This window comes from Pipra filicauda, unplaced genomic scaffold, assembly GCF_003945595.2.
Source record: "Pipra filicauda isolate LSUMZ 115617 unplaced genomic scaffold, ASM394559v2 scaffold177_size2800117_pilon, whole genome shotgun sequence".
Lineage (NCBI taxonomy): Eukaryota > Metazoa > Chordata > Aves > Passeriformes > Pipridae > Pipra > Pipra filicauda.
The window spans coordinates 1,170,611-1,242,699 of record NW_024104284.1 but is presented as its reverse complement, the minus strand read 5'-3'; positions in this window follow the sequence as shown (position 1 = coordinate 1,242,699).

Genomic DNA, 72,089 nt, shown 5'->3' with positions numbered 1-72,089 from the left:
TGGGTGTTAACTTGGCTGGAAGTCACTGATGCCATTAAAGGAGAAAGGAAAGGATTTGCTTGTCTCACAGGCTGTGGTATTTCACACATTTTCTGATGCACTTTTTTCATAGAAGAAAACGGTATGTAAATATTCTTAAAAACACAGTAAACATAATAGCAGCTAAATCCATTCTAGCCTACAAAGGTAGAGGCTGTCCCATCACCTGTAATTGTAATTGAGATCAAGATGGCAGAATTGTAGCAAATCTTGAGCACTAGTGCTTTCCCCTCTGTCCTTGGGAGAGAAGCTGCTCTGGAAGGGAAGACGTGTTTGGCCAGGAAGGGCTAAAGTCCATGAATGGGCTGGCAGCTCTTCTCTGTCTATATGAAGTTGTGTCAGAGTTTCAGGGTCATCTTAGTCACTTTCTTACAAGGTCCTCTGCACTGTTTTCTGCAGGACAGGTGCAGGAAAGCAAAGCACTCCCTTATCTGTGGTTTATAATTTACGATTGAAAATAGCTGGAAAATGAGCAAATTGGACAATGAAATGCCTTGTGATCTGCGTGCAATGGCCTTGCACATGTCTCAGAGGTGCAGGAGAGCTGCTGGGAGAAATGCTGGCTGCTGACAAAACCAGCCCAATGGGATGGACCTGGGGGGGAAGACAAGGTGAAGGTTTTGTCCAAGGACAGTGATGGTTACACAGAGAGCCTACAGAGCAGAGCAGGTGCTGGCTTTCAGGCCCATTGCAGATGAATCATGGTTTCAAAGTGGCGTTGATGCTCCCCCAGAGCACTGAAGGGTGCAGGTGTAAGCACAACCTTTTGAACCTCTGGCATCAAAAATCTCCTGGTATTCTAAGTGAGGAGCTTTAGACAACGTTATGAGATCAGATAAAAAAATTAATGAGTGGAGAGCCTGGGAGAGTCCAGATTTGAGATTTGTAAATTCTATATGCGGATATAGCAACGAAGCAGGGCCAAATGTTGCTCTGTTAGTAATAGTGTAAGTCCTTACGAACTCATAGGAAGTCAGTGAATCTTGTTGCAGATTTGTACAGGCTTGTCCCACTACGTTTTTTAATATACTTGACTAAATCTTGTTCTAAATTAAGTAAATTCTAATTTAATACTATGCTGGAAAACTACAACCAAAACTAGCCACAAAATTATAGAGATGTAGATACCAGGCAGAGAATAAGGCCTAACTGGCATTTTATTTTGTGGGAAATGTGCTAAAAAGGCAAACATTTTAGCCAATATATTTGCTGCTTGGAATACTGTCTTTTGCTCAAAAGAAAAATATTTGCTAGGAAATATTGTAACTCATTATGTTTAAATAGTGGTTTTTTCTGAGCAAACTAGAAACAATATAAATTGTTTTGAACTAACATCTTGATGTTACCTAAAACAAGGTCTTGATATAAATATGAGTTATGACAGTTGCATTTAGGAAACATATCAGTCTTCTGATAAAAATGTCCACCTTCTTGATGGACAAAACAGTCAAGAGCCCAAATTGTTCAGCACTTTTTATACCATTAAATACTTCAGCTATTCTTACTTTTGGTCCAGCAACAAATAATAAGATATCACTTAATGAACCTGTCGTAACAACCAAATTCTCTCTTTGACATGAACCAAAGAACTATATTGCAATTCACACACATATAAAATTGCTAAAAAGCTGTAAGAAAAAAATCACAGGTACTTATTCCTGGAGAGATTCCTGTGAGAAATGTATTTTCTACTGCAGATAAAATTTGTGCTTTACAGAATCAAATCACTGGAAACCCTCATAGTCTGGTCTTGGTGTGCTCAGACTCAGCATAAGCTGCATGTGTACTGCAGGAAAAGCAGAGTATTAGAGCACAATTTATACTACGTATTTCTGTAAATAATAGAGCATTCATCATTGTAGATCTGAATTTCCTCTCATAAAAGATAGTACTGAGTATATTTGATTCAAAAAAAAAAAAAATCCATGGTGCATATTGCTTTTTTGTCTCAATATTTCTAGGTGAAAAATAACATCCCTGACACATTTTTTTGCATTTCTCTAAAGCCACCTATTTTATTAAACCCTTTATGTAAAACCACATCAGTGGTACTGAGGGAAAATAATACCCCTGCCAATTTAGATATAGTCAAATCAAAACCATTTTCACAAATGACTGGCAGATTTTTGCATTTGGTTTACATGGTTGGGCATGTTTGTTTTTATTACTCAGTTGTTTTTAATGAGTAAATTTGTTTAGACTATCAGGAACTAAAAATAATTGTAAATACTCTCTGGCTGGTTATTGAAAGGAGAACTCAAATACTTTTCAGAATGTATTGATATATAAAAAGCATAGCAGGTTGGGGGAGATTGTCTATACACTCCAACATATACGAATATCATATGTTTTTCCTAAACCCAACTCCCCAGGTCTTTTCAGCAAAAGAGCCAGTTGAAGACAAGGGAAACAGATGGAAAATCTGGGAGCAACTCTTATCCACTATTCTGGCTTCTAGCTCAGCCTGAACCCAGGCACTCAGAGGTTATTTCAAAGTATTCCTGAAATTACTAAATTTCACAAGGATTTTTCAGCAGTTACAAAGATGAAGTTGTCTTGGCCTGGTCCTGTTTTCCCTTCTTGCAGTGAATGTAGCTTTATAAGTCTGAATCTAATTTATTTGCCACAATAAAATTATCACACTCACAAAGTCTGTCAGATCCAAGTTTTGAAATCCTTACTCAGATCTAATTAAGCAAAAGCCTGGCTCCAATTAGAAAAAATATCACATACTCCCAATTCACCTACAGTACTTAGCAGAGAACACAGTTATGTTCTCCACTGGAAACAAATTTTAGTCTTCTACCACAAATAAGAAAACCCACTATGTGAAAGGTAATCTGTTGAAATGAAGAGCTCTTCAAATTATTTGAGTTCTAACCTAACACAAATATTCTTAATATTAGATTTTATGTAAGAAGTAAAACTTCTAAACTGTTAACTAAGAGCATATGCCTGAGAATTCTTGTGGTTATTCACCATATTTCTGATGCTTGTCCTATACATCAGGTTTCCGATTAATTTCTTGAGAATGAGGATTTCCCTCACAGTACTCTTTATGGTACTAAACAGTTTCACTAAGTTCACTTCCCGGTTTTTCATCTCTGTCACATTCATTCATAAGAAATGTAATAAAAAGCTTAAGTCTCAATTTTTGCTAATATTTATGTACTATGCCCATAAAAAGTAATTGAACTGCTCATATAAGTAAAAATTTGGCCTCCTGATTTGTATCAGATGTGCAGACGACAGTCTCAACATTTCATCACTCCTGTAATTTAATAAAAAGTTCTATATACTGAAGATAAAAGGCTGAATACAAGGGATTCCTCTGCCAGACTGGTGAAAGTTTAGAGCAAGTGTATGGATTTAGACTGAAGAAACACATAGACACTTATGCCATGCTTCAGTTCATCTGGTATGTGCAAGGAACCATAATTACAAATACAGGAATGTCTGACATGTACTTGCCCACATAGCACTGTTGTATCTCTGCCAGAACAGGCAGTAAATATATCACTGTAGAGTTACTGTAGAGATAATATGAAAACAATTATCATGGATACTTTCAGGCACTTCTGAAGGGCAGTCATGTTTGCTGGCCCATACTAACTCATCTTCCCCAAATTCAAACTAATTTGAACAGGATAAGTTTGAGAGTTTAGCTTAAATGCAAATATTAACCCATTTTTTGTTGCCAAGTAATTAAGAGAGGGACAAAAAAGAACAGAGGAAATAGTAAAGATTTTTAATCATAAATTTGCTATAAATTATGCTGAAAGTCAGCTTCACTTGACTGAAAACTGTTTTCAATGGAACTCATCTTTTCGACTGGGAAAAATGAGATGGAAAGCCATTGTCTTACTAAATAACCACTACAGAAGTAGAGTTCACCAATTTGTATGAGCTCACTTGTGTTTTTCTGAAGAGTGGAAGAATGCTATTCCATTGCAAAAACCATTACATAGGCTTCCTCTTAGAAATCCATCTTCTTCACTGAAATGAATTAGCACAAATAATGAACAGCACAAGATGTTGTCAAATCTGGGGGGCAGTGTGAGGATGGAAGGCTTGTAAAACTTTCTAGCATTTTTGAAGTTATGAAGAAATACATGAAAGTTATCAAATAAAAAACTCCAAGACTCTTGCCTTAATATTCACCTTTCACATGCACATAAAATACTATTAAGAATATTCACCCATGCAAATCTAAAGGAGAATGCCACTGAATTGCAGCTGTCCCTCAAAATATATGAACATGTTCCTACACACATACAGAAATTTATATTATCACCACCACAGCAACTAGCTACAAAAGATTCCCTCAGAAATAGGGGAGTATCTTTCTCTTTTTACAAATTACTAGGCACTAAATTACAATTTGCAGGATGCTCAATACAGGCCCAGTTTCTGTAGTATGTGAGATATTAGGGAATGGTTGAAAAATATACATGTCTGTGATTTGTACAGGTTTTGTGGGTGATAAACTGTCTTCTATAGGAAGTCATAGAGGACTATTTATGTCTACAGCCAAACTATGCTGTCAGTAGCCTGGCCTAGCTTTCGACATATGATTACAAGATCCAAAGAATTTTACGCAGAAGTGTGAACTTTTATTGAAATGTGGTGTGGTGAGCACAGCTCTGAAATCATCCTGTAGTCAATTCATTTTCAAATTCATGAAATTGAGATTTAAGATTTGCCACACTTGTCAGTTTGGTGGATGTTTCTCAGATCCTCTACATAGCCCCTGAGTAGAGTGACTAATATGTACAGAAATCATTTAAATACATATTTTTTCTGAGGCATTACAGAAAAATTTCCAGAGATAAGGAGGTCTGCTAGTGAGTCAGTTGCTACTCTAGGGCTTCCTACCAAGTGGCCAATGCTGTGTGACAGGCATATGCCATGGTAGGGTGGGTGCACCTGAGGTTCTTCAGTTATACAGCATCACCTGTGTGGGCAGTAGGCAGACGTGGGGCTCTCCTGCCCCAAACAGCTGTGGCAGAGTTGAGTGGGGGCAAAAGGGAGTCACCTCCTCCAGGAAGGAGACTCTGGTCATGCCAGCTGCCTGCTCAACTGGTGCTACTGAAGAGCTGAAATGTGGCCTGAAATCAATCTTCTATCCTATATTGTTATTTAATTTTTTGTTCAAAGCATATTTCTGAGCTGTTGGAAATACACACACTGCTATCATGATGTAGGGCCCATATTTTTCAGAAGCTCATATTCAGACACCCAAGTTTTTAAAATTCAAAATCATAGAATCACAGCATGGTTTGGATTGAAAGGGACCTTTAAGATCATCTAGTTCCAACCTGTTGCCATAGCAAAGACACTTTCCACTAGACTAGGTTGCTCAGAAATCCATCCAACCTGGCCTTGAACACTTCCAGGGGTGGGGCATTCACAACCTCTCTAGGCAACCTGATTCAGTGTCTAACCACCCTCACAGAAAAGAATTTTCTTCCTAATATCTAACCTAAACCTATTCTGTTTTGCTTTGAAGCCATTCCCCCTTGTCCTGTCACTACATGCTCTTATAATAAGAAGTCCCTTTCCCTCTTTCTTGCAGGCTCCCTTCAGGTACTGGAAGGCACCAATTAGGTCACCCCCGGAGCCTTCTCTTCTTCAGGCTGAACAATCCAAATCATAGCCTTTCCTCACAGGAGAGGTGTTCTATCCCTCTAATCATCTTGATGGGCCTCCTCTGGACTTGCTCCAACAGATCAATGTCCCTTCTGTGCTGGGGAACTGGATGCAGTGCTCCAGGTGCGGTCTCATGAGAGCAGAGAAGAAGGGCAAAATTACCTCCTTCAACCTGCTGGCCACGCTGCTTTGGATGCAGCCTAGAACATAGTTGGCTTTCTGGGCTATGAGAACACATTGATGGCTCACATCCAGCCTCTCATCCACCAACACCCCCAAGTCCTTCTTGGCAGGACTGCTCTAGATCTGGTCATCCCCCAGCCTACATTAATACTGGGGGTTGCCCCAACCCAGGTGTAGCACCTTGCCCTTGGTCTTGTTAAACCTCATGACATCCCAGTGGGCCCACTTCTCGAGCTTGTTCAGGTGTCTCAGGATGGTATCCCATCCTTCGGATGTGTCACCTGCACCCCTCAGCTTGGTGTCATCCACAAATTTTCCGAGGCTGCACTCAATCCCTTCATCTATGTCATCAGTGAAGATATTGAATAACACTGGTCCCAAAATGAACCCCTGAGGGACATCACTTGTCATTGGTGCCCATTATGACTCTAAGCCATTGACCACTACCTTCTGGATGTGACTTTCCAAACACTTTCTTATTCATCTAACAGTCCACTTATAAAATCCATCTCTCTCCACTTCCGAGAGCAGGATTTTGTGACTTTACAGAAATCCAGACAAATATAATCTGTAATCCTTTGCTTGTCCACTAATGTAGTGACTCCATCGTAGAAGGCCACTAGGTTGGTCAGGCCAGACTTGCCCTTGGTGAGGCTGACGGGTTGGTAGTTTTCAGGGTCTTTCTTTCTACCTTTTTAAAGATGGGTATAATTCTCTTTTTCCAGTCACCTGGGACTTCACCTGATGGCCATGATGTTTCAAATATCATGGAGAGCGGCTTGGCAACTACATCAGCCAATTCCCTCAGGATTCTGGGATGCATCTCATCAGATCCCATAGACTTATGTACATTCATGTTCCACAGGTGGTCGTGAGCTTGATGTTGTCTTACAGTGGGAGGAAAACTGTTCCCCCAGTCCCCATACTGTCCATCCACTCAAGAGGTGTGGAAAGAGAGGTCGACATTGAAGATTGAAGCAAAAAAATTGTTGAGTACCTCAGTGTTCTCATCATTTGTTGTTAGAAGTTTTTCAGCATTGATTATCAGGGGTATGTGTGGGAGGTGGGGGGTGGTACACCTTCTTTGACATTTCTTTTCTGGTTAAGTACTGGTAGAAACCCTTCTCTTTATTCTTTGCATGCCTTGCCAGGTTCAATTCCAGCTTCACCTCAGCCTTTCTCACCCCATTCCTATACAACTGTACTTGATCTCCATACTCTTCCCAAGTTCCTTATCCTTATTTCCACTGCCTGTGCACTTCCTTCTTTCGCTTTAGTTTGATCAGCAGTTCCCTACTCACCCATGCCGATGTCTTGCCTTCCTTGCCCTAATTCTTTCTCTGGGGATTGCCAGCTCTTGCGCTGTATGGAAGACTTCATTAAGGATCTGCCAGCCTTGTTCCAGCCCCTTGTCCCAGAGGGTGGTCTCCCAGGGGATCCTACTGACTATCTCTTTGAAGAGATGGCAATTTGCTTTCCTAAAGCAAAAAAAGCCTAAATTCTGCCATATTGTGTTTGCAGTCAGGCCATCACAGGAACTCGGCATACAACACACTGTCCTCCATGTGGGTCTAGAATGGAAATAGCTTTACTGAAAATTTTCCCCCAGTGGATAGAAGGATGACAGAGAAAGGAACACATACTTCAGTCAAGAATTGGCCATGAAGAAATACGTGTGCATGGGCTGGGAATTACTGGATCCAGGAACACACTGTTTTAAATAAGCATCAGACCCTCAGCACATGCACCATACACATAGTATGTGCACATGTGCAGTAGGTTTAATGTGACACAGAAGTATTGAATTTAATGTGCACATGCTGCAAAGCTCATCTATGTGCATGGAGTGAGAGTGTTTGGTATTTGGGGTGCAGAACTTGGAGAAACAAGAACTGAGACTGGGAAGGGAAGTCTGAAAGAAAAGCAGGGGCAAAATTGGAGACACGCAGCTCTCATGTGTCAAACATTTCCATGACCAAGTAGCAAAAAAGGTCCAATGAAAATCTGAATTACTAGATGGTAAGTACTCTTCTTGCTCCTAACTACCAACTGCATCATTCTAAGAAAGGAGATTGTTAGAAGCTTTTAGGAGGAAATACAACACCTTAATAGCACCTCCTATACTGAAGGATATGTCACTACCTCAATGATTAAACACTCCCAGGGCTGACAGTGACAGTTGACAACTCTGTTGAAACTAACCCCAATTGTCTTTATGGCATAGACATGTCTGTTCACACTGGAAATGGCTTTTCCATTTCCTTCTCAATTTGGCAAAAAACATTTTTCTTGCATACTTTTCAAGTTTGGGATAATTAGACCACTGATCCTGAAATCTGAGATATCATGAGGTGGATACAGAGCTGTAGTTTGTGCAGAGTCTTGTGGATTTCAGGCTCCAAAGTCCCATATCTGATTGTAGATTTGGGACCTTTTATTGCATGTTCACAGAGGAATATTCTGCTGGGGATAATCATAGCAAGTACTAGTGAAAAAAAACTCATATATTTTATAAGAACAGGAAGACTACCATTTTTATCAGTTGCAGCCCAGATTGTAATGCTTTGCCTGATGTACAGCGTGCCAGGAAAAAATGGAAGTCTGTCTTCCAGGAGATTTATTGCACCCTCTGTAGCTGCTTTTGAACTGGGAATTACTTGTAGTCCTCTCCAATATACTGTAACTCAAGAAAAAGAGAGAATCCAGTAAAGCACAAGGGAAAAAAACAAGCTTAGAAGTATTTTTTTCTTCCCAAAGTCTATTTATTTTCCTTTACAAATTCGTAAACTAATATGTAATCTACGAAAAACAATACACCATGTGTTCACTTACAGTTCCATTTTTTAAGAGGATGACTTTTCTACAAGTTGTTTTACTCATAAGCAAATGATCTCTGCAAGAGGAACTGTTTCAGTTCACGAACCATAAATACTATGTGATTTTTGGTCCACTGTCTTTAAAAACATGACACCTTTGTCAAAATAGTTTGATACAATCCAGTACATTAAGGGTTAGCTGATTCCTACAGCTCATATGACTAATCTGGACCAAGAAAGAGGAGGAAAACTGATGCAAGAGGGGCTGTGCAGGATGCAAGGCGTGAGCTGAAAAGGACAAGCAAGTCTGAGCACATCTATTTTGTGTTTGGTTCTGCAAACAGATAGAGTTCAGAGGTGAAGGTCAAGGTCAAGAAACATCCTGAGTTGTTTGTCCTTTTGGGAGGTGAATTTGCAACAGATACAATCCTGATCACACAATTCAGATACATGCATAGGAATTCAGAATAAATTGTGACTGTAAAAATTTTAAAACATTATACTTTTTAATTGAAAATTCTATTTCCTATATGGCAGTCATGTTTTTCAAAAATATGTTCTTTTCATATGGAAAAATGTTGGTGTTGTAAAAGCGTCAGTCAATTAGCAAGGGCATAATAAGAGTGATTTCTGCAAAATCTCATCAGTTGAATTACTTCAAAACCAGAAGCTGAGCCAGCTTGTCACAAGGCACCACATCTGCATTCTACTGCTCAGATTCCAAAGAGGTTGTAAAACATTTTGAGTTTGGTGAGTCTCCAGTGAGTGTTTCCAATACAAATCGTTATCCATGCAGTTTTGATGCACCTGGAGTTCCCTGATTTTTCACTAAGTAGCATGGGAGGTAGCAGCAAGTCCTGAAACATGGAGCACTCCCCAAATCCAGCTGCGTGGATCTACCTGGTCTCTGGTGAACAGCAAAATATCTGGCTACAATGATAATGTTTCCTGGCAGTGCTGGTGCTTGAAAGAAGATTGAGCTATTTCGACTGCCCAGCACCAGTCACCACTCCAAAAGCTTCTAACCCTCTCTGAGCTGTCCCAAAGTCGGCAGTTTGTCACACTGGGGGTTGTTGTTAACCCTGTGGTGCCAGAAGTCACTGCTAAGTTTAATGAACTTACCCAGGGCCTAATCCCTTCCTTACACCCTACACCATGCAGAACACCAGCAGGGTGTCCCTGCTCAAAGTCCCAGTTCCCACATATGCAGCTGTAAGAGCAGATCCAGGTTTTAGGAGGAGGACCTGAGAGAGGCTTGGGATATGGCTCATGCAGTCAGGCAGACCCCTGCAGCTGTTTTATTTCCCACTTCCACACCTCTGTGACTGTCTTTGTACCTTTGCAAATCCTTTCTGAAAATGTCTCCTTCTCTGACTGTTTAAATGCTCTTCTTCCAGTACATCCTCTGCAGCAATGAGGTTTGCCCGTTGCTGATTTTGTTCTTACTCATAGTTTATTTCTACACTTCTGTGCCCTTTGCCCACCTTCCCTGGAACTTAAATGAAATCGTGGTGAAAAGAAAATGTAATGAAGGTATTCAAGACTTTCCCATTACCCCAATTTCCTTCAAGACTCAATTCATATTCTTTTTGTTCACAAACCCAGTTGAGCTGATCAGGAAGGCCAAAAGTAGCAGATAGGAAGAAGCAAATAACTGGCCCACAAAACCAAACAGCCTATATGAACTTTCCACCTTTCCACAATAAAGCATTCATAAGCATGGTAGTTAGATACTCCCACTATTAATGATTCACTGGCAGTGTATTCATTAGTAATAAGCACTAGTGTCATGTCAATAGTGCATCTAAATTGAGCTAATTACATTACCTGATGCCTCATATTTTATGTGTATAATTTATTCCCTGTGGGATAAACCCTTGGCTTTTTTCCAAAGACAGGCAAACAGGCCTAGTAGTTTGTTCTCCACTGGAACAAGAACAAAGCAAAATGCTTTATATCCTGTCTTGGCTGACACCCTCAGATCAGTTCCATGGTCCAAAGTTTGCAGGAACTGTGACATTTCTCATTTTTTCTTATGCAGAGGTCTGTGCACGGTGCTTCTCCCTCATTTTTGCTCTGCTTTTGCTCTGTTCTCTCAGTCCTTAGCCAAACCACTGTGGCAGCTGCAAGTCATGGCATCTCACCCTCAGTGGGACAGGGGCCACCACAGACACATCATTTGCCACAAACACCTCTGGGAAGGAGCTGGTATTGTTCTTGATCAGTATCCCTGTGTTGCTTTGCAAGTTGGTATACACTCTGAAGGGCTTCCAGACATTGAAAACACACAGGACTTTCTGAGGTGTCATCTGCTTTGGGTTAATCCCAAATCAATTCATGTCCTGATATAAATCAAAATAGGCACCATTTCCAGAAGCAGTGGTCTTCTCTAGGGAGTATGAAGACATTGTTCACAGTAGGGAAGATCTTCAAAACATTTTCAAAAGATTTTTTTTGTTAAACATAGAGACATGTGCCTTTCTAAATATTTTGGCTTAATTTCTTCACTCTTTGACCAAATATGGTTGCTTATGACTTTGCCTCCCCATCTGCTGATCTGCTGATTTAATAATCTAAAGGCTAAGATAGGAGAGCTGGGCAATAGAGACAGTCATACTGTCTAAGTTCAGGAACCTAACTTTAGTGAATAATTTATCCCAGACAATTACCCTGGATTTTTTCTGTTGTCAGTGGAAAAAGATACTTCCAGGCATATATTCAAATCACTTAAATTACTTGATTAAAGTTCCTAAGGTGGCCCATCAGATGCAACCTTCTTGTTTGCTTTTGGGGTGATAATTTTCTTTCAAAGGAAAATTTAGAGAGCTTATGTATACAAATAACCTTGTGTACAGTTTATCATCTCTCTTTTTGAAATGCCTTGATAAATGTAAGTCTAAACACTGTACCCTTTGCCTAACCTATTAAAAAAATGGCATATTGAAAATAAAATTATGAACTTGTATTTCTGTAAACACGCTACACCACAGCCCTCAAAAATGCGTATTCCAGAAGTAACTGTGAGGTTTTCAGCACTAGCCATGTAGCTGGGACTCGACCTGGATTTTATATATCTTCTGCTAGCACAGCTTTACCAAAGAGCTCCTGTGAAACAGTATGTCCACCTAGACGGAGGACTGCAGTTGCCCAAGGGGTCAGTTCTCCCCACCTGTTTCTGCAGATCTCCTCTTAGCTGCATGGCAAAGACATCTATGCTGTTAATTAGCTGTTCTTATTTACCATACACGTATCGAACTTTTGCTGGTGAAATTCTCCTGGGCCTATGAATGGAACTTTGTGCTCTTCTGAATTAGCACAAACTCTGTGAGAAGCAAACTGCTCATCAAGGAATGAGGCTTAGGCACTGGGAAATTCAGATGTGCTAGAGGGAATGAACTCTGGGGACTACAATGCATACTGTGCGCTACAGTTACCTCGTCTTACAAGGATTCAAGAAACACTCTTCTTAGTAGCATGTTTTGTGGAACAAACTTCAACTTCAGTAGTGGAAAGAACTCTAAAGGGCAAATTTCCACAGCTGCTGTCAGCTGCCTGTTGCACCCTGCCAGGGGTCGTGTTCTGAACGCCAAAGCCCAAGGAGGTTTCCGTGTTGTCTGCAGTGGGTCTGGGATTTTTCATTCAGTGTCCTCTCCTCTTGTTCTACTTCTTGAAGTGCTGGAAACAAAGGAACAAATTCTTAGACTAGGTGACTCAAAACTCACGAAAGGTTCATTCAGCAGGGACTGTATGGAAAAATCTGAAGGAAGTCTCGACATAAAACAAATCCAATACCTATCCCTACCAGAGTCTCATATTACAGTTTTACTGACTGACATATTATAGCTGGCAAAGAATAATGCTACTGTAAAAAAATCCATTATGTCAGTTTGACCGTTTAAATACTCATGAAAATAATTTTTTTAAAACTTTCTGTTTGACTACAAACACAATATAACTAGCACCAGGCTAGAAGTGAAGAAATTGCTGCTTTACTTTAATTGAAATAATAGGAAAATACCATAAACTGGGGAAGAGAAGCATGTTGTTCTAGAGAAACATTTTTCAATATAATTTTATTGTCTCTTTTGCTGTCACCTTTTGAGATCTTGTAATAAAAAATATTTCATTTGGTTTATCTATTCTGCTTGAGACTGTGAATCTTGAGTTCATGCAGCAAGGTCAGAGAAGTTTATGAATCCAGTAGTCTCAAATGAATGTCAGTTAGCTAAGAGGTGCTCAAGGAGGGTCTATTAATAATGAAAGCTCCAGGCAAATGTATAATGCAAGCCCTTTGGATCACAAACAGAGATCACATTCTCTTGAGAGTCATCTGAGGACAAGATGTTTTGTTATAGTGAAGAGAATATAATATACAATAACAGAAAGAAAAATCTATATTGCGCATTCTATATGTGCAATTTTATATCGCAGTGTAGTTGTTGCTACATAAATAATAGCAAAAGTCCTATGACAACAGAGATAGCGAAGACTTCAAAAGATTCTAACCTGCATATTTTAGTATTTTAAAATAGTGAAATAGGTTAAAAGTCTAAATAGATACTATTAGATATGGTTATAATCTACATACAGACAACACAGTTTAATTATAGTCTGATTCTTCATCTAAGTTAGGAACAAAGCTGATTTCCAAGAGAGACATAAATGTAAGAGCTTAGTCACCAGTATATAATATGTTCAAATCAATTTATAGAAGTTAGAAAATAGTGATTGTGATTTTACTAGTTAGGTAAATAAAAAAGGTGTTTTCTGTATTTTATGATTGCAGTGCATGAGAGTCACACAGCAAATTAATAGGATGGTAGTATTGAAGTAGAGGATTTGCTGGTTCCTAAGACAACACTCATATTACTCTTAGAATATTGATGAATATCAAAAGATGCAGATAGGCAGAAGTTATACTAACTTTTTTATTTCTTCAAGGACATGCAACTCTACACTGTTCCCAGGAGCTATGTAGATGACCCTTCTTTTCCAACGCCGTGGATGGGTCCTTTAACAGCTTGACCAGAGTGAGCCAGCTATTGCTACAGGTACAGAACAAATTCAACCAGGGCTGTATACAGAGGCACTTCCCATGTTCAAAAGACGTGGCAGACTGTACTGCCCCCCTTCCCCTCCCCAGGAGCTTCTTCTGGTTTACATGCTGGGGTGATGGCACAGGTGTACTGTGTGGTCAGCAGCAAAGACTTGTCTGCTCTTCCGTGGCGTCTGAGCTCAGGGGCAATTAAAGCTGATGGAAGCAGGCTTGGGCTTTCAGTTGGGGTGGATTTACCTAGGGATTTACGTAGTGTGGGTTAATGGGGCTGGGACCTTGGCAACTCACACATTTTATGCATCCAAATCACACATCTGGCTCTTATTTCCACCAATTGCATCTGTGTGTGGGCTTCAGGAGCAGGTTTCAGGAAAAGGTTTTTCACCCAGGGGGTGGTTGAGCTGGGGAACAGGCCCTCCAGGGAAGTGATCACAGCACGAAGACTGACTGTGTCCAGGAAGCGTTTTGGCAACACTCTCAGGCACATGGTGTGATTCTCAGGGTGTCCTGTGCAGGGCCGGGAGTTGAACTTGATGATCCTGATGGGTACCTTCCAACTCAGCATATTCTATGATTCTATGATAAGATTGGTTGTGGTGCTCACCTGTAGCCTGTTACTTGTGACCCAACATGGCAGGGATGATTACTCCTGTGTTTTGTGAGAAAACTTCAGCCATCCTGCTGTACAGGGCAGCCATCCCACTTCTGCCTTCTCCCATTACCTCCCCTGGTCACTTCGGGCGGTGGGTCGTGTTAGGGTTACATCATCTTTGCCCATGACAAACTGAGCCAACATGAATCTTGTTCTGGGGCCCCACTGACAAGACACAGTGTGGTTGTTTTTGTGGTATCATGGAGGGGTGTAAAATTCACTTCTGAGAATGACTGTTGGGGTCAGCCATTTGTGTCCCAAAATAAGAATACGGTTTTGGTCCTTTGTACTGGCTTTTAAGAAGGCAGAGGTAGTTTAGGTGAAGATCTGAGTATATTCAAACACTGAGGACATACTATAAATAAATATATATATACATTCCATATTATATATGGAATAATGTCTATTTGGACCTTATTCGAAAATATTGTGTTGCATGTGAACACCTATAATTCCATTCTCCGAAGACAACAAACAGTAAAAATATTTCTTATTTTAAATATTAAGTAACAAATATTTTTATTATTATTTTCTATTAGTCTTTTTAATACCAATTCACAAGAAAAAAAGAGTGGAAGTTACCAGGGATGCTGTTCATCTTAAGTCAGTCAGAATTAATTAAGTGTTACTGCAATTCTTGTTCTGGGCTTCTGAACCCATATGGCACTTTCTTGGGCAACTGTTAGAATTTTTTGTTGGTTTAGTTACACCAGTATCTTCTCTTATCAGCTTAGCATTGTTAAGAAAGTCTTTTAGGCTAGCTTGCTATATTTTAAGACAGTTAACTATCCTAAGAGCTTTTAGTCTTATACAGGAAAGGATGCTGAGAGGTTGTATTTGCCAAAGCACTTGAAAGGTCACCTTCTCTTGTCCCATGTGTTTTGTCTATTGGCTGGTCTTTAAAGAAGGGCTCCTATCCTGGTTTTGAGAAATGGAAAGAGTTTCACTCCTGGGATCTACTAAGAGGCTCATGCTACATTTATATCATAGAGATCAGAACAAATTAAAGAACAAATATTTTTAACCAGGATCAAATGCTTGGGGAAAGTCCAGAGTGGTGAGATATCCAGAAAAGACTGCTTAGAAGGCTATACTTTTCCCTTTACCATCTTGCAGAGAAAGGCCAAGCATTTGTCATCTAGTTTTGTATGATATTTTGAGATTTTTATGCTGTTATTAGAACTGCTCCTAATATGAACTTGTGAGATGGAACTTCATCTAGATATGCTGGTTGAAGAACACACTTGTCAGCTTACATCTTCTTTTGCAGAAACCATGGTTTCTACAAAATCAAATATATAATATAATCCAAATCTTCGTCAAGAGTCTATATAGGTAAACAAAATCTAACACAAGGGTCCATGTAAATAAGCAGAAGGATGAATTTTTCTCAGCAAACGGTAATATATTTACTTCATTAAGACCATGGACCATGTCTGTCAGACCCCTGCACCTAGTAAGTCCTGATAATCAAGTGGGTTACAGCTGTCAAAATACTCACAGTACTGATAAACAGATAATTTGGTTGTAACATTTCATATTGCAATTAAATTGGCATCTCATAGCATTTGGGAATTACACTTACTCCTTCGCTACTTCATTTCAAAATTCTGGAGTGACCTACTAAACCCTTGCATACACTTTGCATCTAATGACATACACACAAGGGAAAAGGTTTAGTCATTCACCAGTAGGGCTGTGGAGAAGCACTCGTTTGTTTCAAATGCAACATGGCTTTTGGAAGTGTTTAACATTCCTACTCACAGCTGTTAAAAGTTTTAAATGTTATGCTTCAATTATGACTCCTTTGGGGAACCCCAGAAGCAGTTCCATGATCCGAATGTTTAGGTCTGTGTGTTGCAAATCCATTTCATAAGTCCCAAGAAGATATTAGCCTCCTTCCCATGCCCTACGTTTCACAGGTGCTGAGCCCAGAAGGGACCTTCATCAATTCCCAACATGTTCTCTACTTTGAATGCAGCTATCACTAGGGCACAGATTAAGGAACATGCCACACAGGGCCTAATCCTCATAGACTAGATCAGCATTTAAAGCATCCTAAAACACAGGATTATAAAGACAACTGACTTTTTCCCCTTGAGGCAGAGATAAGACAATTCGGAACTCACTGAAGCACCCTGACAGGATGTTGACAAAGAAAAATGCATTGTGGGGAGACAATCTTTCACATACCACCGTGGACACGTCATTTAAATTGTATAAGGAAGTTCTCCATCACTTTTAATGGGCAAAAAAGCAATTTGCCCATCTTTCTCCCCGCTTGTCTCTTGACCCCTAGTTCAGCAAGAGAGTGGATCTAGGAACCAAAAATTCATGTTTAAAAATAGCACTATAAAACCCACATAGTCACTGATACTAGATACATTTTTGTTGTCCGTATTCCTATAGCTGGTCTAAAAAAATAAAATCATTAATAACTAAATAATTAGCATCAAGCTAAGAATTCCAAATGTAAAAGCTTCCTTAAAGATGCTTACTGAAGCTCCTTTGTTGTAATTGCCTTTGGCTATATTACAGCTGTTGCTTCTTTTGCAGAGTTTGAATGTCTGCAGTCTGAAAAATAGTGCTGACAGGAAAACTTAAATATAACGAATGTCCTATAAAAAAGGGCTAACTCTGTAATGGCCGTTGCTTTGTTTTCACTGTGACTTGAAATGACAAATGAAAAGGAGGTTTAGGTTGGGGTTTAGTGAGAGATTTTTCACTTTAAATCCATAATTAGGATATTGAAAAGTCTAACAAAAGATGAAGATTCAAACAGCATGGAGTTGAACAGCAGTGAGTAGGGAGCACTCTGGGGCATGCCTGATGAATAGTAGCCCAAAGAAAAAGGATGGATTAGAAAGACCAATAGTTCTCTTCATACTAATTTCCTAAATTTTGGTATAGTCTTTGGAATGGGGATTATTATTAATTAGGCTCTTGCATCTCCTTTTGAACTCTTCTTATCTTTGCTAAGGAACACCATAATTAAACAGAGTATGAAAAACATGGCATTATTCAGATTATTTTTCAGTCTATGGCTGCACATTTGTACCTATGCTGAAGTCCTTAAGAAATGTTAAAAATGCAAAGCAATTGAACATTTATTTTAAACTTTCCCCCTAAATCATTATAAGTCTATTTTTTCTGCCTGAATTCCTCTCATCAAGGAGACAATGAGAGAGGAATACAAGTCACTGACACTGTGGATCAATTACTCTCCAACTAATGTTGTAAGGGTAAGAGCAGACTGGAGATTTAGGGGGAGTAAGATCCACTCTGCAGCAGAATGGTGCCACCAGTCAGTAGGTCTCAAGATGTAAAATCTGCTAGTAACTCATGGAGTCAGCCTGCACAGCGCCTCTGGACTCTGTTAAGTGGCCATAGTCTTCATTTCTCCTTCCTCCATTCTCAAAAAATAAAACCCAAACAACACTAAAATAAAGACAGAGCTAAATCTGCATAAAAAAAGAGACAAACTCTCAAACATGTCTGAGGTCTGGTCACCTTTCTCTGCACTCTGATTTGGATCAGCTTTCTTAGGCCTTTGCTCCCATGTCATGACCAGGCTTGGGTAGGTCCAGCGACCCAGCAGTAGCCTTGCTCTGAAGCATTTCTCTGTTGAAGGCAATCTGATTCACTCTGTCATGGGGATTTCTTCAAATAGTATCTTATTCTTAGCAGAAGATACAGCCTCATTTTAACCTCAAATACCAGCACTCAAATTTCTAAAAACCAATGAAATTATTTCAAAAATTCTTTATTACATTGACTTAAAGGAAAGAAAAATCAGACTAGAATATAGGTCATTGAAAATGGTCTGTTGCTCATTTTTGCTCCTGTAACCCATTCAAGGGACAGAATAAAAGCTTTCCCAGGACTGGAATGCAGCACCTGAAACTTTACTGCTATGAAGCATTTATTTCTAGACAAGATTACTGGTTCCCTTACAGAAGATTTTAACCACCATACATTTTTAATTTTTGCAGTTAAAAACATTTTATAAGTGAATGTCTAAATGCCACACTTAGCACTTCAACTGCAGATATTTGAAACCGTTGGATAACCACTTTATTCAGATGCCAAAATGCAGATGTAGGAGCCAAAATTCATTCACTCAGATTTTAATATCTGTATTTCAGACTACAATTCCTATCTAAGCTTTATTTAGAATACAGTCCTAAAACCTGAGCCAAATCTGATTTATTTGGAATTTTCTTGCACCTAGTGTTATTAAGTGATAGATTATAATTGGAATGGGAAACCAAAGTGAAGATTGAGAAAATGATTCTAAGAGAAGCGTGAGAAATTAAGTATGAAGAAGAGGGTGAAAGAATGAAGACAAAAGAAACAAAATTAAATCGGATAAGGTCTGAGAGAAAAATCCTTTCTGGCCAGGTCTGTGGAAACTGATGGCCTAGTGATTATAATTTTGTTTGTAGATTGTCCCTGAACCTCTGCCAACATCAGATAATTTAGCCATGGTTGGAATTCAGGAATGACTTGCCTTTTTCCTCTGTAGAAGGAAAATCACTTTGCAATACATTTTTAGAGCCTTTCATTGATTCAAGCTGTAGCTGAAGCTGACACCTGATAATAGCAGAAATTAATTTTTGAGCTCTGACCACAACACAGAGAAATCAAAAGAATTAACAAAAAGATATATGACTTCAGAAAATCTGATTTTTAACACATACTCATGCAAATATAAAGATATCACTCATGTAATCAGGATTCAGAAAAGAAAGGAGATATGTAAGAGTGTTCATATAGTTTTTGGTGCATACCAGGAACAAGTGGAAGCAACCATAGTGAGTGAAACAAGGAAATGAAAAGCTATGTTATGCAAAATGAATTTGAATGCAGGATTATTTTGACATCCCCTTTGGAAGGAAATGGTAAAACTCTGTAAACTGAGGAGTAAAACATTAGCAGTTTAAGTAGATGCTTAGTATAGGGGTTATTAGGTTTGTTGTGTTAGTAGTCATTGTCTTCTGTCACAAGCAGAAAATCTGACTCTGAGAGTGGGGAAAGCATCATTCCTGAGGGTACAGATGAGAGACAATTGGGTAACTTCAGATTGTCTGTGGAAACTTGTTGAACGGGTGCAGGTGAAAAGAATCACAAGCTTAGCCATAGTTACAGGGCTGGAAAAGCTCTCTTGGGTCATGCAGAGTTTGGAATAGCGATTTTGGAGAGCACAGATAGAAGCATACTCAGTGAGATGAGAACTAAATCCATGCATACTTCAGCCTGTTTGTCTTAGGACACTATTTTTCTGTAACTGTAGGGGAGCTGCTGTCCTGCACTGTGAGAGCCATCTCTTTCCTTAGAGAGCCCCAGAGGCCTTTGTCTCATTTTCAGCTCTGTAAATTATTTCCTTCTAAAATTATAATGAACTTTAAATGGCAGGTGACCTTTTTTTCGATGCTGATGTAATTTGTTCCAATTTGAGCCATGCTGTAGTACTTCTCCCTGTGTCCTGTCTCTTATGTCCTAACTGAGCGTGATGTTTCAGCATTGGGAAGCTGAAGTAGAGAGTGCAAGCAAAGAATATGTGAAACTATCATTGTTCCAAGCACATCATTAAAACCATCCTGGAAAACAGCCCAGGCTGTTCCAACTCTGCCTCTTCAGTCATTGGAAATGGAGACCAACAAAGAAAAAAAAAATATAAAGGGTCTGTGCTCTTGGGCTCTGCATGACCGTCATCTCTGCCATCACCCTGTGCCCTCTTCACTCACACTTAACACCAGATGGAGGGCTCTCTGAGACCATCACTTGCTTTGACCCTTGCTTCCATCTCCCTCTGAACACAATACTACAGCAGCCTGGCACGAAGTGATTTTTCTAGATGCAGCAGTTTCACAGATGTATACAGTACCTCAATTTTCTAAAAATAACCAGGACAGGAAATGCTGAGTTTGACTTCTTCCCCCCTGTATCGCACATCATTTAGTGGCATAAGTGAAAATGAGATTCTTAAAGCCTTATCTTTGGTACAAACACTCAGGAGAGTGGTTTAGTAATATATATCATATTTTTTTATTTGGTAAGAAGTCCAGATTTCTTAATGTCCTGCTACTTACCCGAAGCATTATGTGTACATGCCTGGCCAATTTGGTTACATCTATACATCATGCTCTTTCATCACTTATTTAAACTCAGTGAATTATTTTCCAGCCAGATTTTGTTTTCTAATGTACTCAACCATCCATGTGAGGGGCAGAGCAAAGGAACATGTCTCTTCCTCTTCCTCCTTTCTACTGCAGAAAAAAAAATGTTTTCATAGCTATAAAACCAAAATACCTCTGTTCTTGGTGCTATTGTCATGAAATATATTTCCATGAAATTTGTTTAATTAAAACAAAAGTTGAGACCTCAGGATGAGTCCTCTCTCCTAAATATATGACCCAGAAAACTGAGAAATGTGAAGATCTGTTATAACCAACTGAAGAAACATTTTAGGTTTGCTAAAAGTAATCCATCAGTGATGCTAGACTAACTGTGCAGAATTAATTTTTGTAGGAAGACATTTTATTACACTTGCGATCACTATCAGAGTACCTGGCACTCAGTAACAGCCAGCTGGGCTAATAAATGGCCATAAAGGAAAATCCTGGCATGTAATACAAATGCTTTGCACTACTTCAGCACCCACAAGACTGATGTCACCAGCTAACTCTGGGAGTTTAAGTCTTGCTACATCCAGATAAGGATTTTTCCAGTGTTTCCGAATCTCTGTATAAGTAGTAAAACATGTCTGGAAAGCAGACATGATATCTGGCTTCTGTAGTACTTTTTTAAAAATTTTTACCACTTGGCTATTGTTTCCAGCAAAAGAAGGCTAAAATGATGCAGTACACTCTTTTCCAAGCATACAGTAAATAAAAGTAAGGAGGGAAAAAAACCCAAAGAAAGTCATGAAGCAGTGCAAAGGTTTGAGAAGAGGTTTGAATGCTCTTCTAACAAAGTAGGTTGCAGTTTTGTAGAGGATCAGAGATGTTGATGGAAATTCTTTTAAGTTGTATATACAGGCATGTATATACATGGAAGAGCATAGGCATATACAGAAAACCAATTTGAATCAAGAGGTTACTACTTGTTATAGCTGTATTTTGATAACAGCTGCAAAAGTTACATCAACAGATGATACAAATTATAAAAATTACAGTTTTTCTTCTCTCTATATATCACACTGATTAGCCTTTTATGCCTTCATTTTACAACTACTGTGTTTCCAGTTTACCTTCTTGGCAATCAAAACTGAAAAGGCACTTTATAACATCTGTATGCAATATTTATTGACACTAGTGATTCATAAACTTTGATTTCAAAGACATTTCCTACAACTCTTCTTGCTCCACAGGGCCACATGAGTTTCCTCACAAAAATCCTTTATTTGTTTCCAGAGTTTATCTCACAATTTCTGTTGTCTAGGGGATGAAGTGGTTTTGTTATAGCTCAATCACTGGGAGCTATTAACTCAGCAAGTTCAAACAAATTCCCGAGCCAGGAAAGGGTCCTTTAACCCTTTTTGTTCAGAGCTTATTTTGGTGCTTTTGCTAAATACTTCTGGATTGGAAAGGAAAAACAAACAAACAAACAAAAAACAACAGAGAGCAAATCTAATAATAATTACACTAATATAGTTTGAACCTTCTCCATACTGTTTTCATGATTGAAACAGACAAATAAAATATATACTAAAACTAGGTGGGAACAAGTGAGGAAAGAAAGTTGTAGTAGGTTGGGATAAATTGGAACAAGCCTTTTCCTAACAATAATTGGAATAGGTAAACATGCAAATAATAAAATACTTCTGTTGACAATGTTATTACAAAACCATACATTAAAATTCAGTAAGGGTTGAGGCTGCATACTGGTAATTTAAAGCTTAAAGACATTACGAAACTCTCTTAAAGATCTCATACGTAATTTTATAACATCTGCTGATAAAACCATTATGGGAACACCAAAACCATGTGGCTTGTTTGGAACAACTGCTTTACTGAAGTCAAATTGCAGACAGGAGCAAGTCTGATGTGTGCTAAATGAAGTCATCCTTACTGCCACATAAGAGTAAAGGCTTGGAGGGAACTTCTAGCAACACTGCTACAGGATTGTAATAGAATCTAGTCTGTGCTCAGTGACTGAATACTTCTTTAAGAAACAGTAACACATAAATAGCAGGTCCAAGATGTGTAATTCCTGCAGTTGTTTGCTTCAGAAAAATTTTACAGGATAAGGAGAGATTGTGGATTCTGAGGTTTTATTGGAGTAGTTTCAGGCATTGCTGTAAATTTAGATGGAGTGCAATAAAAATATTTGAAAGCATGAGGAAAACGAAACTGTTCCCTAAAGTCAACAGAAATGTGGGTTTTATTTGGTGGGGTAAGGTGAGATCAGGTACAATCATATAGATATTTTTATGATTACTGTTTTAAAGAAGATTTTTATAGTATTAAGCATAACTATGCTTTCAGCCAGTTCTGGGGTCTCACAGTTCCAGTTATTCAAAGAAAAACACAAATCCAAGATCAGAACTGTTTGGCTTTAAATAATTCAGTGTGTCCTACCTAGGAAAGTTAGGCTGAGAGATAGCAAATTCATCTACAATTTTTTGAACCGGATCTTAAAGGTTCCTTTCAGCAGGTGGAAGTGGATTCAAAGGGTGGGAACAGGAGCGTTATCAGAGTGAGAGTTCTGGGTTTAGCTTGTGTGATTCTTCTACAACCTCTGTGACATTACAGGTGAATTTATTTCCTGACAGGTCTCCTGCTTGCTTATGAGGCTGGCTGAGAATCTGCTGCACACTGACCATTTCCAGCATGAACTGGTGGACTCACAGGTAGTAGTAATAAGATTAGCTGGAAATGGGACAAAAAGAAACATGAGCTCTTCCAGAAAGAGGTCACTTACCTCAGGTGCATGCTCAACAGAGAGAATTTCCACTGACAAGAGAAAATATCACTGGTATAGGTCTGGTTGACTTCTCAGTCATACTCAAAGTTTTATAGGGCAACACTAAGAGTATAGAAGATCTATTTGCATGTTACCAAAATTTTGACATGGTTTGGGATGGAAGAGGGAAATAGGAATTTTCTCCCTAACTGTGTTGGGAACTTGTAGAAGTAGAAATGGCTCTAAAATGGTCTTACAGTCATTTGAGTTGCATTGTTAAACTCAGTTCGTATTTGATACAGAAGTAAAGGGATGCTGGAAATAAGAACATCAAAGAGTGAGATTAGTCAGTGTCTGATATGAACAAATATTAAACTACCTGAATAATACTCCTTTGCAGATACCTGTAGACTTTTTTTTACTTAATCATATCAGACAAAGTTCTAATAAAAATGAAACATACATTTTTACAAAGGTTTTTCATGATAAAAAATTTGAGGTTTGTGGCAGGGCTACACCTTCAGACAAACCTCTAGGACTGGGGAGACTCATGTGATTTGTAGAGGTGGCTTTGCATGAACAACATCTGCAAACACTGTCTTCTCATAGAGCAGGGATCCAGTTGCTCAGAGGGATTTGGTCCCCAAAGTTTTTGCATGTTCACAGTTCCTATTTCTGCTGCTAGGACAATGGAGAAGGGTGTTGCTGGAATATAGCCCACAGCAAAGAGATTGCTCAAACAGAGGATCTTGATGTTAATATTGTGTGTTACTGGAATTTCAGTTGGTAGTTGCCAACATCTTGGAACAGTTTAGTCTTCACTATACTATTGAAATTATTTTCAGTGGGAACATCTGGAATACAAAGATGCTATATTGTTTAAGCAAAAAGAAATCCCATGAAATGATGGGAGGAGGTATCACCTTGTTTTATGGTATGACAGGGTGGTCTCCTGAAGGAGTGTTATGGTGGAGATGGGAGTGAATGAGTGGAATATGCATAACATGGAATGTTAATTATTGTCTTGCTATGCCATATCCTTTTTTTTACTATTGTGCCCATATGTGGTTGCTGTCTTTCTGTCACCCAAACACAATATAGTCTATATAAGAAACAACAAAATGGGTTGTGTGGGTTAGTGTAAAGACCAAAGGGCAATTGCTTAAACATCCTTGGAAGCCAACCTGAGGAAACTACAGCTGTTGCCCAGTTTCTGTGTTTGTGAAGAGACTTACTGAGAAAAGGGACTGGTACTTTGGAATAGAGAAATGTGTGTGTTGGTGGGATGTCTTTTCATTTCTTCTTTAGTTCTAAATAAACCAGAATTGTTGCTTCATTTAGCCTGATGACATAACCACATATACTTGGGACATATAAAGGATTAAGATTCTGCTGTTATTTTAAGTCTTAGACATTTCAGGGTTGTGAGGGAAAGAGTTCTGGTACAGAGAAATTATACAGGAAATACATAATCTTTGTTTCAGGGAGCTTGGCTTCTTTGGCTATTATTTATACTGAGAAAAAGGAGTCGTCTAATTGTTCAGTTAAACTGCATAATTAGTTAAATTAAACTGCAGGATGGCTGGAGAACAGGATCTGCACACATAGCCATCTGAAGGCATTTGATACAGTATCAGGAAAACAAGCTCTATGTGGTGAAAAGATACTGGTTTGCCACAGAGGGTTTTCACTGGTAAAGTGGAATATTTACCTGTGAACAGGCAAGAGGCAGATGGAGGGTGTGTAGGGAGAAAAAAAGCATTACTTGGAAGACTGGAGGAAACGGAACGTCTTCCTGAAAACAAAAAAAAAAAAAAGACATTGTTATAGCTAGAATTTCTGCTAGTAGAACAGTGCAGTTTATAATGGGTTGTGTCACACCTTTCAGTACAGAAATGAGCTATGTCCATTTGGGAAATCAATACATGAACCTAGAAAGTGAGTCACTTTCTCAGTTCTACAGCAAAGTGTATACTGCTGACTGGTGCTCTCTCCTGCACCACAGTGGCAAATCATATGGAATGGTAGGCCAAACATGGGCCAGAAAAAAAATGGTCCTTTTCAGGCCTTTCCCATAGTCATTTCAGGAAAGAAATGTCAGATTATGTCAGGCCCAGCAGGTTCATGGAAAGAAGAGTAGGTCAGTCATAAAGTTCTTCCATCTCTGTGCATGATTTTATAATCATTTCCTTAATACAAGCTAGTTTCTAGGTTCCCAAGAAGAGCTCAGGGGAGGGTGTGATATTTAAGCCCAGACATCTTTTTTCATCTGGATTTCCTGTCATAATGCCAATGTCTGTGTGTGCAAAATTCTGGCAGCCTAAAATACTTTGATATATTTTTTCCCAGGCTTCAAAAGGAAAGGTAAACAATGGGCTTGCGACTCCAGGGCAAGCATCACTAGCCAAGAGTTTATGAGGTAGATCATCTTCTTTATGTTTCTGGCATCGCTTTAAGTATTTTGCTGTGTAGAAGGGAGGTATGAAAGAAAAAGAAACTCATTTAGTGGTTTTTGAGGCTGCAGGTTTGATGCCCTGAGGTGATTTCTGGTCCGCACAGGTTCTTGACTCTTGCTACAGGTAAAACAGAGAGCAACTCTGCATCAAAGACTTAAAAAATCTATTTAAAACCAAAAATTAAATTCTAATTTTTGGTAAATCTTTGGAAGACAAAAGAAAATGGAAGATTTATAGTCTTTTGGATATTTATTTGAAATGTTTTAAACACACTAACAGGGAAGTCATTAGTTCAATATGCATATACTGTGCTTATTTTGTGTTATAACACTGTTATATAATCTAGTAAACAATTGTTAATTGACTCTTTTAATGAGTAATCCAATAATCGGGGATAGGAGGATGATATTTAACTTGGGACTGAAAGGGAATAAATACGAAGAGCAATGAGATGTTCTTAAAGATTCTTTCCAACCTAAACGACTCTACAATTTGATCGAGAGAATTGTAATTTAGTGCAAAGTGAGAAACAAAACCCTCAGAAAAATGTAAATAAGCAAACCCAGAAAATAATCTAACAAAATATTGGGGAGAACTTCTGATGTGCTCGGGTATACCTGATATTTTTTTAATTTGGAGCTCATTATTTGATTTACTGAGAATTGGGAGAAGCAGGCTGTTCTATTCAAGTTGGTCCATTGCACTTGTCGCTGTAGTAGCCCATCAAGCCATTAGAATTGCTGTAAGTAGCAGTGCTGCTATATATAACATAGAGACTTCTTCTCTTCATTTTTGTCACACTGAACATGAAATTGAAGTTATTTAAGTATAAATATAATACCATATAGCAATTAGAACTTTCTACTTTACATCTGTCTCAGCTTAGGGGAGTGGAAATCTGATTTGTAATACAACTGTGAAAAAGGTAGTCTTGTACTAAAAAGTCTTTTGGAGATGGGACAGAAGTCATAACAAATAATCAGTTGCATTCATCAAAGCAACAGATCAAGATAGTAGAAAAACCTCTGTTAATAGAAAATCTTTCCCTTTTCCCTTTTTCTTTATCTTTTTTTTTCCTTTCTCTTTTCTCCAAGTGTGCAGTTTCCACAAAAGCATTATCACTTTAGAAAATATTCTTCAGATTTGGAATTGCATTCAAGAAAAACACTAGTGACTTTAGCATGCCATATATGAATATCAGTAAAATTTCACTCTGCTTCTACCAGATGCCGTCATCATGTGCTGCAATGCTCAGTCCTCTCTTGGTTGTCCAAGCTACTTTACAAATTTCATGTATCCCTTAGCCTCATGTTCTTAGCAGAGGGGATATAAGTTGTCTAAAATGACAGGCTTGATCTGGGTACTTATTGTTATTCGAGAGATTGAAATTTTTATTTTTTACAAAATTTTCACATTCCATTTGCATAATTTTTTAAGGCGGAAGACACTGCTCAGAAAATCATTTGTGGCATCAGGAGTTTAAAGCCACTCTGGCTTCGTTAAGTCCTTCTTTGCTCCAGGCTACTAACTTCTTTCATTTCTTTGACTTATATAGACAGGGAGCTCTTGTATTTCACTAGAGATGACTGTATGATTCATTCCATTACAATTATAGTTCCATGCTCGTTTAATTTAGTGCCAAGCAAAGAAAAATGCTGGCATTCAACTTATTGGTGTTTTCATTTGTTTTCTTGAGTATATATGTAGAACCTCCACCTCAGAACACACATTCAGGCAAGGTGAACTGCAGCTAATGTCAAGGTCCCCAGTTCTACCATCAACTCTGTATTTGTAGATATGTCTGCATGTATAAAAATAAAGTCTCAATGCTGTCAAAATGCATAAGACTGACTGCAACAGCTCTGAAAGTCTTTGGGAATTTGACAGGGAAAAAAAAACATTTCACAGTTCCCAGAAAGGTGTTTCTGCATCTAATTTGTTACACAAAGTTTGGGGATGCAGTAGTTAAGAGCCTTCCTAAGCTAGGTGTTCTGCTAGTGGGGTCACTAGGATGCGTGGAGTGGATTTTCTTTGTATGCAGCTCGCTGAAGAAAATGCATCTCTTTTGCTCAAAATTTCATGCTCAAGAATTTTCACTTGTCAGTTTTAAGTGCAAAATGAGTCTCCTGAGATTCTGAGTTTGGAAATATTTGTGGACATGTATAGACACTTTCACACAGCTTTATCTCAGCACTGTAAAATTCTCATGATTTCTCCTGAGTATTCTGTAACTGTATAAAACCCTGAAACAGTTGAGAAGGATCAGATCAGCCTGATGTTGTAATGGGGGGAGTTCAGACTACATCTGTTCTAAAAAAAAATAAAGAAATATACAAATGTAGTGGATCTGTTAGACATTTTCTTCGGCTAACTATAGCATAGTGAGCCTGTCAGTCAATAACCTGATGTTTTTTCAGCCTTTTTGGGGGACTCTTTCCTTCAAAGGACTTTTTAGTACCTCTTAAGAAACCATCTCTCAAGCTTTTATTTTACTGTCTGGTTCCACTATTACTGAAAAAAGGAGTTTAATCATCAGCTAAAGTCGCTTACGCTCATCTCTCCATAAGATTTATGCATCAAAGAGCACTCTGCTCCAGGGGTAAAGGTCACTTTCACAGATACATTTCCCCATATATCTCCAACTGTTCCTACTGTTCAGAGAGCAGTGGGTTCCCTTATACCAACTCCACTTTCATGACTATGTTAAAAAAATATAAGTATAAAAAGAATACTTTAGAAGACAAGCTCCCTCCATTTGTCTCTTTTTATAGATAGATGACAGTACTGCTTTTTCTTCAGCTTTTGCTACTTATCTGAAATGCATTCTGTGCTACTCTAATGGCTTCTGCCATGTTTAGGATGCCAGTGCTGTAGACACTGAATGATCCTTCACGATGTCTTTGCAGTTGAGGCTTTACCTTCTCTGGAGACCAAGCCAAGGAGAAGACAGAAGAGAGTGAGGTGGCCTGGGAGCAGCTGGCTAACCTCTACCTTCACAGTGTGAGCAGAAGCACTGGGAGAGAAAATCAGAAAATTCTTGTAGAAACCAAGGTCAGGATCTAAAGAAGAGGAAAAAGCAGAGCAAGGGTTTAAGAAAGTATCAGGTAAAGCTAAGTGAGACCTGCAGAGGACAGATTAAGAATCTGAGAAGAAATTGCTGCTTTTGCTGTCAAACCTAAAATTATCAAGCATTAAATTAGTTCAGATGAAACATTAATTATTTGTATTCAAAAATGCTACTATGTCCATTTTTGTAGTCATGTTTTATGGACACAAGGGCTTAGAGAAATCAAATTTGTTAACACTTCAAGTGTATACAGATCCCAGTGCTTCATCTGGAATAATTCAAATCAGTGTGACAAAATCTTTCTTTTTTTGCATGCCTACACCCATAGTACTGCTCTGTGAAAACGAGATTATAAAAGATACTATTTTACTCTTTCACTATTCAGCCTGCCATTTACTTACATTTCTAAGAGATACGTCGTCAGAATTACCCACTGAGTACATAGCAGAGGGGTTTTTAACTTGCTAGAGTTCGCTAACTATATCTTTCTATATGTCCTGTCTCCTTGATTTATGACCTTTTCCGTTCGACACTCCAGAAAATCTTGACAAGAATTCCATATATTTAATTATTAAATAAAAGAGTCAGAGCAAAGTTTCCTTAGTAAGTTTATTACTCTCCCGTTAGTCACAAATGTAATCAGTCAAAAAAACCAAATAGCAACCTGCCAGCCCTTCAATAACCATCAGGAGTCTATTTCTGTCCAAAATGTTATTCTTTGCAAAATTACAAGTTCGTCTTCAACCAAATACCAAAATTCTTTTTGTTTTTTTTGGTTTGTGTTTTTAATTTTGTGGGTTTTTTCTTTTTTTGGGGGGGAGGGAGATTGTGGTTTGGTTGTGTGGTTTTTGGGTTTTTTTGGTAACCAAAGTTTTCCACACGTCTTTAGTTCTTTGTTAAATGAACAAATAGCAAAGCCAAAGCAATTCTGGTATGATTTTGTCCTCCCCATTTCAATGACCTCCTTAGAGGACATTCTGGTTTCCATTTTCCATGTGCATGTTAGCTTGACAGCCTGCAGATATACATATACAATTGCAGATATGCATATACGATATATTTCCCTTCTGTTTTAAAGACATGGTTTCATTTTTCCCTCCTTTTATTGACAGACTTGTCATTGATTCCTATGTTCATAAAAGCAGTGATGACAGATAGATGTCTGTAACTGAACAACTCACAGTGGAGCTCACTTGTTCCAGTAGGTGTTCCTTTTTTGCTTTTTCTTACTTACCTCCCTTCCTCAAGAGCAAGTGTATTTAGGGATTTATGGATTTTCATTGAGTGATGTCAAAAATATAGAATTTTGCTGGGCAGCAAAATTTGCTATTGGTTTTTTCTTCCCTGTTGCATAGGTTCACATTTCTTTGACTTTGTTGAAATTAAAAAGTTTGATTCTAACTGATCTCATATTTCATTTATTTAATATTCTTCTGTTTTACAAGGGAAGATAAGACTTGTTGATATCTCTTAAGAGCTCATAACTGTCTCTGTCATCAGCCCCTGTATTATGCTAGCTGTTCCGCAATAACCAGTTCTCTATTTTCTGTAGATCATCTTCACTATGCTTGCAAAAAGTGTTTACTACCTGGCCTTAAACTGAGTTCTATGAAACACAATTGCAAAAGCTGCCAGTGAGGGCAAGCTGGCTATGGGAACAGCAATCAGAACGTTAGAATGGAGAGGTTCTTGATGACAACTCTAGAGCTTTCTAAAACAAAATGCAAGTTGGCAGCTTGTGAAGCAGTTTGTAGAACTGAGGTTTTAAGCAGAACTTGGAGAGAAGTTCAGGTGCTTTTCCAGGGATTTGACTCAAATATGTCATCTGGAGTGATTTCACTTGTCAGCACAGACAGTTCAGGGAAATACCGTGCCCTCTCTCTTTGTCCCTGTTTTTCAATGTAGAGCAAACCCGATTTAACAACTAAAACTTGCCATTCCCTCCACCCCCCGCCCCTTTCCTTCCCTTCCCCCTGTTTTATTTGTCTAGCAGTTGCCAGCAGGGATCAGACAGCAGGAACAGTGTAGTCAGCACCTTTTTCTGGGACACAAGCACCACATCAGAATTTATTCACTGCAGGCAAGAGCACTACATCCAAGAAAGAGCCTTTCTTGTGGGGTAGTGATGCTTTGCCACCAGCCCAGTCAGCCGTTTCCTCCTGCAGTTTTAAGCATTGTTTCATGCCCCCCAGGCTAGAAAAGCCTGCTTCTTCTGGAATGTTAACCATCCTTCCGGGTTGGATGCCTCTGTTTCATTGGACAAAAAATTAGAGAGCATGCATTGGACTGGAAGTGATCATTTCACCTGGCCTGGGATGGGAAAAAAGAGACATATTTGAGCTCTGGTTTAAAAGACTGGCCAAGACTCATATTTATCAAGTGGATCTCTATCCATCTTCTGGGTGGAAAACAGTAGCTGAAGCACATTTTATAAAGCCGGAGGAGGGGTAGGGGAGGGGAGGTTAGTGAGAACGGGAGGCGTGGGGGCTGTTTTTGTGGGGCAGCCTGCAGTGACACGGCAACCCAGACATATGGTGTCATTACTCAGCCGACACAAATTTGACACTTGGTGAATTTATTATATTTTGGTTTTCTCCTGGTGCCTGAAAGGCTTTGCAACTGTCTCTTCATAGGGCCTGTCACAGATGTTGATGTATTTTCCTCCTCCACAACCAGGTTTTACTGTGGAAACTGATACAACTTCACGATAGAATTTCTGGATGAATTATTCACGCATTGCATGCTTTCTGCACATAAGGGGTTGGAAGAAATCCATCCTATTCAATAAATGGCCTCTTTAATCCCCTTTAACAGAGAATTTTCCCTGACTTTAAACCATTTCTATTATCACCTTTGTGATCCTAATGTTTTGGATAACATATTTATAGTTAATAGCTTTGTTAAATTTTTCACTATATTTCACCTTAACATGCAGTTAAATTCTTCAGACACAGTGATGAAACTGATACATCGAAGAGACAATAAACCATATGGCCCAGATTCTCATGATCTTAACTTTTGGTAGCCCTTTTTTTTTTTTTCAATATTGCAGATCATTCCATGTCCAGTGATTTATAGGGTAATTCCTGAAATATCTAAATATTTGTTGTTGTAGACAGAATGGGCTGCTGCTAATGCTGGTACCATCTGTGGAGACGATTTTTTAATTGAAAAGAACTTTCAGTCTTGAGAGTAGAGAGTTGGATGAACTTATCACTGCCCCCTGAAAGAAGATTAATGAAATGAAAACATATCATACCCCTTTAATACCTGGAGAAGTAATAAGGATGCATCAAGTGACAATATAGAGCATAGTGCGTGGGGGTGAATTACTTTAACATAACAGGCAAAGTCCATCCAAGAATTAAAAACTGCATTTGCAGTTTTAAAAACTATTGAGGCATTAGTGCTTTGTACTAAAAATCCTGATTTCATTTTCTTTCTGACTTCTACTTTCAGAAGCAGAGTTCAGATTCGGATTCCCTTGCTTTTGACCCCACATGCAATAGTTCATATTTAAGTACTTATTTAAGTACTTAATTTAAGTACTTAAATTTAATTACTTATTTAAGTACTTATTTAACTTTTCTTTTTTTGACATTAACACACATACAGCAACTCAGTGACCTGCCAATGATTTGGGTGTAATCTTTAGAGATCCATTTCTGGAGCTGGGAAATCAGAATGTGAGATATTAAATTCATCCTCTCCCAAACATGTACTGCCCTTAATACATTGCTTCTGTTAATTGGACAGTTATGCATTCTGAGTGATGTCTTTCTGCTCTTCTGGCCTTCAAATGTGCTCATAAGCAGCACCAAGTGTTGGGGTAAGAAAGAAACCATCTAAAATGATGATGGCAGAGACAGCAGTAGAAGGCTTCGTGTGGACTGGTAACAGCTATGAAGCTGTGTAACACAGTTATACCTTGGACACAAAAAAACCTCCCACAACCCTGTGCTTAGGTATTTCACTTCAGTGTTGTGAATAACTCTATAGGTACATCTTTCCTTTACTCCCTACTCTCACACCTTTCACTTGCCATGCAAACACTTCTGTCCTAGTTAGAACAGCTGGGACCAATTCATCACTGGATGGGTATAGCCCAAAACTATGTATTCTATGGCCCTCCATGCCATTTCCCAGAAACTGTTGTCGGGGGGAGGGGGGATGGCCTGCCTGTGGTGGGATGTTCCTGTCCTCATACCCTTTTATGGAATTCCCCACTCTGAGGGAAGGATTGACCATTCCTGACTGAACTGGAGAATATATAAACCTGGAGTTTCAGAACTTTTCTACCACTCGTGGGATCCAGAGGAAGACTGCAGCTCACCGCTCTCAAACAGACTGAGACCACCACCCTCAACTGGACTGCAATCACCACTTTTGACCAGACTGCAACAGCTCTCCCACCAGCAGGTTTTTCCCCCCTCTCCCTTTACTTTGGACTCGGGGGGGGCCCAAGGAACACCACTTTGTTCATGCCCCAGGGTGCTGGGTTATACATTTGGGTTTTGTGGGTTAAGACCAATTGTTTGTCTGTATAATTGTACTTGTTATACTATTTTAATAAATTGTTATTCTGACTTATAATCTCTCTTTTGAGTTGAGTTCATTTCCCCTGCTGGTTAACTTTTAAACCAGTACAACTTCTCTGATTGGAAGAAAACAAAAAAAGAAAACTAATAGTAACCAGACAGTTGCTCCATTATGAATTATGACTGCTCTTGGCCCCCCAAAAATAGGAATTACTCAGCCAGCAGAAGTTATACAAGTTTGTGAGTGTTCGACTTTTTTTTCCCGTAAAGGCACTGGCCCAGCTGAGATACAATAGTAAAGCTGAGATGTGCCACTGGATTTGCAACACCTTGCAAGGATTCGTAGTTCCGAGGCCACGAGTGGACAATTATCTGTTTTCACTTGGTGCGAATTACTTTTCCCTTATGTATCAATGTACTGGCACGTGCACATTTGAAGGTTAGCTTTGCTGTTGCTGCTCAGGAAATGCCATCGAGGTGCAGAGGCTCTGAGCAATTTCAGTACAGGGCTAATGGAACAGTAGCCAGGAGCCGCTGTTAAAAAGACAGCCACAGTGATCCACTGGCATACATCTCTGCTTTATCTGACAAAAAAGCCCTCCCTCTCTGTTTTCCAGGCTGTCTGCATATGTGCTGTAAGTACAAAGAGCAATGAACCAGAGGGCCAGTGCCAGACCCTATGCCTTGAAAGTCTCTTCAAGCCTGTAACCTTTCCCCTTCTTCAAGTCCCTCCTGAAAACTCATCTCTCACTAACGTGTGTATTAAGTTACAGGCAAATAATAGCCTGGCAGGTTGAGAGCTATCTAGGAACAATGTGCATCAAGGCTGTTCAGCTGGAAGATCACAGCAGCAGCACTATGCATCAGTTCCCTCTTCAATGCATAGCCCAAACACATGTGAAGGCTTTTATGGCTCTGAGCTGAGCCTCTGTCATACAGTCATGCCTCCAGATAAGAGCAAGACGAGCCCTCGGGAGCTGCGCTGTGATATTAGTGTCAGAGCCCATTCTCTCCCCTGCTTTCCCAGCCCCTGTTCACCCTACCATCCTGGTACTACAGACTGAACCAAAGAATGACATTTCCCTGTAGCTTCTAGCACACTGGTGCCAAAGCTCTCAGAAAGCACTGCATCAGTACAGAATAACAATCAGGTGAACATCTATTAAAGGAGAGCTAATTACAAGCTCCGAAGAGGCATCTTTTCCTGTATTTTCTGACTTGCTTGATTCTCAGCATTTAATCTTTTTCAACACTTTGGTGAATTACCTGCAGTCCACAGCCATTGGAAGTGGAAGTAGTTCAGCTTCCAGTGCCATCACCACAGTAATACATAAAGACTCAAACAAGGATGGAAGGAATAGTAGGAACAATCCTTAGAAATAATCCTTTTGTCCTCCACAAATGCTGGATGATAGTTTAAATCATCAACAAAAATACTTTAGAAGGTATGAGGTTTTGCTGGTGACAAATCTTTCAGATTTCAGCCCTCTATGCAGACCACCTTTAAAAGCCTGCAGGTTTAACGCTCTGCAATCTGATTCTACCATGATTTTTGGGGCTTCAAATGGCAATTATAGCAACTGCTGCCATAAATATAATTCTGTGAACCTAAAAAAAGCAATGCAGGTGACAGGTCTCTAAAACCTGATATTAATTGCTACCCATTCTGCTGGAAAGCATGGCTCTAAATTTACTTCATTTCCCTCTTGTCTAAAGGAGAGCAGCGAGGGAAAAGGAAGAGAGAAGGAACTGCAAATTATTCCAGGGTATTACTTGATTTTACTGAGTTGTTGTTGTGTGCTTTACTTAACAAGCCAGTTCAAAACTTAGGTGGCCCAGAAATGGATGATGTGATACAATGGGAAACTGTTCAAATTCAACACAGCTGAAGGATAGTCTGTTACTTGGCAGGTATTTTGGCACTTACAGATACTTTTCCCCCTGCCTTTTTTTTATGCAATATTTAATCTCATTGTAACTTTTTTCCCCACTTCATTCTGCTTGTCATTTCCACCTTGCCATTTGTGGATTTGCAGACTGTATTTTAAGTAGGATTTTTCCATTTGGAACTTTGGAAGTAAATAATTTTTTTATGTGTATGAGGGTAAGCAGGCTTTAAAATCTTCCATTCACCTTAGAGAATTTACGTTATTTTTATGGCCAGTATATAGGTGCAGGAGCAGATGGACAGAATAACAAACATATGAGGTGATAAATATTGACAGGTTTGCTTTTCAGAGTAGTGGAGAATATCAATTTCTTAGCATGTTTTTTGATATGATAATATTAAAGAATTTGCAAGGCAGACCTTTAAAGTGCTGTCATTTTAAGGAGAAAAGGAAGAAAGGACAAAACTTGCAGGAAGGGTAGTCACTGACATTTCCATATAAGCAAGAGCAGTCCCAATATTTTGTGAAAATAAGCTAACCCAGCTTAGTTAGCATTCGGTGTACACTTTGTCTCCCACTATCCAAAGACAGATGTGTGGTTTAATAACCTTTAAGTATTTAAGCAGAAAATTTGAACCTGAAATCTTGCCAGGAACTTACCTCACATCTTTGTTATTCCAGTAGCTTCTTTGGGGGTTTGCTGTTTTGGAATGGTTTTTGATTGTGTTGTGGGGTTTTTTTCTTCTTTTGGTTTTTTTTTTTTTTCTTTTGGGGCAGTGGGGGCAATAAAAAAAGTTAAATCTTTCAGCATCTCTATTTTGAAGTTCATGCCTCTGTCATCCTCAGTCTGTTGTTTCTACATCAGTCTCTAGCCATGTCCACGTTCTGCTTTTGTTTGGCTTCTTTCCGACTGAAAACAGAATGAAGTTGACCTAATTAAAGAAATTTGGGGAACCTTTAAACCTTTAAAGGCTGTCTAAGTCAGCTCCTTGGATCTCTTGCTAACTTCTGACCCCAGAGGAAATGAACTGAAACAAACAGGATTATTAATATAGGTTTTGATGTTTTTTCTTAAGTCCATACCACTAACTTTACCAAAGACCTCTTTGTTGGTCCCCTGGAAATACAGCTCTGTGAAGAGAAGAAAGAGGAACAGCTATTCAGTTTTACTGGTTATGGGTTTTATGTGACGCTAGTGAATTCTGTCTGGCCTACTCACAACATTTTTAAATTGTTTAAATGGTTTAAATCAGAGATATCTAAGGTTTTCACCTGATGAAAGTCAAACTCACTTTTTTAGTGTTTAGATATCAGCACGCAGAGTTGATGTCTATTGGAGCAGTTTCTTATTTTTTATAATCTTGTGATCAGCAGTGAATAAGCCAAGGAGTGATGCCTTTTATGAATCTGCTAGAAAAGCAGATATTACCCTGAGTGTTAGCAGAGACGGAGGTGACTCAGGAAGCAGCTGAAGGTCACTGAAAAGCTTTGGCAGAGGATTCAATGAGTCTTCTTTGGGATTTCAGCAGCCTCTATGAAGGCCAGGTCTGTTTAAAAATAACAATTGTTTACTTTAGGGTTCTCACAAAATGAGCAAGGCTTTTTAGTCTCTGATTTAGCACATGCATACATACAGCAACATTTTTCCTTTTGAATGGAAAAATCTGCAAGCAGAGAGTAAAGCACATCTATTTTTGATTGCATGATGCACTTCACAGTGATAGGGGATGTATTTTAAAGGAGGAGATCATTCTGTAGCAACTGCAGTGCCCAATCAGATCTTTCCTCCAGTAGCATTGGAAAAACAACAGTGGGAATGACAAAACATAAAGTAAGAAAGGGGGATTCTACTTATTTTGTGGGGGAAATTATAACTTGACTTCTAGAGCAGCCTTATGTACAGAAGTTCTTTCTCTAAAGAAAATAATTTTCTCTGTTATATATACTTTGTGTGATTTTTTTTCTTGTTCAGTCACAATCTTTTACGTCTCCCAGGTGAAAAAAAATACTGAAAATACTGCATTTAAAACACAGAAACCTTATTTTATGGATAAAATACTGTGAAGAAGTTTTGCAGAAAGCTTTTGTATAGCCCAAAAGTGGGCACAAAATCAAATCCCTAGATTTCAGCACTCTCAAATTTAGAAAGCTTGGCTCTGAGAAGAGATTTTTCTTGTGCTCAGAACACATTTACCTGAGCATCATCAGAATGAAAATTATTTTACACTAACAAAAGTTAATAAAAAAGATTCTATGCAAAACAAGTAACCATAGTGTGAAGTAGGAAATCAATTCAAATACAAGTTTTTGAGTTGTGAGGAGTTATCTTCTCTGTCCCAGCCCCTGTAACAGTTAAAACTTAAATCTTCCATGCATGAAAAAATTGCACCAGTGTAGCTTAAGTTATTAATGTTAAAAGATGCTAAAAGATGTCAGCGTGCAACACTTGCAAGTTGCTGTACAACTGTGCTGCAACCTGTTCTAGTGCCACCACAGGTGGGAAGAACACATTGGGAGTTTGGCTAGGTCAAGGACGAAATGTCTATTACTAGAAGGGAAGCATGGTAAAAATTGTAACACTTATTTTCACTATCATCATCTCCAGCTGCACTGTAGAGAGCACCTGGAAAAGGATGTTTGGTCATCCCATTACTTCTTTTGGTGGACTTGGTGTTCATTTTGTGATTAGACTTGATCTTAAAGTTCTTTTCCAACAAAAATGATTCTATGATTCTATCAGGTGCAAGAAGCTACACAGGCACTTTTATTTTGGCTTAATCCAGACTTACTTTATATATCTTGGCCACACAAAAGAACAAGGTCAGTGACAGTGCAGCCTTTTGTAGATTATTTTAAAAGTAGCACCATTGTTAGGCTGCCTGTGCACTTCAGATTTTTGCTGGCCATTTGCTTAGGAATATGACCTGTTCTGGTGGTATGTTCCTCAGATAGCAAAGAATTGAAGCCATATACTTGCATTTATCCCAGTCTAACTGTGTCTGCACTCAAATGTGATACCAGTATGGATATCAACAAGACACTCCCAGCAGAGAAAAAACCTAAGATGCTGAAAACAGTATCTTATGCCAACATTACCTCTTCTGTCCCAGTCCTGGCCATATACACTGATGCAAAAGGCAGGTGCTGAGGAAGCTGTACATGAGAACAGCTGGCCTGCCATCACCTTCCGTGTGAGGAGTCTTAAAAAAAACCAAGAAACAAAAGCACTGGGATGCTGCAAGTAGATGGTTTTCCAGCCTAATAACCAAAATGGGTCCATCAGTGAGCAAATACCACTACCTTCCATAAATGGTCTGTCAGCTGAGGCCTATGTGAGTCTGCTTCCATTTCTAACTCACTGTGCACATTGGTACAACTATTGTCCTCTGATGGCTGCTCAATGAAGTCATTGCTTTGCTGGAAGACTGTGTGCATGTGCTCAGCTATTTTGCCATGAGTCTTTCTGGCTGTACCTGGCAAGCCATGAGGAACTGAAAGAATCTGCTGAGAAGCATGTATTCATGTGAACCTGTATTTCTATATTTGCTCACCGGCCTAATCCTACTGGTGGATTAAGTTTATTGTAAAATGCATTTCTGCTATATTCAAACAGCACAAATAAATGTTTAGAAGGACAAGCCAAAGGGAGACTCATTGACACTCCATGGACAGCCAGCTGAGACAGATTTGGGAATGTCAAGCAGATATCACATTCCTGCTTTGTGGCAAGAAGCTATTCCTGTCCATAGAGTCGTGATGTAAATAAGTTTCAGTGCTGCACTGAGATCTGTAGTGCAGGTACAGAGTAAGAGCTCTGTAAAGAGTCAGTAAATGCTGACTTAGCACAACATAAAAATAGAGCACTTTAAGACGCACACTGTCCTTCAGTCTCCAGACTAAGGGGAGCTAAGGAGGAACCTTGTAACAGGTCAATTAGTGAATGTTTTTCACCTAAAACCCTCTTTGAAATATATCATCACATATTTTAAAACATTAAAAAAGCAGTAGTGTAGCCCTAACTGCACCATAAACAAGTGATCAAGAAGGTACAAAAATAGAGAGAGACTTTTTACGAGGGCATGCAGTGATAGGACAAGGGTCAATCACTTCAAACTGAGAGTAGGTTTAGATGAGATATTGGGAAGAAATTCTTTCCTGTGAGTGTGGTGAGGCACTGGAACAGGTTGCTGAGAGAAGTTGTGGATGCTCCATCCCTGGAAGTGTTCAAGGTCAGATTGGATGGGGCTTTGAGCAACCTGCTCTACTATAAGATTGCCCATGGCAACAGGTTAGAACTAGATGGTCTTTAAGGTCCCTTCCAACCTAAACTATTCAATGATGATGATGATGATGATGATTCTGTGATGGAAAAAGGACATATCCAACTACAGAAATGCAATAAGCAACCAGAGGAAATGGTATCACATTGTTCCCTTGAAGAGTATTAATTGTGATACAAAAGCTCATCACCAATAAAAAATTAATTTTTTGCAGTTTTTGAGGTCCCTATTTTGCAAAAAATTGAAAATGGATGATACAAGCTTTTGACATATGTTTCACTATGTGACAAAAGAGGAAAGAACTCCCTAATATAAGAAAAAGTAGAAAACACAGGCTCTGTGTACTGGAAGGAAGAAACATTTAGTCACAGTTTTCAACTAAATGAATAGCAGTTATCATTATTTAAACTACCGTTACTTAAAATAAGGATACTCTCAATGCATAAATAATCAATTACTAATGAGTGAAAACTGATAATCAGACTAATCAACATCTTCCCCATTCAAAATCAGTTAAGTTGGTGTTTTGATTCGCTATGCTGTTGCCATTTTTTTTCCTTGACAACCTGTGCACCATTTTACACTGCCCTGCTCCTAGATCAGATGATTATTTGATACTCTCAATCTTTATTTAAAAGAAACAATGCCTTTTAAGCTTTTCTGGTTTTGAAGACTCTCTCAGAGATGTACTCCAAGCATACATCTAAGAAATCAGGAACAAGCAGGCAAAGGAATCAGTTATTTATAAATCTCTTGGGATTCTGTATCATAAATTTTGAACTTTTGTCACCAAAAGCCAGGATTTTCAAACACTTTGGAGTTGATAATTTTCTTATCAATACTTTTAAAACAAAAATAGACAGCCTAAAATAGCAGCCACTAAGCTAGTCTTGTTTGAGTAATGGTAACATCGTGCAGTGGAACTTGAAGAAACTTTTTGCTGGGTTCAGAGAACTTTATGTTGCCTGAGAAATATATTTTCTGAAGACCTTCAATGCTCCTAGGATTTAAAGCTGGTCTTAGGAGGTGGGGTTTGGTACATATATCGTGTATGGGAGAATCAAGCCAGGAGGGCAAGTGAGACCAGACAGAGTGCTAATTACAGAATCACAAAATCACAGAATCACAGAATACACTGAGTTGGAAGGGACCCACAAGGATCATCAAAGTCAAACTCATGGCCCTGCACAGGACAGTCTCAAGAATCACAGTGGGGTTTTTTTTGATTTGGTACAATGGATACATAGCTTGAGAGGAGGTCTGTTTCCAAACAACATTTCTGTGTTGTCAGCATACTACAAGCGTTGATAGAAGCCTGCCCAAGTCTCTCTGAACTGGGAGGAAGCAAAAGAGAAAGATGACATACACATGATGTGCTACAGGAGCAATGCAGCAGATATGATACCAATGAGACATATTTGAGATACATGGCAATCAGCAAAACAGACTTGTGGAAGTACACAGATAACGTTTGATATAATCACAGTAGGTGAATGTAAAAAACTCTAACATATTAAGTGCAGTGGTTCTCTAATCATTCTCCTGGACAGCACAAGAAAAGGGAAATGTGAATTTTCTTTTCACCTGCTACTAAGCAAACAGTTAAAATAATGTTCTTTCCACTGAACTGACAAAAATGTAGGAGTCCTTCCATATTGCAGTGGAAAATAAAGAGACAGTGTGTAGTTGGGCCTTTGCTTCTGCAACTGCCAAGAAGAGCTGGGTTGATGCTGTCAGATGAATTGATTTTTAGCAGTGGTTTCATCAGCTGACATGAACTCTGGCCCCGTGCTGTGTGTTTACTTGTGGCTGCTCCAGCTGTTGGATGCAAGGGTAACTGCAGAATAGGCAACAACTAAAGTCAAGGCCCAAGTCAGCATCCATGGCTGAAAACTGCTCTCTAAGAGGACTTCAGTAAAACCTTTTGTATTCTCTCCATTTGAGATTACTGTGCCAGCTCTTTCCCCCAGCAGAGGCTCTGATCTGCCATAATTTCCACCACATACTAACAACACAAAGGCAATTGGCACTGTGGAAGAAAAGTGCTGTACAGCTTGTAGACATCTATTTTGCTGGCTCTAGATTGCTAGATAATCCACTGTGATGGATCCCATGCCATGCCAAAAGTGTAAGAGCTTACCGTGAACAAGAACCACAACCTCTAGGAGCAAGACCCTTCAACTGGCATCACAGGCCCCTGCAATTAGGGTCCACATCACTTCTGTAACCATTACTAAGTCTTTGCCACTTCTAGTAACACAGTCTTTTACTTTGGCTTCCTCTCTCTCAGATATTTCTTCACCTGGTCTACAACTTTATTAATTAGTTTTCCATGTTTGTTATTTTCTATCTTATATCCAGGAATTATCTACAGTTTTAACAGATATTCTATGTATTCTATTTTTTTTACCTGCCATGACTTCAAGACCAGAAACACAGTAATTCAGATCTGTTTTAACTATCAGTGGACATGATACAGTTTTTTGCCAAAGAACAGTAATCTGGTCTAATTTAAAAATGCACGCACTCATTTACATACTGGAAGGAATTTCAAAGTGATATTGCATTGCTTCATTTTCTTGTCTCTTTAATTCAAGTGCCAAAATTACTCTGGATTACTGTCTTCTCTGTAAGGAGAAGAGCTTTTTTTTTCAGTTGCTTCACATTTGCCTATATAGGAAAGATATCTTCTGATTTGCACAGTATAACACTCCATCCTGATCTGATTCAGGACTGTAATGTTGGCCCCACCTTGTCAAAGAAGCTGGCATCTTCTCACCTAATCGGACTCCCCTGCAGCCAGCATAATACATTTGTTTTCTTGCCCCATTTCCATGCCATAGCCAATGTCAATTTATTTCCATTCTCCTCTTCCTTGTTCCTCCCACTCCAAGCATCCCAGCAGTGCTGGAATGGAGCCCAGGCTAATAACAAAACATATTAGCCTGGGCTCAGTGCCATGCCTCATCTCTAACATCATTATGCTTCTCAAGTAAAACACACCTCACTAGTTGTGATTTGGTGGCCTAAAGCAAGAAAAGAGGAAGAGTTGTGAAATAACTCTGACATATACTACAGCACGCTAAGATTCTCTGAACTGTGCATAGATCCATTGACAGGATGGTTTTTTAAAGGTCATAGTGGAAATATACATCTTCTTGTAAATAAATCCCAGTGAATGCTCATATCATCCCTTGAACACATCTTAGCATACAATATTAAACAGGGACATGGTTCTAGATAGCCCTGTTTCTCCATGGGGCAACTTTTATATGGTCTTAACTGTTAGGAAAACGTGAATTAAAAAGGTTGATGCGTTCAAGAATTTAAATTTCCTGAATTGTTAAAAGAACCATGTAAGATACAGACCTGTTCCCTCTGCTGATTGAAGTGATTATGATTAGTTTTGTCCATTTCCTTCAACAGAGAATTTGGCCTTAAATCCATATTCAGTATAGTCTGTCATCAGTCCAAAATTATCCATAGCAGAATAATGACATGTAACAATTGCCTTCGCTTCTCTTCCTTTCCAAAATTCCAGGTTTTTTCCTTTTTGGTACAAATTTTATAGATACATGGTAGCAAGTAAAAATCCATAAGAAGTCTTATCAATAATAAGAAACTTTTGAGACAATACAGTGAATTTTTTTAAAAAGAAGTCTTTTGAAAAGCTGCTCACATTAATATGGAATGTATTGTTGCTAAGGGAAACAATTTATATAGATAACTTAAAGCTTAAAAAATTGAAAAATACTACTTGCATAATACCTCTTTAAGGAGTACTGTTCAAGACCTAAGTGTATTAGTAATTACCTTTGGTTGCAGTTTACAAATCTCTGATATCAGACCTCAGTTAAAATGCCATTTGTTTAGTGAAGTGTTGAAGTCCATGACTGAGTGAACAAGATGGTCCAAAGCTCACTTCCAGTTCAAAGGTGGTACATCAGTTGGTCAGTTCCATAAGGAAGGATTTTCCATTGCATGGGTATCGACACCTCTAGGAGGTGTCACACAGACATATGTATGTATGCTAAAAATAATCTCTAGCTACAGACTTTCTTTTAAATTTCTCAAATTGGTAGGGTCTACTAGCAGCGTAAAAGGACCTGAGCTAACAGAAGTATCTTTTGTGCTCTTTGACAAGTGAGTTTCACATCCATTGCCACAGGAATTAAGTAAATATAACTGTATTTCTTGTCTCTGAGCAGCACCCAGAGAGAGAATTTGTAATCTTGCCCAAATGTCATGCCATTCCTACACTATATCTTGTACACATTTTTGCAGTAAAAAAATTTGCTGTACATGTAAGCTCCTCCATCTGCCTTGTTAAAGGAAAAAGTCTTCTAATAAAAACACAGACATCCGTATATTTAATATAGTAAACAGATGATAGTCTCTCATGGCAAGGCATTTTTGTACAGTAGCTGTCAAATATGACTTTTACAGAAAGTTTTTGTCTACAAAGGTTTGGTTTTGGGAGGTGCACTTTCATAGATTAAATAGTTATTCAAAAAGCTTTACAAGCCATCTGGTCCCATTAGAAACTTACTGCTTACTCATTTTCATAGGCTGTTGCCACTTTAATGTAACAATGGAGTATGTGTTAACATCTTTAATTTTAAATTCTTCTTCTTTTTTTTTTTATCTATGCTGAAAGACTTACTGGGTTTGACTCAGTACCCTGCTATGCTCAGTAGACTGTAATGCTTCTCCTTTACTAGGTCTTTTCCACGAAATACTTTTGTTTTTCACATATTAAATAGGCAGGCTCACTTAATTCTAGTGCTAAGAGAGCTACTCTGGTGACCTTTACACTTCATGTGTAAGGTCAACAGCCATGTAGCTCTGTACTTCAGGGACCTGTCAGAACATGAGACCTGCTCCTGCAAAATGAGCAATTCTTCTGGAAAAGGAAGGTTGGGAAATTTCACACATCATCTGAAATTAATAGCACAACTCATTCTTGTGAATAGGCCTCAAATTAGAGTGTCGATTGCATCATTTCTGGATCTGTGAGAGGAACTGCTAAATCCTGCCATGAGACTTGGGTGGGAAAGGCTGCTTACATGCTCCTTGATGGAAACAAATGGAAAGACTTGAAAAATGGATTAGCTTTCATGAGTAACAGTTCTTGGTTTCTCTGCTAGCCTCGTCTCCATCTTCTACCGTGTTGTCCAAAACACCCTGTACCAAAGGCAGAACTACTAAAGGGTTGTTTATGTGGGTAAATAAACAAAATCATTTATTGAAACTTCTCCAGACATTTTGCCATCAGCTCACTAAGAATTCCTTCTTCAATTTTGTTCTCCAGCACTGGAGAACATGGGCACATATCAAAATTGCCTGACAAATAAAAAGAATGAAAAATAAGTTTGAAAGTGGTTTTCAAAAGTGACAAGGTCAGCTGACCAACCAAGTCCAACTTAAAAACCAAAAAGAATGAGTGTTTAATGTCTCTTTGTTTTAATAAAGAAAAAGATTCATTATTTAATGTACAATGACCAACCTCAGAATCTTTACCACTGCAGTTCTCTTTGGGTAACTTGGGAACATTTTATGTTTTCATTCCTTTCCTTTTTGTTTAAATATTAATTCTGCTAGTCATGCTGCACAATCACTGTTTTAATCAAGAACTGTGCATTTTAAATATTTGTGTTCATTGTAGCCAAAAAGTCTGCAGAGTTAGTTTTGTTCAATTAAGCTTTAATCAGGACAGAATGTTTCAATGTTAAAATGTACAAATTGCATCTGATCCACTGGCATATGTTACCTCTCTTGTTATAGCACTCAGTCTTCTTCCTCTAAATAGCTCAGCTACAGCCTTTTGTTTCTAAATAATGACATGAGCCTCCCACTGCCAACAGAACTGGTACAAAACCAGGGTAAATGTTGCCCGCATAGCCCATCATCTGTGTACTGTCACATCCAGCAGCAGGTATCAGGATTCTTTATTTATTTACTTGCAATCTCTCTTCTTTACCCTGTATTTGAAATTTTCTGTTACTTATGTTCTGTAATGGAAGACACATGGGTATTGTTTTGGTACTCCATGGTGAGGCTGGGTTGTCACAGCTTGAGGCACATTGAAAGGACACAGGAATTACTGGATGTTCAGTTTGTCTCTAGCTGAAAGGCTTAATTCTCCAAAACCATCCACTCAGTTTCATCCTCTGAAAGTTAAATTCACTCTACCTTTCCTGCCCCTTTGCCTATGAAAGGAATTTTCAGTAAAGGCCCGAGGTAATTTATTAGGACCAGAATACAATCCCAATGAAGGAGAATAATATCAGACACCATTCATTTCTCAAAACTATGAATACTTGCTATTTTCTCATTTGTGCAAATTTCAAAATGTGTTCCATAAATGAACATGTGTCATGAATCTCATGTTCACCTTGCTGGCTTCAGCAGATGTAGAGCCACTGCCTCCCACGTCAGTTCTGTCTCTTGGCGTTTCTCCAACCTAAGTTTCTGCTGCTAATTACAGATTTCATTTTACTTTCTCCTCTGCTTTCATAGCATGCATATTCCCAAGTCAGATGCTATTTTATCCTTTTGGGTCCAGTTCTCTAGACTTAGCAAAATTCTGCTTGTCTTACCCATATTTGTAAATATTCTAATTTTGGTAGTGTCCTGGGATTCCCTTTAAAGTGACTCTTGCTTTTATTTCTTTGTCAACACAGTACTGTACTATATGTGATCCTCAGATCACCCCATCAGAGAATTTCCTCTTCCTTGCTATTTTACCATTTAGGGTGATCCCTAATACACAGTGTACTATAAATAGTCTTCCAGCCATTTGACAATTTTCCTTTTCAATTTTATTTGGGTTAATTTTGAGCTATATTATGTAACTCACTAGAATAGTCTCTTTGAATACAGCAGAACTCTTCACATGATTTCCAGTCTATCCCTCAGAAGGTTTCTTTTTTATTTTGCTTATCATTCATTGAATAAATAATATATATTCTTGCCAAAAATTCTAAGTAAAGCACTTAGATTTTAAAAAAAGAAATCGAGATTATAATTTTTCCTACTACTTTTCCCTGCACCCTTCTGGCACCCATCCGCAACTACAAAGAAAATGACAAAGTAGCATGAGGGTGACTGTTATGTGACCCTTAAGTTTCAGAATGGTTTGAATAAGCTTTTTTTGGGACATACCAAAATTATTCTTAGGATTCACCTTCTATTTGTGTGTAAGTAGGTTAGAAGTCTCTGTTCTTCTATATTACTCCTGATAATTCACTTAAAAATAGACAATATAGTCATCTATTGTTACTTTTAAGGAGGGAGAACATAATTTATTGGTTTCACTGAAAATCTGAGAGGCAGTTTATAACACTCTAGCCTAAGAATGAAAGTATAGAACACCCTCCTATAAATCATATTTTGTGCATTTAAGGTTGTTGTGGTGAGGTGGGCCAGAGGGAAACACAGAACAAAGCTTTGATCACTTTGATCAAACACAGACCACCTATAAGGCTCCTGGGTGCCACTGTGTGTCATGCACATTTTCAAATTTTTGTCATAATAGCTACCAGTCATTGTAGCCGAGATAAAAAAAGTGGATGGTGATTAAACATGTGATTGAATCCAGACATTTTAATCATACTCCTTCTATCTATTTTTGCAAAGCAGGCTGCCTGTTTTCCCAGCAGTCCACATGAATAGCCCAGGGATGAAAATTTGCATGCTAACTGAATTCATGTACCACACTGATTGTATGGAACATCTGTTGTTGATTGTTATGGTCCTCTGCTTTTCAAACTAATATATGAAAATGCAGAAGGTAAAAGGCAAATTATCAGGCCAAGGACAGAGAGCAGCTTGTTCCTTCTCTTTTTTTTTTTTTTTTTTGAACTCTGATAAATGTCACTACACTCCTGCTATCTCCCTGGGTTTGCATAAAAATACTATACTTTAAGTTGCTGCAATTTTCCAGATGCTTTTTTTCCCTTTGAATTCAATTTAGGCATAGCTGGCTTAGAAGTGGTTAGAGAAAACCTTTCCCCCATTATCTTTCCTAGACCATATACCCACTACTGCGCCTCTAGAACTGACATTTCTGTTCTTCTCCAGATAGATGTAAAGGAAGAAGGCTACCCAGCAGCTCCCCTTGTCCCTATAGTCCTACTTTGCTCAAAAGGGAAACAATTAATCTTCTCAGTGATGAGATTTTCTACTTTAATGGCAGAAAATTGAGAGAGTTCCCAATATTGGCTGGGGAAGCTGCTCCATCATGAAGCAGGTTGTTGCCAGGATAGTTCTAAAAAAGCTTTGTCTGAATACAGAGAAATATAATCTGTACTTCTAGATCCAGATGCTTTTTTTCTTTGGTTTCAATTTAAATAGTAAGTTGAATGTAGCTTAGAAGTGGTTAGAGAAAATTACTTATCTATTCCTATAGCCTCAAACCATAGACCCTTACTATTCACCTTACCTGCTAGAACTGTTATTTCTGTTCTTCTCCAGATAGATGTAAAGGAAGAAGGCTACCCAGCAGCTCCCCTTGTCCCTATAGTCCTACTTTGCTCAAAAGGGAAACAATTAATCTTCTCAGTGATGAGATTTTCTACTTTAATGGCAGAAAATTGAGAGAGTTCCCAATATTGGCTGGGGAAGCTGCTCCATCATGAAGCAGGTTGTTGCCAGGATAGTTCTAAAAAAGCTTTGAGTCTGAATACAGAGAAATAAATCTGTACTTCTAGATCCATTATATGTCAGGTTTCAAAATAGTAAGTTGAATGTATGTGAGTCAGAAAATTACTGGGGAATTATATAGCCTCAAAGGTAGATTTACTTTCACCTTACATGCACTTTGTTACTATTTGGAAGGAGGCTGTGAAATTGCCAGCAAGGTTAGCGAGTTTTTTGCCAACAGTTTTGCCTAATATATAATATGTCCTTTTTTCACCATAGGAAGAAGAGATGATACGTCTGTGCTTGACGGAGTTGAGTATGTGAGCTGTCTGAATGTTTTAGCTTTTAGTCTGCACAGAAAGAAGATAAATGGCTTGAAATAACCAGTGAGAAAATATTCCATTAATCCATCAGCAGCTGTTTATTCACAGTACAACTGGCTACAAAGATTTGTTGCATATTCAAAATTGCTATAGGAACAGCTTTGGGCTGCATCACTCCAACTCTCTTAAATTATGGCTGCACTGGAGCTCACCTTCTGTACTGTGTGTGTGAATATTGCATTTGCCTTTGCAAATTTCCAATGTGTAGGTTGATACTGCAAAATACCTCTGTGTCTAATTCCCCTGGTTATTCATTCTCATGATTATTATATGGGATCTTGCTTTTCATTTTTCTCTTTGTGTTCATTTGTCCTTCAGCAGGGTTCATTGTGAAAGAGAATTTGTTATTGTAGCATATATGAATGTGCATGGTCTTTGTGGGAAAGCAGGGTCAGATCTCTGTAGGATCTTCCACGCTGAATCTCTAGGCATTGGTTCACATGGTGAAGAGAAAAAAACAAACAGGAGAAAGATCTAGTAAAAAAGTGCAGCTGAGCTGAAGGCAATTCAAGCAACAGTGACCTGCACTATCTCAGTCATGCCTTCACTTGCCAAAATGAGTTGATAGGCATCTTAACACTAATGAGAAATTTGGAAAAAAGTTCTACTGCTCCAGAGATTGTTATTCTTGATAAGCTTCTCTAACTTTGGCATGGACTGAAAATTAATTTTCCATGGACTTTAGTGTTAACTAGAATGGTTACAAGAGTGAATATAAAAAGGGAGTATAAAAAGAGATTTCAGTGCTGTGAATCAAAATTCATTTCTAATTTACTGAAATGTACTTACTATCCTGGCAAATCATTTCAGTACTGAAGTGAAGGAGTAAGAATTTTTTTTTCAATTTTCTTCTTGCAAGTGGTTTTCTTTTTCTCTGATTCAAATTATTAGTTAAAAATTTAGAGTTTTATTTGTGTCATCTTAATAAAAATACCCTATGGTTTCAGTTAATTCCATTGTTCAGATCTGTTTGAAAATGTCAGAATGACTGTCAGGTTTCTTGCAGAATTTCAGGAAAAATAGGACTGGATCTAAACTACTGATGTAAAAAATAATGGAGGAAAAAATATTTCTGACAGAATCTTCAGGCAGGGAAATGAATCAATATCTGCCTATACACTATATTTAATTTCATTGGTTTATTACAGTTTTAATATTAATTTTTATTTTAAAACTGATAAAATGAGTGCATGTAAATGAGGATGATAAAACATACTCAGTGAGGAAAAAAATACTCTTTAGAATCCAAATAACAGATGCAGCCTCCTAGCACAGAACTCAATCTAAAACTCAAAGTACAACATGGTAGAAACCAAGCTAGAACTGCCAAGCAACTGCTTCCTCATATTCTCTCTTTTCTTGAACATTTTTCTTTTGAGATATATGACCGAGAAAAACAGCCAGGCTTAGGGGTTGGCAAACTGTAATCTTCTCAGTTTTTCATTCTTCTCCTGACCTAACTCTAAAATAATATGCACAGTGGTAGATCCCACAATCTGCAGTTTTTGTTGGGATTGTCCCACAAATCATGGCCTCTGCTTTCCAGACAGCACCACAAGATGTAGAATTTCTGCAACCTTAATCTGCTCTCTATAATCAAAAGCGACTAGCGGTTGTTTGCCATGGTTTTCACCAACTTGTTCATACTGTAGAGGCAGAGACACAGCAAGAGGTGGAACGCCTGTTAATTTTCCATTAAGTTAGTTTGACAAGTCAAATACATTATACTGTAAATATGCAAACAAAATAATTTGATTCATGTGCTCTGTGGTTGTTGGCTGGTTTACTAAGGATAGCAACCTCCAAAAATAACTGTGCTTCTATAGGCACAAACTGTGCCACCATAGCCAAAACTTTTTTGTCTTCAGTCTGGATCAAAAGAAGCACCCCTCCCATCCCTCCCAGCAAAATTCCATTCTTTTATTCCACTAGTGGTGTGGAATGTCAGTGGTGGAATGTCAGTGTCAGACACTGATGATGAGTGTGTTTGTTAACCATAGGTGATTCAGAGCTCTGGACAGGATTTTGCACCCAGAAAAGCAAACCTGATGTGACAGGTGAGCTAAATACACAAAGCTCAGAAACTCCCACTTTGACCCAGATGTGTAAGACTCCCTCTTTTTTTAAACCTGTTTTAAACCTGTTCTAGAATATTCATGATACTCAAGACGAGTGTTTTCAGTGCTTGAGAATAATATTTGTTCATATTTCTGCCTATTCTTAAGAAAAAAAGAATTATTAAAAAAGTACTAGATATTACTGGGAGGTTTAAGCTACCTAACATTAAGCATCTACAGTGTAAGGTTGTCCATGGAGTGAATGGATGGTAGACATTGGAAACCCATAGTGGTTATATACCAAGTGTTAGGCAAACAGGATTTTAATCTAGAATTATGAATTAAATACTTTAATTAAGCAGAGGTAAAATACTCCTGGGCATAAACGAAGATTGCCACTCTGTCTACACAGGTTATTTGTGATATTCTTTTTCTTGTGTTGGGCTTTCCTATCAGTTTGTAAGACTTTGGACAATACAAACTGCACCATCTTCACATCCTCATGAAGTCTAGCATTTCTAGAATCTGTAACACTAGAAATGGGGTGCTCTTGTGAAATTTCCTACAGTTATGCGATGGCAGGTACAGAGTGTCACATCTGGTCAAATGTTCCTGAGCAAAGATGATGTACATTCAATGATAAATTTTATCGGCTATTTTGACTATTGATTAGAAAACTTCAAGAGTCAGCGTGCCTAAATGCACCAAACCAGTCTGATTTGTGTTTGATTACAATGTGCTGAGGCCCATGGGGTGATGTGGGTTAACCCTGGTGGGCAGTTCAGCCCCATCCAACTTCTCACTCATCCTCCCCCAGTTGGCAGGGAGAGAGAATTGAAACGATAAAAGTGCAAAAACTCGTGGGTTGAGATAAAGGCTTCTCACTTCTTCATACAACTTTTTAGATTGACTTTGGCACCGTGACAGCATGGCCCTGCGTGTTCAGTCATGTGCACAGCAAGCTCATTTTTGCCCACTATATCCCGTTTTGAGGATATTTGCTCCCCACCTACTGTCGTTGTGCAAGGGAGCTTGGAATACCCTCAGACAAAATCCATTTCTCTGGAGAGTGTTTTCTGGACAGAAACAATTCCAGATCTCAATAAGAAGAAGCAGTCTAAGTCTGGATGCTGGGACAGCAGAACTGCCGACGTCGAATCTGTCAGATACAATCACTACAACTGAAACAGGAAAAAGCTAAGGAAACCATGCCCTAACTGATGATCTCAATCTATACCCTCAACCATTCACCCTTCTCTCATGTGTACTGTTGATGAGTGATCTCCCTTTCAGTGGTAGCTGTATTTTTAATCTGTTTTCCTTTTGTCCGTGATTCCTCCTATTTTTTATTTTTTTTGCGAGCAAGCAATGTACTAGTCTAGTCTTGTGATAATTAATGACTGAACAGCTGAACTGAAATGCCTTGAAAGTGCTGTGCTGAGTCACGACTCTTTGAACATATCAAATTTCACTCTGTCACTTTTTATATAGCAATAAATAATGGTGTGCAAAATTCAAAAAAACAAAAATAAACAAGCAGCAGAAAAAGATAATATTATTTTGACAAAGAAAATTATCATTATTGTGACACACTCTGACACACAGGTTCCAATTTAAAAAAAAAAAAAAATATTCATGAAAATTTCTTTTTATTTCAGTGATATTGGGTAGCTGAAGTTCTAGCTGTTTTTCAAAAGCCCCACTGTGAGAAGAGTCCCAATGAATAACAGAAGCCAGGTAACACTACTCCTTTGACTTAAAATATACTCAAAAACTGCTGGCTTCCAAGGAAGTGTGCAGTTTTACACACACCAGTAAAATAGACCCTGCTTAGAAACAGCATAATACATTTTGGTCTAGGACTTGAGTTTTGGGGTAATGGTGCTGTGAGAGTAATCACACAATAGCATGGCTTGTACAATAAGCAGAAGGGAGACACATTAATCACTGAACATTTTGTAAGGGCCATGCATACAAGCTGCTCCAGTGTAGTTCATCATCTGATCCCAAGGTTTAGAGTTTAGGATCTGTGCTTTGCTTTCTCTTGTAAGTTTTCCACAGAAGCAGCACATAACACTCCATGTGAACAAAGCAATGTCAGCTGACTAACATCTGTTGGTTTGATTAAAGTCATATAGATGGCAAAATTTCAGGTTCCAGTAAGAGCAGCTTGTGTTTGTAACAAAGCCAGGCATTGTGTAACAAGCTACCTTTGCTCTACCTGCTCATATGATTTAGAATCATGTTTCACACCTGAAAAGGGGGACCCAGGCTGTCTGAACTGGTTATGTAAATTCCCTTTTATGTTCAATCATTAAAAGGTATTAGTAAGCATACTAGCTACTATCCTTACTACACAATAATGCAATAGAAATTTTAGACTTCAGTTTATATTGGGCTTGTGAGATATAGGCAATGAGTACATTGGGATTTTCTTGCTGGTATTCAAGCTGCTCCTGATGTGGATGTAATAGTGCTGGTAACTGCACCACAAATGACCACAGTCACCTTAGAGAAGATTTTATAACCAGATTGCTGTTAGAGTGGAAATGTCAGGGGTATATCTAAAGGTATGCTCTAGACCCTTTGAACAGGTTCTCATGTCGTCATGGACTGGTCTAGAAATTTGAAGGAACAAGACAATGTTCTTGTCAGCAAGACCCTGTCTGTGGTAGATGCTTTTTCCTCTGACACTTATGTTAGTTTTGCCACTGATTAACTTATACCATCACAGTGTTCAGGTTTTGAAGGCTCTTAGAACAAAGAGGATTTCAAAAAAGGCCAAGTGTTTTACCTGTGCAGCATAGGATGTCTAAAAGCACGACACATGAGCCAATTTTGTCATCTGAGGAAACTTTTTCTGGAATGATATCGATAAACTGTGAGTGAAAAATAAGATTGGTTAATGCATCTGCCTTCAGAAGTTTTGTCACCATAGCATTGTAGATGTCTACAAGACACAGTGGGCAAAATAAGCTATCTGCAGTGCTATGTTATCACAGTGCCATCATCAGCTGTATGTGGGACATACAAGGAGAGCAAAACAGTCACATTACTTTTGAATCAGCATTAGATCATGTCTGCCTTCAGTACAGTGTAAGGACACGTGATATCAGCTCCAGGGTTTTCAGTATAGCCCCAGTGCTACAGCCACACTTTCAAACAGTTCTGTGGACTCAGCCTTTTCTATGCACTACATGGCAATTAAAATAAGCAGCACCATTGTAACACTCAAAGGTCTGGTGGGGCTCCAGGTTTTAGGAACAATTGGCCCATGAAAAAGAGTGTCTTCTAGCTGCAATATAGAGAAGCAGGCATCACTGATAAATAAAATTTCAAGACCTACCATTTTCTACCCAAGTGAAAAAGAAATGCAAAGACTAAAGTGAATATACTAAATTCCTGATGCAGCATCAAAGTCAGAGATATTACTGGTCCTTCTCTTTGCACCAGAAGAAAACCTGAGTTGAACAAAGACATGTCTGGCTGAGGAAGACAGTGTCAGTAGCTTGTGATGCAGACTGATTGACTGCTTTTCCAACTAAAAAAAGATATTTAAAGATAATGAATTTTCCTTCAAAACAGTGCAGGAGAGAATTGGACTGACACCTGACATGAAATGCCATTTTCATTGTGAAGATATGAACATATCTGTTGCTGTTTCCACTAGCTGCCAAAAATACCTGTCCTAAAGTTTGCTCCGCATACTAGTGCAGAACATCATATAGCCTGTGGTCAGAAGGACTCTGCAGATAGACATCACAGTACAAAACAAAAAGTGTGGCTGCAACTAAATTTTCTGATTCATCTTAAAGACACTCGGGTCAGTCTTGTGCTTTTCCTTTGATAACTCTCAGGGTACCTAAGGTGAAATTGTCTCTGCAGTTCAATTTTGCTGAAATCACTGGGTGATGGTGGCAACAGATAACATCAGCTAATAAATGTGTTTCTCAGATACTTGAAATCTTTCAAAAAATCCACCTCTCTCTGTGAAGCGCATTATCATCACTAGGCTAATTATACCCAAAGCTGATATTCTAAAGGAGTTCAGGGATTTCCTTTTATATGAGAAAGTGAGATGATTAAATGCCCTTGCAGTGTCTATTTCTTTCAACAAGTAGGTTTTTGCAGAACTGCTACAGTCTGAAACATCCCAGATGGTGCTTTCCAGTTGCACTGGAGCATATATTTTCTGGTAATTGCATGGCTTACCTAATTCCCTTGATCCTGAAGTCTATTCTCTTGTAACAAACTTTTTCTAAAGGGAAGCATCTGTTTTATGCAAAACCACACTTACCATTTTGAAGAGGTTGGGATGAGGAGGACATAAGAAGTATGATTTTGAAGATTTCAAGTGACTATAGGAACCCATCTGGAAATTATAAGTAAAATGTAAAACTTGAAAAAAAATTGTAAATGGTAAAACTTCAAAAATTTTAAGTAAAAGGTAAGTCTTGAAAGACACTGAAAGCCAATATTATCCTAGGACATACAAAAAGGATTTGGAAATCAGGCCTCGGTGTACTGTGGCCTCTTATCTTGTCCCCCACAAATTACACATTATTTTGTTCACAAATCTTTATTACTTTATCTTTTTTTATCACAGTAAAGTGCAATGTGCAATAGTAATCTATTTAATACTTCACTAAGGATTCTGCCTAGTGCACTAATGTGAATAATTACTGCATACGGTTAAATGTTTAATCAGGTATATGGAGTGAAAATAAGTTTTAAAGATACATCTGTCCCAGAACTGTGTTCATAAAAGTAATCACTAATAGCAGAGGCATTTTATTCAGTACCTGAACACAAAATCTGTGGGAAAGGGATCAACTTAGGCCCTGTGACTAAGGGAGTTTGTAGTTCCCTGAGAATGGGGGCAGCTCCGAGGAATTATCCTAGGAAATGGTCTTCACAGATAACTTCATCAAATAAATTCCTTTCCAATAAGAACAGCCTGGTGCATTGACAAAACTCTCAGTGAATCCTGATCTCTTTCAAGGGTGCATGTAGTTTTTAAACCTTTTAAAGCTCGGGGATTTTTTAAACTAGAGGCTTTGCATTCACTGTTGAACACGATGGGACTGTGTGGGAGAGAAGCGGATTGTGCCAGGGACATGTAGGCAGCAGGGTGAGTTTGAGCCAGATATGTCTGCACTGAACAGCTATTTCTGGCTGCTCAGGACAGGGACACCTGGACATCAGCATGAAAACAAAAGAAATTAATAAAGTTGAAGAGATGGAAACCCTCTGAGATATTGCAAAAGACCTGATATATCCTATTTATACTCTTCAGTGACACATGAATAACACAAGATCACACTGGTAGCTGACTTTAGAACAAGATATAAGTTAATGAAGTGACATGGCAATTTTTATTTTTGAAACAAAATGAGCTGAGTGACAAATAGGCACCGCAACTTTTTGTCCATACCTTTTATTACTTTACTCTGAGTAAGGTAGTGGGAAGGTATAAAGTGTTTGCCTGAAAATGTATGTGTATTTTCTGGCAATCAGTTATTCAACTAATACTTTGATCTCAATACCGATGTAGCAAGTTCTGGTGAGTATTTTCATCATTAGTGAAATGGCTAACTTCACTGAAGAAGACAGCGCCTTTAAAGTAAAATGCCACATGCTTATCTTTTTTTGGTTGTTGCTCTTATTTTTTTAATTAAAAAAAAAAAAACTGGTATCAAACTAACTAGAATAAGAAAGAAAAAAAAGCCTAGTATTTCTGCAGCCACACAAATACCATATTGTGCACTTCCTTTAGCAGAACCAAACCGGACAAGGCTGCTTTTGTCCATCCATCAAGATACGCTGTGACAACAGACATGGAGATCAGTTTAAGAATCAGGTCACAGTTCTGTGCTTCTTTTGTGTCATTTACCCTGTGTTCTCCACCATCACAAATGAGGTATTAAGGAGTTACATGGTCTTCATCACATAACCCATAATTCAGAAAAGTTTCTCTCAAGTTTGCCCTGAGGACCCCAAGCCAAATGTCAGACCCAGTACCCAACAAATTACCTCCTTCATCCTCAAAAAAATCAGGTTCATTGTACAAGAGGTCCATATGTGTGAGCACAGAGAAATAGCAAGCCAGCACCATGCTGGAAATGCTGCCTTTCTCTCACTTCTGCAGTTCCTATCAGCTCATCTTATGGACACTTTTGACACGACAAAATTTATGTGGCCCAAGACTTGTCCACCCACCTGGTAGCCAGTACCACAGTGTCCACACATCTACACAGTAGCCACGTTTCCAATGTCAGCAGAAATTGTAAGTGGATATCTCAGTCCATCCCTCCGTAACTCTACAGAAATAAGGATGAGTCTGGCAACAACTTCATCTGCTGCTAGACTCTGCATCAGGCTGTTCATAGAAATGATGTTCTTGTGTCCTGAAAGTGTGCCAAAACCTGCAGCAATATGGGCAAGGTAACACCTTTGGCACTTAATTGAATTGACCGGTATATGGATAAATAATAATCCTAGCTTGTGGCTTTGGCATGTTAGGGAAGATCTGGCAGCTTTCACAGTACACGGACATGCATCCCAATTCGTTTAGCACCACTGAGGCCCTTTTTCTGATTTCATCTGTTTTTAAATACCTCAAATGCAAAGACATTGTTCCTTGTGTAAACATCCATTAACTCTAATGCATGTCTGGACCTGCCCCAGCTTCCTGAATCACCAGCTCAGAAAGCATGAAAAAGGAAAACATGACAAATGCCACTGCAAAGTGAACTTAGTCCATCTCTATAACCATGTAACACAGAAATGGAGAGGCCTCAAAACATTGTCTAGGTCATCCCCAGCAGCTGACACTTGGACTTTCTCAGGTATAGTTAATTTTTTCTTATCTCCCAGATGAATCTTCAATAATTAATTTAATGTCTCCTGTGGGTTACATTTTATTGTTTCGCTATTACCATTGATCTGCATCTTTTTTTGAAAGGAGATATGCCAATAAGGAAATGATGGTCCAGATAAAGCCTACTAAAAAACCAAATAAAATATTTTTCCTTGAGTTTTAGCTAGAATGGTTTTTACTAAAAACCAGAACCATGTTTCCCTTAGGCTCTTATTTTTTCCCTTTGATTATTGCTACCTTATTTTTTTAACTTGTTTATTACTACCTCAACCAATTACCCTGCACATTGAAGAGGTCTAATTTTTTCTTTCCTTTGTGTTTTTCTCCATGGAATTCAATTAATTCAATTAATCCAATTAACTGACTTCTCAAGTTTTCAAAGATATTTCAAATGCTGAGTCTTTCTTCTAGTCTACTAGTAACCCTTCACAGACTTTTACTACTTGTCTATTTTGTAAACATGTTCTCTAATCTCTAATCAGCCAAGTAAATACTAAAAGTGTTGAATGACACCGGCTGAAGATGTCCTTCCAGAATCCTACTTATATGCATAACAGAGAATCAGAAATAGCTACTGTTTAGGTACAAGTTCTCAAGCAATTCTGCATCTACTGATCTTGACCTAACTTTGACCCAAGAAAGCCAGAATACTATTTTCCCATAATTTATGGATATGGCACATGGAGCTCATATTTTTAAAAATTTTCCTAGAGGCAAAATATGTCACTATTATTGTTTCCTGTCTATCCATCACACTACCTATTCAGCAAAGAAGAAAATTAGCTTTGGAACTAGCTTTGACTCAAACTGCTTTTGGCAATCCGTTCTGACTGTTTTTCATCTTATTATTACTTATTACATTTTTATTAATATTTCTCATTTTTTTATTGCTTACAATTTTGTTTTGTTTAAGAGAGTGTTTCTGTATCTTCCTAGGGCCCTAAGGTTGAGCTTGACTCATTCACAATTCTCCAGAATGTGAATAAAGCATCCATTTCATGCAGTGAAATCTTTCAGGCTGAATGACATTGATAGGCACAACCAGGGAAATTACTTTTGTGATTTGTGTTATGTTAGTGAGTTATGTTAAAAGCAGTCCAATATGTGATGGGAATTCATGCTGATGTTCAAATAGGTGTATGTTTAAGGACACAGAAGAAAACAAGGATTTCTACCCCAAGATTGATAACCTCTTTCATATTGAGACTACACCACTCCATATTCTAGCTACAGTAGGTTTTCTGAAGTCCTTTAGCCACAAAAGGTAAACGTGCTCAGATATGCAAAATATACTTTAACTTCCTGGCTGCAGTCACACTTTTCTCTTTGAATTTTCTGTTGTAATTGCACTTCACAGAGCTGTGGATAGCTTCTGCACTTCCGTTCCCAAGATCCAACATAATTTTTGAGCGATTTATACAAAGCTTCTACAGACTATTAAGGGAAACCTTACACACAAGACTAGCATCTGAAACTATAATCACACATCTTGAAATATCCTAGCATTTAACCTTACCCATCCTCTCCCTCTGTCTTTCCAAACAAATCTGTGGAAACAGATAACCTTGTAGGAACTGTATGACAATACTTAGATTATGAGGAACCATCCATGGAAAAAAACTATATATTCATTTTTTGTTTAGTCTCCCAAGGCAACAACTTTCAGGAAGGGTATTATGGTAGATCAGAATGCACAGTTCTGCCAGGGATTCCTCATTCACATGAGCACAAAATCCATCAGCTACATCACCAGAAAAGCTACGTATACTCCAACACATTGTGAATTAAAGGAGGAATGAGGAAAAAAGCTGCTCAGCCTCCAGGATAAAGAAGAGAAGGAACATGTGAAGAAATGGTTACATGACATTCCCAAGCTAATAAACCAAATGTAAGCAAGCATTTTATTTTTTCCAACCAGGTATGCAGGAATCTCCTTGCTTTGGTGAACTGCAAACATGAAGTGGACTGCAGACTTCCTAATCAGGCAAATTTTCCACAGTTGTTTTATGGGTAGGTACAAAATTCTGATTCTATTTACAAATCTAACTCGGTTATCATCTCAGACTCTGGAATTCCAGGTCTCCCTGTAGTCCTTCCTTTTCTGACAACAATCTTTATGGAACATAGGCAAAAAATGGAAGGCTTTGGCTGGTGAATAGGGTATAGCGATAATATATTCTGTTCCTACACACAGCTGAAAACACAACACCGTGCCTACTAGGACCTGCTTGATGACATCATCAAGGATGATGATGACTGTGCATATTCTGTGTTTCAACATAATATTCATTGCACTGATGGCTCTATAATCCCTGCGTAAGAGAGATATCGTATTCACAGGAAAACTGGATTAGAAAGAAGAAGATGGAGTAGAAAAATATATTATCAAATTTATAATTTATCCTAAGGAAAAAAAATTGTATTTGTGCCTAGAATAGATTTGAAATCTTCCACTGGACAGAGACGTAGGACACAGTAGTATATATTTTATTGGCCCAGACAGCACAAAAGAAGGGTAAGGCAGGCATAAGCTTTCCTTTTTCCTCTCTCCTTTGCATGGAATTCTTTAGAAATGTTACTTTGTTGTCATTTCAGTGCCTGTGCTGAGACGACCTCTTCCACAGAGAGTAGGAAAGGTATGTAAAGCACAAGCAGAAACTAGAAACTTCATCAAAATAGGAAAAACTCCCTGAAGCACGGACCTCTTGATTTCTTTGTGTATCACATTCAAGCACTGAAGTTCGTGAGTGTAGAACAAGTTAATGTAGATTTATAAGGTTAATTTAGTCCCTAATCTATTTGTTTGAATGTAGTCCATATGCTTCTATTCTGTTTTTTCTAATGAGCTTACCTTAACAGGGACAAACCAAGTTGATTTCTATATAGCAGATTTTTGTCTTTAATCACTGGAAGAAGTTATTATAGTGGTCTGGTACAGCATGGTGATTTTTGCTGCTGTCTTACTGTGCAAATAAAAGTGTTCTCAAGTGTACGGCATTTCCTTCAGTAATCCCTTCAGTGACTCTGTATAATCTATTTATCCTAATTTGTAATTGCCTGTACAAAGCAGAAAATAGACAAATTCTTATTTATATTTTTTCTATGCAAAAGATATATCATATGAAGAAAAATTAATTATTTTTCACCCCATAAACTGCAAATTATTTGAAAGCAAACCAAAATAGTAGCTTAATCATCTTGGCCTAACTTAGTTCTTTTTTGGTAAACAGGACAATGAAGAAAAATGACTTATACTTTTTCTGTCACTGAAAAGCTTTCAAGGGAATGCTTAGTGTTTACTGCTTTCAGTACATATTCAGCACCTCACAGGATATACTTAATATATCACAAAACTGGACTCAGAAAACTAAAAATGGAATTACTTAAAATGAAGTTATGTGGACTATGAAACACTTTGTTTCGAGAGATATAAACAGAAAAGCATAAGAGAGGAGATTGCAGGATTTTTTCCTTCTCATTTCAACCACCTCTAATACATGACTGAGAATCCCACAGAGCATTTTTAGCTCACCATATTCAGCTAAAATAACTATGAAATTATTAGAAGGGTGTTTTTCCTAAATTGTTCAACACTTTCATGTGCGTCTCTCAGTGCACTCACACCATTTGGAAATGCACTCTGGTATGAGTAGCAAAATAAAACATTCTCTGTGCTTTTCTTACAAGATGAACCTGAGGAGGAAGGAGCTCGTAGAAATAGTGAAACACAAAGGTCAATGAAACTAAAATAGTGAAGGAAAAAAATAGCCTAGCAGCTTTATTCAAGAGTAATGTAAAAAAAAGAGAGTTTTGTGAGCTTGCTGTTGAAAGGTCTGTCAAGAGCAGATGAAGCTGAGTAGGTCAAGTACAGGTCAGAAACAGTTCAGCTTGCACTGCTTTTAAGTTTTATAGAAGGCAGCTCTCATTTGTCAGAAAGTCAATGGGACAAAAATATCCAATGTAAGTAGCTTAGGATCAGTCTTCTTTCAGTATGCAGATAGTCCCAAACACAAAAGCAAAGAAAAAATTTTCTGTTGTTGTGGAAAAGGATGGTGTAGGTAAAACAGAGGAATGGAATGAAAATGTCCTGCTATGTGATCTGCAAAACCAGTCATTTTTGTCTTGTACCTAGTGCACCCCTGCAACCAAAAGTTCCTGAACTCAGTTAAAAACTTCGGGTGCAAGCGAGCCAATTTCTTCAAGTCAGTTCATCCAAGACGTAAGAAATGCCCCACTCTCCTCACTGAAACACAGCCTGTCTCGTCTCTGAACCAGAGGAATTCCAGTTTCTCTAAAAAGTCTTCTGTCTGAGCTTGTAGAGTAAGCTGGAGAAGTTCCCTAACACTTAAAACATCAGTACACTTTGAACAAGGATTTAAAACAAGTCTTTAAATTATTTTGTGCATCTCAGTTGAGCCTTGTAAATCCCTTGGAGGGAAGCCTTCATATGAGAGCCAGTGAATAACTGAAACCCAAAGAGAAGGTGTGAACAATAATAATAGTGCAAATTTTAGACAAAACAGTCATTTTTGTAAGCACCAGATACAATCAGCATTGCTTACAGATTCAGAGATTTGGGTGTTTTTTACACCAATAGCATGCACAGACATAGATCTAAATACTATTCTAGGACAGCAAGCTTCTCTTTTATAGGCTGATGTAGACATAAATTGGGGCACGTGCAAATGATGATTGATTGAGTGTCATTGGCAACTCTGGACAGACTAACTGCCCAGAAGGTTCCCAATGCTGTGAATGTGATATCTGGGATCTGTGGAATCTGTGAGCTGAGGGACTGTGATGGAAACCTTTCTTAAATGTTTCGCTACCACATGTGCCTTCCACCTGAGTGATTTTAGGCTTTTAACACAATTCATTGGTACCATTGTCCTTTCTTCATCCCCGAGGTCTTCCTGCCCCTTTTCATTTAGGATGTATGAAGAGGTGTGCACATCCTTTCACACAAGGAAATCAGAAAATATGTTCAGGTTCCCAGTGCCCTGTGTGGGAGTGAGTTGCTCCTCTTTCTACAGCATGGGCAACAGAAATATCACCCAGAGAAGCACTGTTACCCAGTATGGCACTAAGGAATATGTCAGTGTGATGTACAACATTCAGATATTAAGGAACATCTTGTGTAGGAGAAGCCATGTCATGCCAAAAAAAAAGTTTGGCAAACCTCCTGGCCTGGTGTGGCAATGTCCACTGGAATCTGCAGAATTATGAGTGCATTGTTAATTTTAATGAGATTACTCTCAGAATTAAATTTAAACTTGAAGGGCTTTGGTGACTTTTAATGAGAGCATTGCTTAAGTTGGTAGGTCTACAGCATGCCAACAAAGCTTAAATATGGGTGCTGCACAGTCAGACATACTGACCTTAAGTCCTTCAAGTATTTACAGAGCACTTACTTTATAAACACAGTGTTCTTACAGGCACTTGAGGCTGTGAAGTGTCAACAAATATTTATAGTGCTGTGGAAAGAGCTCCTTCACACAAGTGTGAGGGGAAGCTTTGGAGTGTAAAGTACATTAAAAATCCAGTGTGTGTGTTGTGTTGCTTCTGCGCTGTACACTCTCTTTGCTTTGGCTCAAATCCAGACTGAAATCTCAACACTCTCCATGAAGGTGGGGAAAAGCTGTCTCTGGGATTTGGTCTTTTATCTCCTAGACTAGAGCTGAACAGAAAACAGGAAATTTTTTCCATTTTCAATGGAAAAACTCTTTCACAAACAAAGTCATATAAATAAACAGCTCTATTTGCTGCTTGGAGAAAAGAATTATAAAGAATGGCTCCTTGCCACCCGGGTGGAAATTCCATTAGCTGCAAAAATTCACCAGATATGGTGAAAATGTTAATTTCGCACAGTGCTTGTTAGTGATCCACAATTATCCATCAAAATACAAGACAAAGGAGAGTTGCTCTTAGTGTGGAAAACAAAGAACCAGTAAGAAAGGAAAGCATGATCCAAAAAAGCTCAAATAACTCTGAATAGCTGCACCTCCCAGGGAATCTGCTAAAACTAAACCAAAACAAAACAGAAAAGCAATCCAGCATCCTTTATTTAATTAAGAAAATTAAAAAAAAAAAAGTGGAGACTGGTGGTTTCTGAAACACTGTCATGGTTCTCTGAACACTGGACAGCATGTGCAAAGCATGGACACAACATGCTCTCTAGACAGGCTACTTCAATCTGTTCTGCAGTCTCTATGAGATGGTGAACCACGACACTGTCATATCATGATTCATTTGAGAACTGCATTTTTCCCTGCAGTGCACAGCCCACTAAGACAAATAAAACAACAGAAATATAATCCTCATGAGTCTCTGAGGCAATATAGGCAAATAAAAGTCTTGGTTTTCAGAAATTTCATTTTTCAATCCCAAGAAACAAAAAATTTTCACAGAAAGCAGAGACTTTTTTAATGAAAAATCACGTTTCATCCACAATCCAACTTTTCGTCAACAGAAGTTATATGAAAAATCTCTGTGGCTGATGAATTTCAGGCTTATTTTCTTGAGAGGCCAGATCCACTCATGGCATAAATCATCACAGTCCTACTGAGCTCATCACTGAGTTTACACCAGCTCAGCCCTACACTCGATTATAACTGAGTACACACAAACATTAGTTTTAATTTTCTGTGGTGCAAGAGAGATCCCTGCTGCTGAAGCATAGCTATTTAGCAATAGTTCGTTTCACAGGAGTTGAAAAAAAAGAATAAAGGGACTAAAATCACAACTTAAGAAGAGTATTTCTTAATTTTGTCAAAAAACTTATGAAATCTTAAAGTGTTTCTTCTTCAGGTGCTTTCAAGACAGAAGAAAAAGAAAGAACAAATTAAAGGGAAATAATAAAACCACCTCACAGAGTGCAGCCTGAGGCTGTAATTCTGCTTTCAAGAGGAGACATTAAAAGAAACCTCAGAAAAGCCTTCAAATATCAGGTGAAAGAGTATAAAAGTCATTCGTGCTGTGTTTGATGTGGTGCCCTGATGTGGATCTTGGAATTGGATTTATCAGCTGTAATTGAATTGAGATGAAGGAGACAATTCACACACCCTCCCCATCTCAGGCTGGAGAGCATCAGCACAAAGCAGCCCACAGTCAATAGCTGATGTGCTATCTACAGGGGAGAAGCCTGATTAAGAGCCCCTGGCTTGTGCAGTTTTGCAGCTCTTGTAGAGTGCCCATAAACGTATGTATCTTTGGAAAACTATCATGTGTTTTCAACTTCCTGAAGAATTCTTGTAAAATATAACTGAACCACATTACCCTTTGTCCTGTGCTTTTATTCCACTAATGGACAAATTGGGAGGAGGCTGAGAACAAATGTGCTATTAATTACCCAGATGGCTTTTTAATAGAACCTTGGATGATTGCGCAGCCACTAAACATTGTCCAGAAATTTCTTAATAATGCTGGTGAATGAAGCATTCCTTGGGAGAGAATAAAGATGCCATTGACCAGGAGGCTAAGTTATGTCAGGTTAGTTTAAGAGATAGCGGACAAAGGGTGTGTATTGTACGGAAGGAATGACAGGCCATATCCTAGCTGTCCAGCTCCTCCAGCAATGACAGATTTTCTAATTCACTGCAGATTCTCATAAAAGTGGGTGGTCAGTTCTGTGGAACCAAACAGTGGACCTATTGATAGTGGGTGGGAGAGATGTAATTTTGAATTAACCTAGGTTGATTTAATACAGCAGAGAGTCTTAGTATCAGCATAAAATTAGGATTAATACATTAAATGTTAGGTCAGAATGTTAAATCCCATTGTTGAAAGACCTACATGCAGTCCGTCAAGGCTCAATATGAGTATTTCCTTCAATCAGAGCTACTGGCTGGAGCGTGCCACACTTCCATGGCAGTAACAATGAATGCAGCAGTTAGAAACTGAAGATATTTTCATGCTTTCCCTTCAAACAGTAACTTTAAACATTCACATTTTTAATGTATTTGTCCCCATATTAATTTTACCTTCGCCTGACATCATAGTGGATAAGCCAATAACTGGCTCAGGCTTGTCCCAGCATTCTGTGAATGATCTTGCATAAAGAAGAGCAGTTCCTCATGTTTGCTATATATACTGCAGTTCATTTCTGCCTTGGTTTTCACAGACTTTTTGATACACCAAAAGTTACATGGGAAATCATTCTATCCAGTATCATTATAGTTCTCCAGGCTATAGGATTTGTACTCAGGAGGAAGAGAACTGATTTGGCTTGCTTTTTCCTGCCAGAAATATATTTTAAAACAAACAAACAAACAAAAAACCAAAAAAAAAGAAAAACTAAACAAAAAAAAACCCAAAACAAACTAACAAACAAAATCCCAAACTAAACAGTTGTGAGAATTATGATAACTGCAATGAAGAAAATGTAACATGAAGCAAAGAAACTGCCAAACAAAATATAGTAAGTGAATAAAAGAGAAGCCAGTAAGATCCCATAAAAAGAAATGCACTATATAAAAACAGATTATCTGTGAGCATTTAGTAATGCTTGCCTTTTTGCTTCAAAAATTAGGATTAGTTGGAACTCTATCCATGCTTATTTTACAAAGACATGATATGAAGTCATAGAAGGAGTTTCTTTTAGTGGCATTGCCACTCTTTTGGAGCAGCTGACACTCCCTGAGCTCTCAGCATATTTCACAGACCACCAAGATAAGATTAGAGACCAGCAACTGCAAATCCAGCATTGTGAAGTCAATATACTGTTGCATAAGGGTGTACTGTCTAGGCTAGCCAAGGTCTCATATCCCGCAATTGCTCTCCCACCTGAACATTTGACAGCACGTTGCTTCTGCTTGACTATGACATCCCTCTGCTTATCCCTTAATGTTGTAGTCTCCTACATGTCTGCCTTCCCGTGCTTACATTTGTGGGTGATGACTGCATGATCCTATTCTAAGAAAAGAAGTTTCTCATTCACATAATTTCATTGTAGAAAACTGGCAGTGAAAAAAGTCACTAACCCAGGTAGGGATAATGGCAGGTTTTATAAGGCCATCCTATGTAGGAATTATTAGTGGTTAAAATAATTGGTCCATAACTAGGGTCAAAATGGTGGTTTAATTTTCACACATTTAAGCCTTTATAAATGCTTTTCTCATTATTTTAATTTCTTTGTCATTTAGTCATTTTGCCTTATTCAGGTATGTCACTTTCAGCAGCGTATGATAGTCCCTCTAGTTAATCCAGTTCTTACGCTTTAGGCAGGTTTAATACTGCAAGTTAAGGTGTGACTTACTTATAAAAATAGATTTATGCATTTTTCTTTACTTCTTCCCTTTTTTTTTTTTTTTTTAATCACGTAGTGAGCCCATCTGATATAGCTTTCACAGGTCAGGAGAAAAATCTCCTAAATTCTTGATGAAGTATAAGCATCCTCTTATGACCATAGCAGAGAAGACTCTTTAGATTTTAGAAACTGATGTATCCCCACATACCTGCTGCATTTGCAAAGATATGTACCCTTCAGTCTCAGATTTTAGCAGTGCAACTGCAGGGCAATTGGCATAAACAAAAAACTCACCCATCGAAACAAAAGATAGTTTTGCTACAACGATCCTGTTCCTATAAAGTACATTAAATGCAGGTTATGTTTTTATTTAAGGAGCTCTAGTTGAATAAATATGAATAATGCACTTGTACTGCTTTTGCTCATCCTGGTTTGTTATGCTGGTATTACAAAATGATTGCAACACACCTTTACTCTCCTGAGTTACAGCCTTTTTGTATCTTTTCCACTCATCACTAAAACTGCTTTGCTGTCAAAATAGACTGTGTTATACTGGTCCAATATGAACAGCATTTTCTCATATGTTTACAATAGACTATATTACACCCATTTGAGGGCATGGAATAGCACCTTCTCCAAAGGAGAGATTTCATAGCACAGTTCAATGAAGAACTTCAGACTTACTGAAAAATGTGTTTCTAAGGAATGTGCTTATGCAGGTTTCCAGGTAAGCTCTCAAAATCAGTAAATACCCACTTACCTGCTTCACTGGGAAAAGGATGAAATTCAGCAATTTTACGTAGATTAGACATCTATGTTAAAATAAACATAGCATTGAGGAACTGGACAGGAAAATCAAGTGCATCATGGCTAATTCCAGTCAAATCCCACATTTTTAGGCAAGTTGTAGGATTGCACTTTAACTATAGAAAATAGATCCAATATAATTACAAGCTGACCCACCAGTGGATATTTTACAGAAGTCTCTGCATTTCAGCAGTTCCAACAAAGCCAGATGTAAAGGCTGTGTATGGCTAATACTTTATGTGACGGTCATGGAGGTGATCCTGCGGGCATCTACACTGCCCTTCCTGAGATGGTGTGTCACAGTCACAATTGTAGCAAAGAGTCTCCACTCTGATGGATTTTATAAGTTTAACTCTGATCCTCCACAATATTTTGCCATCAGTATTTCCATTTAATTGCAACATACCAGTGGGATAAATGGAGAAGCAGCAATCAGTACACACTGCAGTGTCGGTGCACTTATTAGAGAAACAAGAGGGTCTTTGGTTTCCAGCCTCTTTCAAAGACTGTGACAGACAGCCTATCAAATGGTGAATGCTTACTTCAGTATTTAGAGTATTAGAGACTACTTTTTACAGATTCTTGCTTTAACTCTCTTAGCGAACCAAAAGCAAACCTTATGAAAAATCCCTGCACAAGGAAAAAAATAATTAAAAGAAAATAGGAAAGAAACCAAGAATTGATAAGCATGAAATAGCTTACAAATATATTTTTTTTCTCAGTCCTAAAGTGTCAGCTTTGAGTAGAACTACCTCTCAAAGAAGGTACTGGGACAGAAGTAGGAACTTAAGTACAGTGAAGAATCAAGGAAAATACCTGTAGAGTGTCAGTTTTTCTTGCAAAGACAACATTGCTCTTAATGTACAAAACAAAATATGATACATGGGGTCAAGACAGAAGTTGTCTTAGCTCTAAATATCCTGGCAATGTAACAAGCTAAGCTTGCTGTCTGCCAAGAAATACCTGGCCAATACAGTCTAATATCCTTTCTTGCTTTCTTTTGGACATATTTTTGTAATTGCTTGTCCTCAGGTACAAAGATGCTTACGGGAAGTCATTAATCTTTCATGAGACTATTCTACCATTTCTTAATTCAGAACAATAAAAGCTTGGAAAGGCATGCATTCTCATGTCACTGTCTACTTCAAGGGAAAGGAAGTTTCAATGGAAGATAAATCTGATCAAATGATAGCAAGAGATAATGAAATAACTGTGTTAAAAAGAGTAGTATAACAGAGCAAAAGAAAAAGCTCTTGAACTTCACTCTTTTTTTCTCTAGTACAAGACCAGATGGACTGTACAAACTTTGCAAAATATTACAGCTGAAAGAAATGTGATTGGCCCAGGATTTTCCATTCTCCTCTTCCTCATGACCCCCCCTCAACTTTTCCTCCAGATACAGGAGAAAAAACACTTCTTGTTTGCTATCTGAAGCAGGTGTGGTTGAACTAAATGTAGAGAAGATGTCCAGCTGGAGGGACCCATCAGCCAGCTGCCTAGTGCAGGCTGCTTAGATAAATACCACCTGTTTCTAAAGAGTGGGGGAGAGAGGGGAACAAAAACAAAAGCCTAATGGTCACTGAGCTGAAACCTACTGATCCTCTGGTTACTCTGTAGGTGCTTTTGTAGCTGGTTAGTCCCCAAACTCAATATGAGTTTCACAGAAATTAGTGCATGCAATATGCTTAATTTGAGTCTGGACTATGATTAGATGCTTTCAGACAACCAGGGGAAATAATTCGACTTGTGCTCATAGCACACATGCAGAATGATAAACAGCATCCAAAAGGAACAGGGAAGGATCTAAAAAATGCACAGTTTTACAGGTGCTTTCTAAATGAAAGGTCATGTTGAAGAAAAGCCCAGCTAATAATATTAAAATCATGAGAGCACTGAATTTATTTATATTCCTTTTGTGCTTAAAATATAGATCCTGCCCAACTGCGCATCAGTAATATAACACAAAAAGTTGCCATCCCTAAAAATAACAGCCTGCTTTTCTAAATCAGTCTGTACAAAATGTCCTGTACTTTTTTTAGAGCATCTTACAGATGTGGTAATCCCTTGAACATTATTTGACCTGAAAGCAATTATTAAGCAGTGATTACAACACATCTGTACTGCTTATGGCTGTATATGAGTGATTCATTTGACTAAGATAGACTGTTTCCTAACACTGTGAGGCATTTCTCTTTCTGCTCAAATAGCCCCAAGGCAAACAACATTTTTTTCCTTAGCAGCAGTGAAGCGCTGTGAATGTTCACAGTCACAAGACTGTGCTCACAAAGCTAGTTTGACTAGAACTGTAGAGGAATAATTACCCTTTTGAAATGTCTTTGTCCCCTTTGTTACCAATACTGTAGCTTGGATTAGCCCTAACTTGGGCAAGCAGCATGGTTTTGTGCCTAGTGTTAACCTGAACCTGAAAACGTGAACCCCCTTCCTCGCCTGCTGCTCTGCATGGCCTGTGTGATCTTCAGTAATTCATTTGCTCTTTTTCTGCCTCATTTCCCCACATATGAAATAGGTATCCAGCTATAGCAAAGGAAGCTTTATTCATATAGTCTGGATCTCATCTTAGAAAACTGACGGAAAATAAATGAGAACAAATACAAAGTCCAAGGGTTTGGAAGTTCAAAAGTATAGATTTTGCAGGATTATGATTTCAACTACACTTCCTTAACCACCTGTAATACTGAGATTTTATAGATGTGGTTGACTTTTTATATATATATTCTTTAGATAGTGAGCATATATAAACAAATGTTTGTGTGTGTGTTACAATCACTATATACCTAAAGTGTAATTTATTTAATCTAAATATCTTTATATGGTAAATTTTGCAACAGCCAAGTTTTTTAAAATTTGACTTTTTACTCTCTTTCAAGTCTTATCGTCTGTGGAGAGCTAAAATCCATCTCCACATTGCCTGTGTAAGATACAAACGTTCTGCATCTGTGCAGGATGCTTTTGGGCACATTCTTGAGAGGTGTCACCTACCACTTTCTGGGCTCAGTCAGTATCAGAAAATCCTGGAATGAGAGGTACCAGAGAAGAGTGAGCACAGGGTTCTGTAAAGGCAAGTCATGGATCAAAAGAACTATTGCAGCACTTCAAATGAGAGACATAACATTCACATAAGCAAGAGTAAGTAATAGAATCAGAAGTTAAGACTAAAAAGTCACTTTCACAGCAAAGAAGGTCACCAGGGGATTTCACAGGGCTCTGTACAAAGGCAAGTGTCACTTGTAGACAAGGGGCAGCAAAGTTCTGCTCACCATCATACAGCTACACGAACAGTTTGCCCATGTCTTTCCCCTCCTCAGAAAAGATATTGTAGAATGGCAACAGATTCAGAGAAAAGCAACAAGGATAATCAAAGGGATAGGAAAGTGCTCCAGCAGGAACTAATGAGGGCTTTTCCGCCTGGAAAAGGCATCTGAGGGAGATTGTGGTAGGGGTCTGCAAAACAAAAAGTAGCATGACAGATACAGATCAACTGCTCCTTGTCTCTTCCTAACCACAGTCTGAGGCATCAAACGAAATTAGTAGGTGGCAGGTTTAAAACAGACAAAAGGTGAACACGCACAACAAATAGCTAAACTTTGGAAGTCCCTCCTCTCACATGTTATTAAAGATAAGAGCTTACTCAGGATTTAAGGGAAGCCCTTGGATCCCAGGGACTTTTGCACAGATCTCACAAAATATTTGTAACAGTTTCTCAGGGTTTTTTTCCCTTTTTGCTAGGTTTTATGTAGTTATGTTAGATTATGCTTTAGTGTTTACAAAGCCATAGTGTTGTCTACTCTCTTATATGGTTCCGAATCATGGGTCATCTACCACCACCACCTGCGTCTCCTAGAACACTTCCATCAACGCTGCCTCTGTGCAATACTAAACATCCACTGGTCAGATTATGTGACCAACACATCTGTTCTAGAACAAGCAGCAATCACAAGTATTGAGGCCATGTTGCTGAGAACACAGCTGTGCTGGGCAGGGCACGTCTCCAGGATGAAGGACCACCACCTCCCTAAGATCTTGCTCTATGGTGAACTTGCCACCGGCTGCCGCAAGAGAGGAGCCCCGAAGAAAAGATACAAGGACTCCCTGAAACAACATCTCAGTCTCGGCCATATTGACCAGACATAACTGGTCTGCTCTGGCCTCAAATCGGGAGGCCTGGAGACACACCATCTATAACGCTGCTGCTTCCTTTGAGAACACACGCAGGATCACTCTCGAGGAGAAAAGACAACGCAGAAAGAATCGTGTCTTGCAGAATATACCACCTAAGGAGCCTTTCTGCTGTGCCTTTTGCAATTGGATTTGTCTATCTTGTATTGGCCTCATTAGTCACCAGGGTGCTTGTAACAAATGTGGATAGAGCCTTCCTAAATCTTCGTTCGCAAAGCCTAGCCATGAAAAAAAAATGAAAAAAATGAGATTATGCTTTAACTATTAGCTGCACTGCTGAGCCATGCCAGTTTGCTAGCATAGTGTGGTACCTTCCACTTAATGGGAAGGTCTTGATTCCGCTAAT